This window comes from Mauremys mutica, chromosome 15 (genome assembly GCF_020497125.1).
Source record: "Mauremys mutica isolate MM-2020 ecotype Southern chromosome 15, ASM2049712v1, whole genome shotgun sequence".
NCBI lineage: Eukaryota > Metazoa > Chordata > Testudines > Geoemydidae > Mauremys > Mauremys mutica.
Genome location: NC_059086.1, coordinates 32,020,779 through 32,086,768, shown reverse-complemented (window position 1 = coordinate 32,086,768; position 65,990 = coordinate 32,020,779). Strand labels below are relative to the sequence as shown.

Sequence of the window (65,990 nt, the reverse complement as noted above, 5' to 3'; positions counted from 1 at the left end):
GGCAGCGCTGCGCGCGCACACACACACACACACACACACACAGAGCAGAGAGCAGTGCTGGACACACATCAGCAGGGGGCTGGACACACACACACACACACACACACCCCAGCAGGGGGCAGGACACAGACACACCCCGGCAGGGGCAGTGCTGGACACACACACACACACACACACACCCCAGCAGGGGGCAGGACACAGACACACCCCGGCAGGGGCAGTGCTGGACACACACACACACACACACACACACACACACACACACACACCAGCAGGGGGCTGGATGGACATATGCGAGTGGGCTCCCGGGGGGGGGCACCAGCTGTTCTCATCAGACCCCCCTAGTGGGGCAGCCCCCCCGTGGGATCCCCCCACCCACATCACTGCCCAGTGCGCGGGCCGGCTCCGGCTGGGGCTGCCATGGGGGAGGGGCAGGGGAAAGGGATCCCCCCGAAGCCCCCTCAGCAGTGACCCGGATTCACACCGGGCCCCATTGTGCAGGGTGGCAGTGGGACCCACGTGGGCCCTGTGGGGCGGGGCCGTGGGAACGGGACACAGACAGAGCCTGGAATGGCCCCGGCCGGAGGGTGAGGGGGTGGGGCGCGGCCTCTGGTTGCTGGGAGGACGACAGGACAAGTTCCCTCGCTGGTGCTCTCTAAGAACAAACGCCCTCTCCCCTCACCTCGTTAAACCAGTAACACCCAGGGAAACTGAGTCCCCCCCCCCGCATGCAAATCATTGAAAAACCAAAGAAAAAACAAGAAAATCTCCTACTTCATCACACTGGTGTGACGTTATTGATATAAACTGGGACCCTATAGAACATGGTTTGCAACCAAGGTCCTGTAGTGGCCCCAAATCTTATGTAAAGGGGGTCATATAAGGTGTCTACGGCCAGGTTCTGGGTTGCTGGTTATGATTATGCTGTCTGTGTGTCTGTATCATTTTGTAGTTGGAGTTAAGAGTATTGGCTCTGTACTGTCTGTATTTCAAACTTGTGCTGTGCTTCTGGGAGACACCCCAGACAAGTTGGTGTCAGCTCTGCCTAGCCTGCTGGAGGGCCCATTAAGGACCATCAGCTACACAACTGACCCATGGAGAGAAGGCAGATACGCCTTGTGACTCAGCAAAGTGCAGGGACTGGCCCATGTGACTCCAGACTCCATTTTGCTGTAACTTTCCACAGTAAGAACAAAGACGTGTTCTTACACCTGGGAAAAGCCTATAAAAGGCTGATGCCTCATCTCCATCTTGTCTTCAATCCTGCTTCTTACCTCTGGAGGGACTTTGCTACAGACGGAAGCTCTGAACAAAGGACTGAATGACCCATCCCAGCGGGGGATGTTCTCCAGAGACTTGATTTGAACCTGCAGTTTACTCCATCACTGCTACAAGCCTGGACTAAGAACTTTGCCATTACTGTATGTAATTGATTCCATTTAACCAATTCTATCTCTCATCTCTACCTTTTTCCTTTCATGAATAAACCTTTAGATTTTAGATTCTACAGAATTGGCAACAGCGTGATTTGTGGGTAAGGTCTGATGTGTATATTGACCTGGGTCTGGGGCTTGATTCTTTGGGATCGAGAGAACCGTTTTCTTTTATTGGGGTGTTGGTTTTCATAACCATTTATCCCCAGGACGAGGTACATGGGCTGGGGGGGAATCACCATCGAACCAGCCCTGGAAGGCTCATGCTGGCCAAGGAGCCACCCCCAGGGGTTGGGGCTGGTTGGGTGGGACGGGGGCAGTGACTCTTGGTGCATGAGCCCAGACACCAGGGGGAGGGGCATCCCCTGCGCCTCCCTCACCACCAGACCCCAGCTCCTCCGGCACCTCCTGCCCTGCAGGTTGCTGCCTGGAAGCTACTGGGGGGTCCCAGGAGAGGGACAGGATCCGGGTGGCCTGGCTTTGAGGCTGGGACCAGCTGGGTGCCCGGGCGGGGCCTGGGGCTCGGGTTCCCTGGTGTCCAGTTTTTGACCCGCACAGCCGGTTGCAACTGGACCCTGGCGCACTCCAACCCCCTGCCCAGCCCGGTGAAAATGAGCGAGTGAGTGAGGGTGGGGGAGAGCGAGCGATGCGGGGGGATGAGTGGAGGTGGGGGCTCGGGGCAGGGGCAGTTCATCCACCTGGGCAACCGCCTTGTTGGGGAAGCTTAGGCCCCAGGGCCGGACCTGCCAGACGGGGGAAATGCCTGACAGTAAACACTGCTGTGACCCGTGGGGATTGTTAAGCAAGAAGTGAAGCGCTGCCGAGCGCCGAGGGGCTGGAAATGCCCGGCTGGCCCGTGCCGCAGAACAGCCCCGGCTGGGGTGGCACCCACCGATTTCCAGTCGGGTCGGTGCCGGGAGCGCGCAGGGAGCTCGCCTGGGAGCCATAGGCGGCAGGTTATATTCATCTGTGGTGCCCGGGCTCCAGCAATATTTGGAGCTGGGTCTCTCCCCTGGCCCTGCCTGGAGCAGGTCCCAGCCCCCGCCTGCCACCCCTCCCCCTGCGGGTCCCCCCCCCCCCCTGCCCGCCACGTCCCTGCCTGACAGAAAGCAGCGTGTGCTTCTCCCCTGCCTGCTCCTGCTGTCAGAGTAGAGCGGCTCCTGGCAGAACTGCTGTCTGCTGCCCCAGGGTCCTAGTGCCAGCTCACCACTAATGGCAAGGCAGGCTGCCCTTACCCTGCCCTTCCGCCCTCGCCCTGAGCCTCTCCAATGCCCCAAATCCTCATGCCCAGCCAGAGCCCTCATCCCCCCGCACCCTAATCCTCAGCCCCAGCCCTGAGCCCCGCCCCCCGCAGCATGAATCCCTCATCCTCAGCCCCACAGCCCTTACCCTGCACTCCCTCCTATCCCCAAACTCCCTCCCAGAGCCTGCACCCCTCACCCCTTCCTATGCCCCCACCCCCAGCCCAGAGCCTGCACCCAAACTCCGTCCCAAAGCCTGCACCCTTCACCCCATCCTGCACACCCACCCCCCCGCCCCAGTCCAAAGCCTGCACCCAGCACCCCTCCTGCACCCTAATCCCCAGCCCAGGATCTGCACCCCAGACCTCCCCCCCGCAAACCCCCTCCAAGAGCCTTAGGCAGGTGGGGGCGGATTTTGTGGGGGTGGAGTTGGGGGGCGGGTTCTGGGCACCACCAAAATTTCTACAAACTTGCCACCCATGCTTGGGACAGGATCAGCTGCAAAGTACCAGGGCCCAGCATCCTTCCCATCGCCTGAGCTTTGGGGAGCGTCTCATGCTGCCCTGTGCTGGGGGAAGCCAGCAGGGGACAGTGCTGCACACGCGCACACACATACACACACACACACACACACACCAGCAGAGCGCAGTGCTGGACACACACCAGCAGGGGGCACAACATACACACACCAGCAGGGGGAAGTGCTGGACACACACCAGCAGGGTGGAGGACACACACACACACACACACACACTTCAGCAGGGGACAGGACACAAACATACACACACACCAGCAGGGGGCTGGATGGAGATATGCAAGTGGGCTCCCGGGGGGGGCACCAGCTGTTCTCACCGGACCCCCTAGTGGGGAGCCCCCTCTGCAGGATCCCCCCACCCACATCACTGCCCAGCGCAGGGGCCGGCTCCGGCTGGGGCTGCCCTGGGGGAGGGGCAGGGGAAAGGGATCCCCCCGAAGCCCCACCAGCAGTGACCCGGATTCACACCGGGCCCCATTGTGCAGAGTGGCAGTGGGACCCACATGGGCCCTGTGGGGCGGGGCCGTGGGAACAGGACACAGACGGAGCCTGGAATGATCCCGGCCGGAGGGTGAGGGGGTGGGGCGCGGCCTCTGTTTGCTGGGAGGACGACAGGACACTGGGCTGGATGGACCTTTGGTCTGACCCCGGCTGGCCGCTCTGTGTTAGGTGTGGTCAGAACCACAATATGGAAGAGGGACGACCCCAGGGAAACCTCAGCAGGACCCATCCCGCTGGTGACGCGTCTCCTGAGAGGTCCATGGAGCCGAGGACACGGTGGGGAGATGACGACGGCCACGGCTGTAATTCCTGCCCAGGGGTTTGCAGAATTTCTCTCTGCCGGAGTAATTGGAACTTTGCTTAGCGCTGGGGCCAGCACTGACGGCCGGGGAGAGCGCCCCCTAGTGACCTCTGCCCCCCCGCCCTGCAGCACAGCGCCCCCTAGCAGTGCACTGGGGTATCAGGGCAGCGCTGACTGCCAGGGGAGAGCCCCCCTCTCCTGAGCCCCTCCTCCTGCTCCCTGCACATAGCGCCCCCTAGTGCAGCAGTGGGGTATTGGGGCTTGATGAGTTAGAGCAGAGAGGGGCTGGGAGCCAGGACTACAGGGTTCTAGCCCTGGCTCTGGGAAGGGAGTGAGGGTTAGTGGTTAGAGCAGGGGGGCTGGGAGCCAGGACTCCTGGGTTCTATTTTGGGCTCTGGGAGGGGAGTGGGGTCTAGTGGTTACAGCGAGTGGAAGGCTTGGAACCAGGACTCCTGGGTTCTCTCCCTGGGTCTGGGAAGGGAGTGGTGTCTAGTGGTTAGAGTGGGGGGGGGCTGGGAGCCAGGACCCCTGGGTTCTATCCCTGGCTCTGGGAGGGGAGTGAGGGCTAGTGGTTAGAGCAGGGGGGCTGGGAGCCAGGACTCCTGGGTTCTATTTTGAAGGCTGGGCACTGCTCCCCCCTTTTCTTCTCAGCAGCTAGTTCCCAGCCTCCCAGGGCACCTTTGGACCCGGGCACTTGCCAATCCTGGCTGGGATCAGGGAGGGGCAGCGTGGGTGGGTGTGACCCAGCAGTCTGGGCACAAGGAGTGCAGGGGGTGGGGGTGACGGGGCTGGACGGAGAGCTCCTGGGGGGAGGGAGGGAGCATGGGTGGGGGCACCTGCCTGAACTGGACAGGAAAGGAGAGGCTGGATGAGGAGCAGGGGGGCCCTGGCTCCCCCAGGGGGGGGGTGCCATGCCCGGCTACCTGGGTTCGTTTCCTACCCCCTACCTTTGTCCCTGTAAAGACTGGTACGGATGGACCAATCTAGGTGCCGAAGGGGTATGTGGGGGGGGGGATCTTGGGTTACCCGAGGGTGGGGAATAAACTGGAGGGGATGGTCCTGTCCCCCCCCCCCATGAGGGGGACTAGACAGTCGAGGCACCGTGCAATAGGGACCAGGGTGGGTGGCTCACTGGGGGGCCCTACATCTAGGTGAGCTAAGCAGAGAGGTAACGTGACTTGCCCAAAACACTGGCAGGGAATAGAACCCAGGAGTCCTGGCTCCCAGCGCCCCCCGCTTCCAAAACCACTGGCCCCCACTCCCCTTCCAGAGCTGGGGATATAATCCAGGCATCCCGACTCCCAACCCCTGCCCACCCCCGCTCTAACCACCAGCCCCCACTCCCCTTCCAGAGCCGGGGACAGAACCCAGGAGTCCTGGCTCCCAGCCCCTACTTTGCAGTTTTGTGACAGCGCCCAAAGGGTTAACAGCAGCCCAGCCTGAGCCGGGAGGGGGCGGGGCGATGCACCTAGGCTATAAAGAGCCCCAGGGGGCTGCTCACCTGCTTCTCGTAAACTGCGCTCCCGGAGGCTATGGCAGGTGAGCCCGGGCGGGAGCCAGGACGCCTGGGTTCTCTCCCGGCTCGGGGAGGGGAGTGGGGGGCTAATGGTCAGAGCAGGGGGGGGCTGGGAGCCTGTAGGACTCCTGGGTTCTCTCCCGGCTGGGGGAGGGGAAGGGGGTCCAATGGTTAGAGTGGGGGGGGATGGGAGCCAGGATTCCTGGGTTCTCTCCCGGCTCTGGGAGGGGAGTGGCGGGGGCTGGGAGCAGGACTCCTCTGGTCTCTCCTCAGCTCTGGGAGGGGAGTGCTGTCTAGTGGCTAGAGCAGGGGTGGGTGCGTGGGCGCCAGGACACCTGGGTTTCATGCCCAGCTCTGGGAGGGGAGTGGGGCCTAGTGGCTCTGGAGAGGGGGGCTGCCCCCCCCCCAGTTGTCCATTGCTGATGAGAACCTTAGTCCTGACCTGCAGTCCTACCATGTGCAGGGAATTTCTCTCCCACTTCGGAGCAGGGGCCCATCTACCCTGGTCTCCTGGCTGTGCCAGGCCCACTGCTCTGCTGTTCTGTGGGAGAGTCCCCCCTGGTGGCCAGTGAAGGGTAAAATCCCCCCTCCTGGTGCCCTTTGAGCCCCCCAGCAGCTGTTTCTGCTTCCAGCTGTTGCTGGGGGGGGGCTGGATCCCGGCTCGCCGCTGACCCTCCAGGGGGCCGTGCTGGGGCTGCTGTTGAGCCACCCGGGGGGCGTCCCCCTGCGGGATTTTGGGAGGCTCTTCCACCAGCACCATGGCCGGCGCCTGGATCTGCCCCGGCACAGCTACCGCTCGCTGCGCCACCTGCTGGGTGACATGAAGGAGCTGGTGGTCCTGGAGGAGGAGGGCAAGGAACCGTGGGTCCGGTGCCGGCGCCCAGTCTGCAACCTGCTGCCGGAGGCCATGCCCCCCAAGAGACGCCGCCATCATCCCCAGGTCCACAAGGAGGCGCCACCCGAACGGCAGCTGGCAGAGGCTCCTAAATCAGGTACGGTGTTGGCGCGTGGGGGGCTGCCCCCTACGGGGGGAATGGGAATTGCATGTGGTGGCTGTGTCCCCCTATCCCTCCCTTTGTCGGGGTAGCGAGCACTACAGGTGCTGTCTACACTACCAGGTGCAACTGTGATTTTCAGGACAGATCTGTGTCAGGACTCCTGGGTCCTCGCCCTGGCTCAGGGAGCGGAGTGGGGGTCTAATGGTTAGAGCAGGGCTCTGGTCCCAGTTCTGCCATCTACCTCTGGCAAAGTCTCTCCCTCTCCCCCTTGAAAATAGCAGAATAACTCTTGCCTACAGATTGCGAAACTTCACCACAGCTCTGGCTTTGATGCCCTCTGGCTGGGGGGCATAGTCCAGCCCTGAGAATGCAGCTGCCTCTGGGGTGGAGCGTGTCAGCTTGCTGTAACAAGGGAAACCATATGGTCCTGCCTTTGCTTTGGGGCAGGTGAAATCAATGATGGGGAGCCGGGGGGTACCCTGAATACCCAATGGGCATCGTGTAAACAGGGCTGGTACAGAGGAGGCAGCAAAGGGGATGCAGGAAAACCCCTTCACTGGGAATCTCCGCCTTAAATGCGGACGCCAGGTCCCAGGGAGTGACTGTGCCTGGGGAAGCGAACCCGGACACCCCCGTCCCAGATTCTTTGCACAAGTCTCTAGTGATGGAGCTGAAAGACCCAGGCTTGTGCTACGGGGCCCAGCCACCCCTAGAGGGAACCCCGGCTCGGTGCAAAATCTGCCCCAGCTTACAACAGCTCCCGTGCAGAGCCAGTGCATTGCAAAACCAGCGTCAACCCGTGGGAGCCCGCTGAGGTCACTCAAGTAGGGTGAACTGCAAACAAAACGGGGCAGACAAACCCCAGACGCTGGTGGATATTCCAGTACTTCGATTTACCAACCAGCACAGAACAGCTTCTACGGTACCTCACTGGTTCCTCAGAAGTTCAAATAACGCAGTTTCCTTAAAGTGCCCAGCCTCAGGCCTCTATCTAGACACACCTGTTAAACATATGATGATTCCTGAAAATCTTATCTCATCATATGAAAGGAAAGGTTCTTCCAACCCCAAAGGATCAGCCACACACCCAGGTTGAATTATAACTTAGATCCTACACAAAATACATGCTACAGCCAAATCTTATTAACTAAGCTTAAATGTATTAAAAAAGAAGAGGGGGGGTTGGTTAAAAGATCCATATACAGACAGACTTGAATTCAATTCTTGAGGTTCAGGTACACAGCAGAGACGAGTTTGTAGTTGCCAAAAGTCCTTTTAGAAATAGTCCAGGGGTTATAGTCCAATGTCCATGTTCAGGGTGACTCCAGTCAGTGACTGGGGATCTCAATCCTTATGGCTTAAGGTTTCCCCCTCTTGAAACCCAAAGCAGATCTGAGATGCAGAAGGATCGTGTCCCAGGGTTCTTGTACATTTCCAGCCGCCTTTTGGCCCGAGAAAACAAACATCCTGGCACTTAGCACAGGGTAATTTATCCATTAAACCAGGGGTAGGCAACCTATGGCACGCGTGCCGAAGGCGGCACACGAGCTGATTTTCAGTGGCACTCACATTGCCTGGGTCCTGGCCACAGGTCCGGGGGGCTCTGCATTTTAATTTAATTTTAAATAAAGCTTCTTAAACATTTAAAAAACCTTATTTACTTTACATACAACAATAGTTTAGCTCTATATTATAGACTTATAGAAAGAGACCTTCTAAAACCATTAAAATGTATTACTGGCACATGAAACCTTAAATCAGAATGAATAAATGAAGATTCGGCACACCACTTCTGAAAGGTTCCCGACCCCTGTCTTAAAGTTCAGATACAGGTTACCACAACCTTCAAAGAGACACAGAGACAATAATACTATTTCACTCAAGTCTCTTCCTAAATGTTAATATTCCTTTTTTGGTCTTTGAATCAAAGCTATAGCGATAGACAAGACATGTTTGCTGACATCACAAGACCTGAGCACACACACCTACCCTTTTACCTCTGACACTGCTGGCTGCATTTCAAAGCTCTAGTCATTTTCCTAACAAGTCTCGAAAGTTCGGCCATGGGTCAGGTCAGTTTGTGAGTTAATTAACTTTTTCGGGCCCTGTCACCTTTCAGTGAGATATTATATGACACTTATAACGTCACAACGTGGCAGCCCCCGAAGACCACCCGCTGCTCGCCCAGGGGGGTCCGGCTCCGTGCGACCAGCGCCCCCTAGAGGGACTCGTGCGTCCTACTGGGGATGGTGGCGGGCGGCGTCTCACCGGGCGTCTCTTCTCTCCTCTCCCTCCAGCTCCCAGGCCTTGGAACTCCTGCCACCACCTGGCTGCGCCCCCGGGCCACCCGCCGGCCAGATCTGCCCCTGGGCACCAAGCCAGCGCCTGGCTGCCCCGAGCTGCCTCGCTGAGCCGCTTCCCCAGCTCCCGCCTTCCCGTGGCCGCCCCCCGGCAGCTGCCCCTGCTGACCTTTGCCAACCAGCCCCTGGGCCTGGCCACGTCCTGGGGGGCTGCCCTGAATAGCCCCGCGCCGGCCCCCAGCCGGCTGCCCCGCCCCACCCGCCCGGCCAGCCCCCGGCTGGACCCCCCCGTGGCCGAGCAGGCCGAGCTGGAGCAGAATGTGGCGCGGGTCCTGCGGGGCCACCCCGGGGGCATCTCCCTCTTCCGCTTCCGCCAGGCCTACGGCGCCGCCTACGGCCACCCCTTCCCCCTGGACAGCGCGGCCTCGGTGAAGGAGCAGCTGGCGGCCATGCCGGGGGCGGTCAGGGTGCAGGGCTGGGGGGTGCAGACGATGCTCTTCCCGGTCTGCCCCCAGGAGCTCCCCAGCGAGGAGACTGGTACGTCGGGTGGGGGGGGGGGGGGATCGAACCTGGGGAGGGGAGAGCGAGGGCCTCCGCACCTGGAGCTAAGAGACTGGGGGGGAGTCAGTCTGTGGGTCAGGCTGGGCCTGAGTGGGATCCAGCTAAGCAGGGCCAGGCTGGGTCACTGCAGGGGGCACTGGCCTGGGGGCGGCAGGAGGTCAGCAGGGGGTGCTGGGCTGCGGGGGGGGGGGGGGTAGGGGCTCAGCAGGAGGTTGGGGGCTCAGCAGGGGGGCTTGGCTGCAGGGGCGGGGACTCAGCAGGGGGTGCTGGACTGTGGGGGGGCTGGTGCAGGGAGCGAGGCTGGGGATCAGGAGGGGGGGCTTGGCTGCAGAGGTGGGGGGGCTCAGGAGGGGGTTTGGGGCTCAGGAGGGGGTGCTGGGCTGCGGGGGTGGGGGGGCTCAGGAGGGTGTGGGGGCTCAGCAGGTGGTGCTGGGCTGCGGGGCGTGGGGGGTCGGGTGGGGGTGCTGGGCTGCGGGGGTGTGGGGGCTCAGGAGGGGGTGTGGGGGCTCAGCAGGGGGTGCTGGGCTGAGGGGGTGTGGGGGCTCAGCAGGGGGTGGGGGCTCAGCAGGGGGTGCTGGGCTGTGGGGGTTGGGGGCTCAGGAGGGTGTGGGGGCTCAGCAGGTGGTGCTGGGCTGCGGGGGTTGGGGGGCTCAGGAGGGGGTTTGGGGCTCAGCAGAGGGTGCTGGGCTGCGGGGAATGAGGCTGGGGGTCAGGAGGGGGCGCTGGGCTGTGGGGAATGGGGCGGGGGCTCAGCAGGGGGCGCTGGGCTGCAGGGAGGAGGCAGGGGGCTCAGCAGGGGGCGCTGGGCTGTGGGGAATGAGGCTGGGGGTCAGGAGGGGGCGCTGGGCTGCAGGGAGGAGGCAGGGGGCTCAGCAGGTGGTGCTGGGCTGCGGGGGTTGGGGGGCTCAGGAGGGGGTTTGGGGCTCAGCAGAGGGTGCTGGGCTGTGGGGAGTGAGGCTGGGGGTCAGGATGGGGCACTGGGCTGCAGGGGGGGCGGGGGCTCAGCAGGGGGCGCTGGGTTGCAGGAGGAAGGGCGGGGGCTCAGCAGGGGAGCTTGGCTGTGGGGGGGGCTCAGGAGGGGGTGCTGGGCTGCGGGGAGCGGGGTGGGGGCTCAGCAGGGGGTTTGGGGCTCAGCAGAGGGTGCTGGGCTGTGGGGAGTGGGGTTGGGAGCTCAGTGGGGGGCACTAGACTGTGGGGGTGGGGGGGCTCAGTAGGGGGCGCTGGACTGCAGGGGGGGCTTAGCAGGGGACTGGGGGCTCAGTAGGGGGCGCGCTCTCTCCCTCTCTCAGCTTCCCAGTCCCTGAGCGAATTCCCTTCTCTCGTGTCTGCCTAGGTCTCTCCCCGTCTCTGCCGGAGGCCGTCGTCGCTCTTGCCAGCCCCGATGTGGCACTGGCCGCCCCAGCTGTGGTCTGTCCGTCTCCTTCCATCTGTGCCAGCTCCCCAGAGGCCCCCCTGGCTCCTGCAGGCCCAGAGCAGCCCCCTGTCCTTTGCAGCCCTCCCCTAGGGCACAGGATGGCACCGGGGTCCCCAGCTGAGCTCCCCATGCCCCCCGCTGCCTCGGCAGCCCCCTGGCCACCAGAGACGGGATGGGAGCATGAATCCCTGGGGCCCATCACTGAGCAGACGGACGTCAGGGAGGGCATCGCAACAGCTACACCAGCTGCTGGCACTGTGCCATCTGAACTGGGGGCCGAGCTCTCCCTGCCATTGGCTCTGGCATCGTCTGTATCCCTGTCCCCTGCAGGTTCCCCCTGCGGTCCCACCCCACCGCTGAGCCTGGACCATGTGGTTGCCACGGATGCCGTCCTCTACGGCCTTAACTCTGCCCCCAGCTCTGCAAGCTGTCCCAGCCCAAAGCCATCCTTTTCCCCAGTTTTGCCAGGACCCATATCTGGTGTCCATCCTCTGATGGCCGTGCTCTCCCCTGAGCCAGCCTGGTCCCCCATCCAAGATATCCCTGGCACCGCAGATTCCCCCAGGGAGAGACCACCCTTCAGGCCCCTGCCTCTGGGTGAGCCCAGCTTGGCATCCCCCTACAAACATCGGGAGGACGGGGGGGCACCATGGGCGGCCATCAAGCCAGAGCCCCGTCTGCCCCAAATCTCCCTGCCCCGCCCCCCACCTATGGGGAGTAAGAGGAAGCCACCCAAGCGGAAATCTGACAGCTGTGTCCTTCTGTGAGGTGGGCATTGTGAGTTGATGGTGTCTGTGTGAAATTGGCATGGGGGGGGCGTGAAATTGACATGGGTGGGGACAGCACAATGGGCTGGGTCAGGCTGGATAGGAGGGGAATTGTAGGACAAGCACCCACATGTTAGAAACGCTTCTCTCCTGCTCGGGGAGAGGGAGCCGGTTTCTGCCCCGGCTCCCGCATCGCCAGCTGAGAGCGGATCTGGAGCAGGCAGGGAAGGGGAGATGGTGAGGAGAAAGGGGCGCAGGGGTCAATGTGGGGTTGGGTGGAGTTTTCATGATGGTCAGCAGGCCAGTTTGAATGTAGGTGGATGGCCCATATCCTTGCACCCCAGTGTGGAGCTGGATTGGCCTCAGTGCCCTCTCGAGGTGGAAGGCAGCTGCCTTCCAAGTGAGGCATCCAGTTCCCTCCCAGTAGCACTGGTCTGAGTGAGAGGTGGATTCACTAGCGGAGAGTACATAGAAACATTTACTCCTTCCCTTAAAGCTGGGGTCTTTTTCTGGGATTCAGCCATCTGGGGTGGATCCAGAACCCACCCCAGCATGGTGGGAAATTTGGAACCCTCTCCAACAGTTGGGGCAATCTGTTGAATCTAGAACTCACTTGGTTTGGGAAAGGGGGGTCTAGAACCTGTTCCACTTGGTGAGGAAGGGCTGGGAATCTAGAACCAGTTAGATTCTGGTGTGGGGCTTCTGGAACACACTCCGTTTGGTCAGGACATGTTGGGATCTGGAACCTGTCCCTCTTTGAATCTAGAACCCCCTCAATTATGTGGAGGCCTGAGGAATGTAGCACTGATTCTGATAGAGTCTAGAACATGTTCCATTTTGTTGTGGGCTGGGGAATCTAGAACCCGCTCCATTCTCTGGGGATCTAGCCCCCACCCCATTTCGGCAGGGGCATGCACACACCCAGTGTTATGCGGGGGCTGGCAGGAGAGGGTCAGTGGCCTTTCTGGAGCCATATCATTGCCCTGAGCAAAGGAAAAATGTTATTTAAATATTTATATTCCCACCCCTTTGGGGGAATCTTGTCTTGTTTTTTATTTAATGAATCTCCAGCTGTTACTCCCAATAAAATTTGCTTCCTGAATGATCTGCTCCTTTCTGCAACATTTTTCTCATCAGGGAGGGGAACATCCATGATCTGGTAGGGAAATCACCTCTTAAAGGTGCTAGAGCAGAGTGACCCTTGGCTTGCAGAACCTAGAACCCAGCAAGGCTATGTCATCACTGCAGGCTCCTTCACATAACCCATTGGGGCAGCGTGTGCTGCAGGGAGGTGACCAGTCTGACTCAGTGCCGAGTTCCCTCGAGCAACTTCTCCAACTAAGGGAGATGCCGGCTGCTTCAGAGACAATTGAGTGCCAAATGGTGGAAGCAGTGGGATCCTCCTCCATCAAGCTTGTTCTCAGCCTGGCTCTAAGTTGCAAGACTCACAGCCTGGGTTTGTTTTCGTTTGCTGGTGCATCCATTTTTTTCTCTCATCAGGGAGGGGGGCAGGGAATGCATGACATGATGGAAAACCCCTGCTCTTTAGATTAGGGGGATTGAGACAAGTGGTTTGCAACCTCCAATCCACAGACCCCTGGTGGTTCCCAGACTGTGCGTAAGATTTCCCAAGGGGTCCACTTCTCTATTTGACATCATCTTGGGGGTCTGCGAATAAAAAAAGGTCAAAACCCCCTGCCCTGGCACCCACCAGGACAAAGTCACTTGGCCTAAACTAAAATGTTCTGCTTATTTTTCTGCTCTACCAGGGAACTAATCTGGGTCGTTGTCCCAGATCTAATCAGAAATTAGTGTGAGGTGCAGCGGGGGAAGGTTTCGTATCAGATCTGTTTGTTGGGATGGTCCAGTCCATGGGATGTTCAGATTTGTGGACCTATCAAGGACTCTGTCCGGCCACTCTTTAACACCCAGGAGCCTGGGCAGTCTGTTGTGCATATGGCCTGAATGCTGTTCTCCATCTTTAATGCACGGGGGAAAAACCCAACCACGTTTGCACTACGGGATCATCTGAGCTGGTACAGGCAGCATCGTAGCTGGGCTGGGTGCAGCTGTGGCAGCGGGAGTTTATGGAGGGGATGGTATGATGGGATAGCCTGATTTTGGCAATTAATTTGGCAATTGATCTTTGATTATTAGCAGGTAAGTAGGCCCAGTGGTCTGTGATGGGATGTTAGATGGGTTGGGATCTGAGTTATTACAGAGAATTCTTTCCTGGGTGCTGGTGGGTGAGTCTTCCCCACATGCTCAGGGTTTAGCTGATTGCCTTGGGGTTGGGAAGGAATTTTCCTCCAGGGCAGATTGGCAGAGGCCCTGGAGGTTTTTCGCCTTCCTCTGCAGCATGGGGCATGGGTCACTTGCTAGAGGATTCTCTGCAGCTTGAGGTCTTCAAACCACCATTTGAGGACTTCAATAGCTCAGACACAGGTTAGGGGTTTGTTACAGGAGTGGGTGGGTGAGATTCTGTGGCCTGCGTCGTGCAGGTCATCAGACTAGATGATCATAATGGTCCCTTCTGACCTTAAAGTCTATGAGTTGGAGAGGGGGGAAAAATACGCCCGGTAGGAAGGTGTAACTGTCTGTCCCGGCTTTCAGTGGCTGCCGGACTCCTGGTGGTCCCTGGCTCCTTTGGAACGGGCTGGCTGAACGTGAACTGAGCAGGGTGGGAGTGGACTCGAGGAAAAATAAAAATCTGCCTGGGATAAAAGGAAAGGTCCTTTCATGGATTGAGAACTGGTTAATGGACAGGGAACAAAGGGTAGGAATTAATGGTAAATTCTCAGAATGGAGAGGGGTAACTAGTGGTGTTCCCCAAGGGTCAGTCCTAGGACCAATCCTATTCAATTTATTCATAAATGATCTGGAGAAAGGGGTAAACAGTGAGGTGGCAAAGTTTGCAGATGATACTAAACTACTCAAGATAGTTAAGACCAAAGCAGATTGTGAAGAACTTCAAAAAGATCTCACAAAACTAAGTGATTGGGCAACAAAATGGCAAATGAAATTTAATGTGGATAAATGTAAAGTAATGCACATTGGAAAAAATAACCCCAACTATACATACAATATGATGGGGGCTAATTTAGCTACAACGAGTCAGGAAAAAGATCTTGGAGTTATCGTGGATAGTTCTCTGAAGATGTCCACGCAGTGTGCAGAGGCGGTCAAAAAAGCAAACAGGATGTTAGGAATCATTAAAAAGGGGATAGAGAATAAGACTGAGAATATATTATTGCCCTTATATAAATCCATGGTACGCCCACATCTCGAATACTGTGTACAGATGTGGTCTCCTCACCTCAAAAAAGATATTCTAGCACTAGAAAAGGTTCAGAAAAGAGCAACTAAAATGATTAGGGGTTTAGAGAGGGTCCCATATGAGGAAAGATTAAAGAGGCTAGGACTCTTCAGTTTGGAAAAGAGAAGACTAAGGGGGGACATGATAGAGGTATATAAAATCATGAGTGATGTTGAGAAAGTGGATAAGGAAAAGTTATTTACTTATTCCCATAATACAAGAACTAGGGGTCACCAAATGAAATTAATAGGCAGCAGGTTTAAAACAAATAAAAGGAAGTTCTTCTTCACGCAGCGCACAGTCAACTTGTGGAACTCCTTACCTGAGGAGGTTGTGAAGGCTAGGACTATAACAATGTTTAAAAGGGGACTGGATAAATTCATGGTGGCTAAGTCCATAAATGGCTATTAGCCAGGATGGGTAAGAATGGTGTCCCTAGCCTCTGTTCGTCAGAGGATGGAGATGGATGGCAGGAGAGAGATCACTTGATCGTTGCCTTTTAGATTCACTCCCTCAGGGGCACCTGGCATTGGCCACTGTCGGTAGACAGATACTGGGCTAGATGGACCTTTGGTCTGACCCGGTACGGCCGTTCTTATGTTCTTATGTTCTTATGTTATGCCGGCTGGTGAGCGTCTCCGGCTGCTCGGCTTCACAAAGGGAAGGCGAGCGGGTGACTTGAGCCAGGGCTGTAAGTGCCTACACAGGGCCTGGCCATTTCACAAGATTTAGCAGACAAAGGTCCAACAAGGAGGAGGCTGAAGCCAGACCAATCTTCCATGAACGGCTCAAATTCTTTTTTTTGAACCCAGTTATCCTATTGGCTTCACGCCATCCTCTGGCAGTGAGTTCCACTGGTTAATGAGGAGTAAAAGGGGGTGTGCCCTAAAAGAGGGAGGGGCCTCCGGTGCCAGATCTGTAACCCCACCCCCACACCACCCCTTCTCCCCAAGGCCCCACCCCTTCTCCCTGAGGCTCTGCCCCTGTGCCACCTCTACCCCCCAACTCCACCCCCCATTCGTTCCTCTCTGCCCCCTCCCCCTGTTGCTCACCCTTAAAAAATGGGAGGCCCATGGCCCCCTGTTCTGGCACCCCGAGGTTGACTGGGAGGTGGATGAAAAGTCCCTTTCTTAGGTTCCTTGTAAACCTGCTGCCTGTTCATTTCATCGGCCGGCCCCCGGGTGCTGTGTGATGTGAGGGGTAAATAACACTTCCCTGGTCCCTTTCTCCACCCCCGTCACGATCATTTTTAACAGGGAGGGGCATGAACTGGTGGATCAGTTTAGGGTGGATTCTCTGTGGCCGGCCATTGTCGCATCAAGACGGGCTGGCCTGGCGAAAAGATCGGCTCTGCTTCAACCAGGAATGAATTCGGGGCGGCTGCGAGGCTGGGCCGGGAACCTCGCCGCCGCCACCTGCTGCAAATCCGGGCTGGGTCAGGGGCGGGTCTGGAACTCCCAGAAGGCACAAGGGATTGGCTCTGAGCACCAGCCAATGGCAAGGCCTGCTCCTCAGGTCCCGCCTTCAGTGACCAGAGGGTGTCTCCTGATTGGCTCCCTTGGGTCCCGCCCCATAAGGGATTAAGGTATAAAGGGGACCCCTAGGCAGAGGGCTTCTGGTTTTAGTATCTGTTGTGGTAGCTCATTTGTTTGGGTCTGTCCAAAGGAAGCTAGGACTCCTGGGTTCTTTCCTGGCTCGGGGAGGGGAGGGGGGTCTAGTGGGTTAGAGCAGAGTAGGGGAGGGGCTAGGAGCCAGGACTCCTGGGTTCTGGCTCTGGCTCTGGGAAGGGAGTGGGGTCTAGTGGGTTAGAGCAGGGAGGGGGCTGGGAGCCAGGACTCCTGGGTTCTTTCTTGGCTCTGGGAGGGGAGGGGAGGGGAGGGGAGGGGGGGGTCTAGTGGGTTAGAGCAGGGGAGGGGCTGGGAGCCAGGACTCCTGGGTTCTTTCCTGGCTCTGGGAAGGGAGGGGGGTCCAGTGGGTTAGAGCAGGGGAGGGGCTGGGAGCCAGGACTCCTGGGTTCTGTCTCTGGCTCACTAGCTCTTCCCTCACAGGTGGGCTGCACCCAGGGCTGCCTGAGATCCCAGCTGGGCACCATGGAGCCCTGGCTTGAGGTGGTGGTGGTGGCTGCCGGTTCCCCGGGGCTGGGCTCGGACAGGGAGGGGTGCTCCCCGGCTAGGAAGAGACCTCGCCGCTCCCCACCTCGGACAGAGACCCCCATGGAGTGGGAGCCCCCGCAGCCAGCTGGTATGGTGGGCGGGCACCCCTTTGCCCTGGTTGGGGGGAGGGTGCTGTGGGAGAAGGGTCTGTATGGGTGGGGGGTGATGGGGCAAGGTGGAGTGGGGGAGGGGGTGTGGAGGGTTTAGGGTAGCATTGGGGGGTTGTGATGGAGAGGGCTGGGGGCAAAGAGGCAGAGTTGGAGGGTTTTTGTAGGCCTGGGGGGAGCGTTAATTGGGGGAGCTCTGGGGCCTGGTGCATCTGTGGCTTTGATGTCTGTTTCTGTCCCAGGTGTGACAGACCCTCTGCCCGTCCGTCTGTCTGTCCTGGGGTGGCTGCGCTGCCCCCCCCCCCGGGCCTGTACTCTGTCTTCCCCGGGGGGTTGGGGTCCTTGGGGGATGCATGGGCAGGATCCCAGCCCTCTATCCCCTGCCCCCGGGCTCTTCCCATCTCCCCCAGTTGGTTTTGTGCCCCAACGGGGGTTTTATTCTCTCCCCACTTCAGGTCGGGATCCCCCCTCATGGGGTACCCCCAGCTGGCCATGCTCCATTTCCCCTGGCCACTGGGCCACCGACCACTGGGACCCAGCTCACGAGTGGCCCAAGGAACCAGCTGGGCCAAGAAGTGAGTAGGTGGGGGGAGAGGCAGGACTCCTGGGTTCTCTCTCCAGCTCTGGGAGGGGAGTGGGGTCTAGTGGTGAGAGGGTGGGTGGGGGGGGGGGAGCTGGGAGCCAGGACTCCTGGGTTCTATTCCTAGTGCTGGGAGGGGAGTGACTTTGGTTTTCGTTCTGAGGAGCGCTGAGATTTGGCAGGTTTGGTGGACCAGCTCAGGTGCTGGGTGGGTTCACACCGCATATATCTCAGCCTTGATCTCTCCCTGGGGTCAAGTGTCTCTGATCCACTCCATGGCCCTGTTGCTGTTTTATCTCTGCTCCGTGTCAGTGAGTTTTATTTTGCTGTCGATTCTCCCCCCCCCCCCCATTGTAGAGTTGGCAGATGAATCCGCACCAGCCTCAGGGGTCCCCCCCAGGCCAGCCCCACACAGCAGCCAGTCACAGCCAGCCGCACGCTCGGATCCTGGGTCCTCTGCCCCCTGCCCTGGAACAGGCGACCTGGCCCGCCAGCGGCGGAAGAAGCCTGCTCTGTCGAAGAGCTGGAAATCCATGGGAAACAGAGGTGGTTCAAGCGGAGAGATGGGAGCCAGGACTCCTGGGTTCTATTCCTGGTGCTGGGAGGGGAGAGGGGTCTACTGGTTAGAGCAGGGGGCGCTGGGAGCCAGGACTCCTGGGTTCTATCCCCAGCTCTGGGAGGGGAGTGGGGTAGAGTGGGTGGCTGGCGGCCAGGACTCCTGGGTTCTATCCCTGGCTCGGGGGGGGGGGTCTAGTGGTTAGAGCAGGGGGCGGGAGGGTGGCAGCCAGGACTCCTGGGTTCTATCCCTGTCTCTGGGAGGGGAGTGATGTCTAGTGGTTAGAGCAGGACTCTAGGTTCTAGGGTTTGAGCTGGATGCACTCTCCAGGGGTGACTCCTAACCCCAAGCTCTGTGCTCTCTCTGCCTGTCCATCCCAGGCCTTGCAGCCATCGTCCCCCTGGTGCAGGGCATCCTGTCGGCCTTCGCTTCGGGCCTGAGGCTGGCAAAGCTGCTGGAGCTCATGAGGAACCAGCATGGGGTCGACGTGGAGACGCTGTGCCAGGCTGCGAGCGCCGCGGACGTCCTGGGGCTGCTGGCCCAGGTGCCTGGGCTGCGGGTGTGCACCCCTGAGAGAGGCCCCCAGTGCCTTATCCAGCTTGAGAGAGGTAGGTGTGTGAATTTCTCCCTCCGGGCAGATCTGCAGCCTGCCCTGCCTCCCCAAAACATGCCAGAGATCCCCATATTACCACCCCTCTTGCCGGGACGTGTTCCCCTGGCCAGGAACTGCCTGCCTTGTAGCCGGTGCTGCGTTCTCGTGGCCCAGCAGAGGGCGCTCTGCCTCTGTGCATGGGCAGGTGCGTCTCTTGTACAGCATGCGCAGAGCTGCCTGCCTGAGTCTGCCCACAGCCTGAGCTCGCTGTTGTGTGACGGGGGAGCTGCTCCGAGTTTAACCAATGCTGAGCTGTGTACACTCGGTGGCTCCTCCTCCCTCTTGGAGCGATGGGCTCAGGCTCCCGGCAAACTCAGGCAGGTGTCGGCTGCGCCTGTTTCCTGGTTTTGAGCAGTTCGTCACAGCCCAAACAGTGAGACGCTTCATTTCTCATTTCGAGGAGTCCTGAGATGCTGCACACTGAGGCGGCGTTTGCCAGGCAGGCAGGGGCAGTGGGTGGGTGCACACCGGCGGTATCTCAGCCTTGATCTCCTCCAGCAGGGGTCTCGGACTGACCCACCCTGCGGCCCTATGGCTGCTTTATCTCTGGTCAGTGTCAGGGATATTTTTTTTTTGGCTGTAGGTTGTTACTTTTCTCCCCTTTCTAGTGTCGGCAGATGAATCCGCACCAGCACCAGGGGGCCCCCTCAGTCCAGCCCCATGCAGCAGCCAGTCACAGCCAGCCCCGCGCTCGGATCTCGGGTCCTCTGCCTCCTTCTGCCCCGAAAGGGGGGACCTGGCGTGCCAGCGGCCGAAGAAGCCCGCTCGGTCGAAGAGACGGAAATCCATGGGAGACAGAGGTGGTTAAAGTGCAGAGTTGGGAGCCAGGACTCCTGGGTACAATCCCTGGCAACAGGAGGGGAGTGGGGTCCAGTGGTTAGAGCGGGGGGGGCTGGGAGCCAGGACTCTTGGGTTCTCTCCCTGACTCTGGGAGGGGAGTGGGGTCTAGTGGTTAGAGCGGGGGGGCTGGGAGCCAGGACTCTTGGGTTCTCTCCCTGACTCTGGGAGGGGAGTGGGGTCCAGTGGTTAGAGCAGAGGGGGCTGGGAGCCAGGACTCTTGGGTTCTCTCCCTGACTCTGGGAGGGGAGTGGGGTCTAGTGGTTAGAACAGGACTCCTAGGTTCTAGGGGTTGAGCTGGCTCTAATCTCCAGGGTCCCATGTGCCTCTCTGCTTCTGATCCCTCATTGTCTCTCCACAGGTGTGGCTGTCACCCTCGCCCCCTTTCTGCGGCATGTCCTGCACCCTTTCCCCCTGGGCCTGGGGCTGCCCAAGCTGCTGGAGGCCGTGCGGCGGGACCACGACCTGGACCTGGTGGCGCTGAGCCGGGAAGCAGGGTACGAAGACGTGCTGCGGCTGCTGGGGCAGGTGCCCGGGATCTGGCTACACAAGTCGTCGAGAGGCAGCGCATACACCGTGCGCCTCCACGCAGGTGGGTGGGTGGGGGAGATGTTTACCCCTCTCCCTTCTACACTGAGTCTGTGGCCCTCTGGATCCACCCACCCGCTGTCGCCCCCCCCCCGGCTCAGGCTCTCAGCAAACTCAGGCAGGCGTCAGCTGCGCCTGTTTCATGTTTTTGAGCAGTTTGTTGCGGCCTGAATGGTGAGACGCTTCATTTTTTTTGTTTCGAGGAGTGCTGAGATGCTGCACGCCGAGGAGGACGTCTGGCGGGCTGGTGGGGGCAGTGGGTGGGGGTGCGTTGGCTGTATCTCGCCTTGATCTTTCCTCGGGGGTGTCTGACCCACCCCGCGGCCCCGTTGCTGCTTTATCTCTGGTCAGTGTTAGTGATTTCTTTTTTGGCTGTAAAGTCTGTTACTTTTCTCCCCTTTCTAGCGTTGGCAGATGAATCCGCACTAGCCCCCGGGGGCACCCCCAGTCCAGCCCCATGCAACAGCCAGTCACAGCCAGCCCCGCACTCGGATCCTGGGTCCTCTGCCTCCTGCCACCCCGGAAGGGGGGATCTGGTGCGCCAGCGGCCGAAGAAGCCTGCTCGGTCGAAGAGACGGAAATCCATGGGAGACAGAGGTGGTTAAAGCGCAGAGTTGGGAGCCAGGACTCCAGGGTTCTAGCCCTGGCTCTGGGAGGGGAGTGACGTCTAGTGGTGAGAGCAGAGGGGGCTGGGAACCAGGACTCCTGGGTTCTCTCCCCAGCTCTGGGAGGGAAGTGAGGTCTAGTGGTTAGAGCAGGGGGCTGGGGGCCAGGACTCCTGGGTTCTAGCCCTGGCACCGGGAGGGGAGTGGGGTCTAGTGGTGAGAGCGGGGGGCTGGGGGCCAGGACTCCTGGGTTCTAGCCCTGGCACTGGGAGGGGAGTGGGGTCTAGCGCTGAGAGCAGGACTCCTAGGTTGTAGGGTTTGAGCTAGCTCCCATCTCCAGGGTCCCATGTGCCTCTCCGCTTCTGATCTCATGGTGTTTGTCCCCAGGTGTGGCTGCCACCCTCGCCCCCTTTCTGTGGAATATCCTGCGCCCCTTCCCCCTGGGCCTGGGGCTGCCCAAGCTGCTGGAGGCCGTGCGGCGGGACCAGGACCTGGACCTGGTGGCGCTGAGCCAGGAAGCAGGGTACGAAGACGTGCTGAGGCTGCTGGGGCAGGTGCCCGGGATCTGGCTACACAAGTCGTCGAGAGGCAGCGCGTACACCGTGCGCCTCCACGCAGGTGGGCTGGTGGGGGAGATGTTTGCTCCTCTCCCTTCTACACCGAGTCTGTGACCCTCTGGATCCACCCACCTGCTGTCGGCCCCCCCCGGCTCAGGCTCCCAGCAAACTCAGGCAGGCGTCGGCTGCAGCTGTCTCGTGTTTCCCAGGAGTTGGTGGCGGCGTGTGTTACGCAGGAGGTCAGACCGGATGATCACCATGATCCCATCGGCCCTGGGACCCTCGTTCCTCCTTCCCTGGAGGTGGGGCGTGAAGCTGGCTGGGTTTTCATCAAAGGGGATTTTGATCCCCCTGCTCCCCGAAAACAAAAACATTTAGGAAAACGCACGTGTCTGACTGGGCTGAAATTCCTTCCAGGAGGAAGGAAAAACTTGGTGCTTTGAGAACAGAACCTTGATTTTTCTTTCCCCCACCCCCCCATAAAAAAAATTCATTGTTTTCTATCCGCTTTTTCTGACGAGAGGTCAACCAAGGAACTCAGCGGCTGCCGTTTTTGCTCCAAACATTTTTGACCTGAAAGGAAACTCTCAAAAGACGAGGGCCTGGTCCCTCAAAACACGTGGTTATGATAAAAATCCAGACGCAGGAGGGTCAAGTTTTTACCCCCTCTTTTTTCGAAAAAGAAAAAACCCTTTTGTGTAATTAAAATAATGTGAAAAATGTTTCAGACCAGGTGCAACTTCAAACTCCTGCCATTTCCTGTAATATGGAAAACCCCCTCCTCTGGCTCGAGTTGTGTGTTCAAGGGGGTGGGGGGTGGTGTCCAGGGCTTATGAAAGTGGGGACAGTTGTACCAGGGCTGTGGGCTTTCCACAACTTGCCTGTACTTGACACAAAATGGGGGGGGGGCTCAGCAAACATTGCCCCACACTTCTCTCAAGGAGCCCTAAGCCTGCCCCCACCTGCCGTGAAATGGGGGCGCGTGTGCTGCCAGCAGCAGCAGTAGTAGGTTATTACCCTGTGGAAAGTAGACATTAGCACTGGTGCTTCTAAGGTGGCAAGAGCCCAGAAGCACTTAGTGGGTGGGGGGAGGCTGTTGGAGGGGCCTGTGGTCCTATTTTTGGGGTCCCCTGAGCCCACCTCCCCATTTTTCTTCTCTGCAGCCCTGTAGACCCCTAAGTCCTGCAGACCTTCCTGCGGGGGGAGTGCTGCCCCCAAGCTGGGAGTGCGGGAGGGAGCCGAGAGGCCGGGCGGAGCGAGTCTGACCCAGAGGCGAGGGTCCCTGAGCTCCCACCCTGTCTCTGTCCTAGGTGGGCCTGGCCACTTGGTGTGGGGGAGGGGCCTAGGGGATACCACTGCAGGGGCATCTCCTCCCACCTACCATTGGCAGCTCTGCAGGTTGTCTGATAGGGAATGTGAGGGGCTCTTTCCCTTCTGCCCCACAGAGGCCCAGAGCAGTGGGGCTGGGAGTGAAGGCCCTGCCCCTACAGCAAGTTCCCCAGCGGGGAGCAGTTGGCTCAAGCTCCCTCAGACCCCAGCAAGGGCCAGTCACGTTCCTCTTCTCCCCACCCCCCTTTTCTCCCAAGACCCAGAGGTGCCTGGTTAATTGATGGTGGAGACGCAACAAGGGTCTCATGACTCCAGGAGCTGGGGCTTTAGCCCCTGATGGGGCCCCTGCTCCAGGGTCCCAAGCCAGCAGGTGGAGGGTAAACGCCGCAAGGAAACAAAACTCCCCCTTTCAACTGGAAGAGACAATTTGTTCTGGTGTTTTGTACATAATTATCATCCCTCATCAGCGTGCAACCTGGCAACAGAACCCAGGTTCCCAGACTCCCCGTTCCCTGAGCAGGGGGATAGAACCCAGGAGTCCTGGCTCCCAGCCCATCCTGCTCTAACCCCTAGACCCCATTAAAACCCCGTTCTCGTCCCAGTTGCTTGGGCTCCGGCTCCTTCAGAGCACTGCTCCCCAGCCCTCTGGTGTGGCACTGGAATCCCAGTATAGCCACCGGTGCTGCTTGGAAATGTCCCGGGGCGTCCCCAGCTCCCTCTCCCAAAGCCAGTCCCATTGTCCCACCTCCTCCCAGTAACGCTCCAGCACCCCCATAGCTGCCAGGTCCCAGCCCGGTTCACCCCTGAGGCGTGGGAGGAAATCTGTGCTCCCAGGTCATGCCAGTTTAATCTGCCCCCCCAGCTTCCCCCCCCTCCCACACACACACACACACAAGCTCCAGCAGTGCCGTGGAGGGGGGACATGCCTGGTGCCTGCCAGCCCTGTGCCCTGAGCTGCCCCAAATCATCCTCCACCTCCCGGTTTCGTGTCCCAGCGTAATCCGTACTCGCCCGCCCACAAAGCACCGAGCCCTGGCCCTCTCTAGGCCCACCAGTTCCTCCCAGTAACACCAGTACCGTGGCTCCCAGGGCCGGGTTGATTCCAGTGACTTCCCAGCCTCAGCTTTTCAACCCCAGTTAAACCCTGGGCCAAAAACATTCCAGTTTAGCCCAGATGCCGGCTCCGGTTCCTCCCGCACCACTGGGACATCTCCCTCCTGCTCGCACGCTGGCTCCGGTGTAACCTACAGGCCTGCCCCAGTTGGGGGCAGCCTGGGGAGATGGGGGGGTGTCTCAAACCCCACCACTCAGCCAGCCGCTACTGGTAGGTGCCCATTCAATAGCGACGGTCCCGGCTGTAGCCGTGGGGGGCCCCCCAGACACGGGGCAGGGCCGTGGGCCCGTGGTAGAGCTGCCCCTGCAGCCGGCCCAAGGCCCGGTAGCCCTGCGGCGGGGGCATGTAGGCGGGCGACAGGAAGATGGGGGGCTGGCGGGGCTCCTCGCTGGCCGGGGGCGCACCCCTCCGCCTCATCAGCGCCCGGGCTGGCGTGTCCTGCAGGCCCCACTTGTGCTTGCCCTGGTGGGGGGAGGAGGAGAGTTAGTGCCATCTGGGAGCACCCCTGCCTGTCTCCCCCCCGCAGTGCCCTCTGCCCCACAGCCCAGCATCCTCTGCCCCCCATCATCCCACCCCAGAGTCTCTCTCACCCCCAAACCTCTCCCCTCAGGGCTCTCCTGCCCGTGTCCCAGAAGCTCCACCTACCCCCAAATCCCTCCAACCCACCTCCCCAGCCCAGCCTCCACCCTCTCACCCCCCCATCTTCCACCAAATGGGTCCCTGCTCCCCCCTGTATGTCCCCCATCCCTGAATTCCCCCCCACCACAGATCTTCCTGGGGGTCCCTGCCCCGACCCACCCCCCCAACCCGCTCCAGCATTTCTTCACCCCGCCCCAGGGTCCCCCAGCACAGAGGGTTCGGGGGGGGGGGCGGATCCTGCAGTGCCATCCCCCATCTGCCCCCCCTCTCCAGCCCCCATGGCAGCAAAGGAGAAACGGGGGGACGGCAAAGAACCAGGGAACGAGGGAGGGAAGGAGGAAAGGGAGAGACGGGAGGGGACGGGAGGAGACACTGGCGCAAGGGAGACGCAGCTGGGAATTCAGGGGGTGTCAGGGCCTGGGGGAGCGGCGCTGCCCCACGGCTGGCCCAAGGAAGGCAAAGGCCCCGTGGGGCAGAGCCGGGAGCAGCGCCTGGGTCAATATTGACCCAGGGCGGAGGAGATGTTGCACTAAGGCAGGGCCCAGGGTGCAGCCGGGAGCGGAGATACGGGGCGGTGGGGGGGGACATCACCCCACCCCCAGCCCTGCCTGGGATGCATGTGGGGGGCCCCCTAATCCCCAGCCCTGTCCCCCAAGGATATAGTGAACCCCCCAAATCCCCAGTCCTGTGCCCCAGGATACAGAGGCTCCAGTCCCCAGCCCTGTCCCCTGGGATCACAGGGGACCCCACATCCTAAGCCTTCCCCCTCAGGATACACAGGAGACTCCCATATCCTAAAGCCCTGCCCCCCGCCGGGATACACTGTATATCTGGGGGACAGGGCCCCCTAATCCCCAGCCTTGACCCCCAGGATATACAGTGAACCCCCCTAATCCCCAGCCCTGTCCCCCAGGATATACAGTGAACCCCCCAAATCCCCAGCCCTGACCCCCAGGATATACAGTGAACCCCCCTAATCCCCAGCCCTGTCCCCCAGGATATACAGTGAACCCCCCAAATCCCCAACCCTGCCCCCCAGGACACACAGTGAACCCCCACAAATCCCCAGCCCGTCCCCCAGGACACACAGTGAACCCCCACAAATCCCCAGCCCTGCCCCCCAGGACACACAGTGAACCCCCCAAATGCCCCCCAGGATTCGCAGCCCCCTCCCTGGCCCGGCCCCGCCCGCTCACCTTCGCCTCGTCCCCCGACTCGGGGCCGTCGCTGGAGCCGGAGAGCTGCGAGAGGCGGCTCAGGTCCCAGAGGGACTTGCTGGGTCTCTGCCCCGTGGCGCCCGCCAGCCGGCCCGGCCGGCCGCCCCGGTCCACGTCGCTCAGGGCGCTGTGGCCCTCGGGGCCCAGGCGCCGGGGCAGGGCGGGCAGCTCGTCGCCCACCGTGGCCCGCACGACCCGCACCAGCTCCCACTCCCCGGCCCGGCTCTTGGCCACGGGCTGGGGGGCCACGGAGCGGCGCTCGGCCACCCGGTGGGCGCCCTTGGACAGCTGCAGCCCGGCCAGCTCGCTGCGGTAGGGGGCGGGCTGGCCGTTGGGGCGGCCGTCGCGGGGCGGGGCCGGGGGGCTGGGCAGGGGGGCCCGGGCGGGCGCCAGCGGGCGGGAGGCGGCGTAGAGGGTCCGGAACTCGCGGTCGAAGGCCCCGGCGATCTCGCCCGTCAGCAACGTCACCAGCTGGCGGCTCAGGCGGGCGTCGCTCCACGTGAAGCTGCGGGAGGGGGTGGGGGGATCGTGGGGGGCAGGAGTGAGGGGGGGAGGGGAAGGCGGGGTGTGCCAGGGCAGGGAGGGGCGTGGGGTGCAGCAGGGAGGGTGGGGGTGGGGTGAATGGGAGATAGCGGAGTGGGGGAGGTGCAAGTGAGGACAGTGGGTGCATGGGGGGTGGGGTGCAGGAGGGGTGGGACAGGGGCCAGAGGATAGCAGGGTGGGGGCGGGGCGAGTGGGGGTGCAGGGGGTGGGGGAGGGGCAAGTGGAGGATAGCAGGGTGCAGGGGGTATGGAATGGGCAAGCGGGGCACAGGGGGGTGGGAGAGGGGCCATAGGACAGCGGGGTGGGGGCGGGTGAGTGGGGTGCAGGGGGGGGGGAAAGGGGCCATAGGAGAGAGGGGTGGGAGTGCGGTGAGTGGGGTGCAGGGGGGTGGCACAGTGACCATAGGACAGCGGGGTGGGGGCGGGTGAGTGGGGTGCAGGGGGGTGGGACAGGGGCCATAGGACAGCGGGGTGGGCGCGGGCGAGTGGGTTCCCGGGGGGGGGGACATGGGCCATAGCACAGCGGGGTGGGCGCGGTGGGTGGGGTGCAGGGGGGCGGGAAAGGGGCGCGTGGACAGCGGGGTGGGCGCGGTGAGTGGGGTGCAGGGGGGCGGGAAAGGGGCCATAGGACAGCGGGGTGGGCGCGGTGAGTGGGGTGCAGGGGGGTGGGGGAGGGGCCATAGGACAGCGGGGTGGGCGCGGTGAGTGGGGTGCAGGGGGGCGGGAAAGGGGCCATAGGACAGCGGGGTGGGGGCGCGGTGAGTGGGGTGCAGGGGGGTGGGACAGGGGCCATAGGACAGCGGGGTGGGCGCGGTGAGTGGGGTGCAGGGGGGCGGGGAAGGGGCCATAGGACAGCGGGGTGGGCGCGGTGAGTGGGGTGCAGGGGGGTGGGGGAGGGGCCATAGGACAGCGGGGTGGGGGCGGGCGAGTGGGGTGCAGGGGGGCGGGAGAGGGGCCATAGGACAGCGGGGTGGGGGCGGGCGAGTGGGGCACAGGGGGGTGGGAGAGGGGCCATAGGACAGCGGGGTGGGGGCGCGGTGAGTGGGGTGCAGGGGGGTGGGACAGGGGCCATAGGACAGCGGGGTGGGGGCGCGGTGAGTGGGGTGCAGGGGGGCGGGAAAGGGGCCATAGGACAGCGGGGTGGGGGCGGGTGAGTGGGGTGCAGGGGGGTGGGACAGGGACCATAGGACAGCGGGGTGGGTGCGGTGAGTGGGATGAAGGGGGGTGGGACAGGGGCCATAGGACAGCGGGGTGGGGGCGCGGTGAGTGGGGTGCAGGGGGGCGGGAAAGGGGCCATAGGACAGCGGGGTGGGGGGCGCGGTGAGTGGGGTGCAGGGGGGCGGGAAAGGGGCCATAGGACAGCGGGGTGGGGGCGCGGTCTGTGGGGAGCAGGGGTGCGGTCAAGGGGCCATAGGACAGCGGGGTGGGGGCGGGGGAGTGGGGTGCCGGGGGGTGGGAGGGGGGCCATAGGACAGCGGGGTGGGGGCGGGTGAGTGGGGTGCAGGGGGGTGGGAGAGGGGCCATAGGACAGCGGGGTGGGTGCGGTGAGTGGGATGCAGGGGGGTGGGACAGGGGCCATAGGACAGCGGGGTGGGGGCGGGTGAGTGGGGTGCAGAGGTGGGGGAGGGGCCATAGGACAGCGGGGTGGGGGCGCGGTGAGTGGGGTGCAGGGGTGGGGGAGGGGCAAGTGGGGTGCAGGGAGACAGGGAGAAAACAAGAAAAATTAAACGTTCTGAACCAACAACATTGGAAACGTCCGTAAGGAAAATGAAACGCTGGGAAATGGGGGGGATCCCGAACCCCCCACCCTACAGCAAACGGCCCCTTCCCCCCAGGAGAGCATCCGCTCGGGGGGGGGGTGAACAGCGACGTCGCACCCGGTGCTCAGGGGCGACCACCTCTGGGACGGGCCTGGGGCTGGGTCTCCCGGGCCCCCCTGCCCAGCGCTGCCACGCGGCCCCTCGGGGGTGGGGCGCAGCAACCGCTCACCTCGTCCCCACGCACTGAGGCCGGAGGCAGGGGGCACTCAGGGAAGCGGACGGCCACAGACCCACCCGGGACTGGGCCCGGATCCCGGGGTTCGTGGGCACCAATCCTGGGGCCAATTCCCGTTGTGCCGATGCAAAGACGGGTCCTGCTCCCAAAGAGCCAACGCGGCATGGATGAGACCTGGGGTGGGGGTGGAAGTCTATCTCCGGACGCCTGGGTTCCCATCCCAGTTTGCCATCCCCCCGCTCCCCTTCCCAGCCCCCATGACTCTGCATGCACCCCCGGACGCCTGGGTCCTATTCCCAGTTTCCAATCCCTCCTGCATGACTCTACATTCACGCCCGGACGCCTGGGTCCTATTCCCAGTTCTCACTTCCTGCTGTCCTGTCGTCCCCCCCCGCCCCCCCACGCCCCGTTTAATCCACCCCAACCCTGCTGACTCCTCACCCGGATCCCCATGGCACCCAGCTCCCCCAAAACCGGCACGACCAGGGACCCCAGGATCCCCAGCTCGGCGCAGAGACAACCACACCAGCCGTCACCCTGTGCCAGGGCTTTATTCTGCCAACGCCTCTTCACGCAACCCTCCCCCCCGAGTCTCTCACAGCGCCCGCAGCAGGACGGCCGTGCCCAGCGCCAGCTGCAGACCCAGGCTGGGCCCTCGCGGGCGGGCGCCGGCCCCGTTACACAGGCTGCCCTTGCAGCACACGGTGACCAGGCTGTAGGTCACCCCCATGTGGGTGACGGGGTGCTCCTTGCCGCAGCGGATGGCCCGGGTGCAGCCCTTGGTCTGGATGAGGGAGACGCCCAGGGCGGCCCCGTGCCCCACGAAGCAATCCTCATCCTGGGCGCAGCTCATGCGGGTGCTGGGGCAGTGGCGGGAGGATGTCACCTCGCAGAAGAAGCACTCCTTGGGGCTGGCGCCGGGCAGCGCCAGCAGGAGAGAGAGCGCCAGCAGGGGCAGCATGGTGATCGCACAGACGGGGAGGGCAGAACCAGGGTCCGGATCTGGGCCGCTCTGGGGACGTCAGAACCAGGTCCCAGCCCTCCTGATCCAGCGACTTCAGAACCGGAGTCTGGATCCGGGCTGCTCCAGGGAGGTTACAACCAGGTCCTGGCCCTCCTGCTCCAGTGACTTCAGAACTGGAGTCTGGATCCACCCCACACCGGGGACATCAGAACCAGGCTCTGGATTTGGATCTCCTGGATCCAGCAACCTCAGAACTAGGGTCTGGATCTGGGCTGCTCCAGTGACTTCAGAACCAGGGTCTGGATCCAGGTTGCTCCAGCAACATCAGAACCGGGGTCTGGATCTGCGCCACTCCAGGGATGTCAGAACCAGGGTCTGGATCCAGATCTCCTGGCTCCAGCGATGTCAGTACCAGGGAAAGAGCTGGATCCCAATTGCTCAGATCCAGTCACTCCAGAACCAGGTGGGAATCGCCAGGACTCGAGTTCAGAACCAGGGTCTGGCTGGCGGATCCGGACTCCCAGCCCCTCCGAACGTGTCTGTCGCTAACCGGGTCGCTCTGGGCTACCGGCCGTGGGCGCTGCAGAGAGCTCAGTGCTGCCTCGAGCCCCCTTGCCCAGAATGAGGAGCCCAGCAGCGATGACCTCACAATAAGGCTGCAAGATTCTCATTGGCCCATTCCAGCCAGAGCCTGGTGATCTCACAGTGATGTCATCACCATGCAGTGAGGTCACAGTGAGCGATGTCACCATGAGGTCTGGAGCCCAGAGAGAGGAGTGATGGAGTCAGCAACTAGAGAGTCTAGTGGTTAGAGTGGAGGGGGCTGGGAGCCAGGACTCCTGGGTTCTCTCCCCAGCTCTGGAAGGGGAGTGGGGTCTAGTGGTTAGAGCAGAGGGAGCTGGGAGCCAGGACTCCTGGGTTCTCTCCCCATCTCAGCCCCTAACACTGACACAAACACATTGCGGGATCTAGGGGTCTGGTCCTTTCCCCACGCTTTTCTGCAGGATTCCCCTACTGCAGCGTGGGGGTGCTGATCCCTCACCATGGGGAGCTCTCCCTTCTGCAAAGCACAAAGAGGTGGCATATTGCCCCCAACACACCCACGCTGCCCCACCACTTGGCACCCGCCGTATGATCCGCGCATCCCAACGCTGCTCAAACCGAGGGCTTCTCTCGCCACTTGTGAACTGAGTTCAGTACGTTCTCAGCCTCGCTGCCCAGCCGGCCGGGTCCGTCCCCCTCATACAAACCCCCCACCCCATTGACACCCAATTGCAGAGACCAAGGCCCGGCGCTGAGATGCGGCCCCTCTGGGTTATACGGGGACCCCTCGGCTGGCGTGGAGAAGGCCCCTCTGGGCTGGGAGAAGATGGGAGACGCTAAAGGAACCCCCCCCCCCCGGTGCTGCAGGGAGCGGGGGACCCAGCCGGGGGTGCTCTCCCCTCCCATTCATCCCCGATGCCCCCCCTCACCTGTAGCTCCCCGTTATCACCGTGTCCCCGTCGATCAGCAGGAATTTCTCCTTCAGGGTCCCAGTGACCTGTTTGCGCTGTCGGCTCCAGAAGGTGCAGCCCGCAATGACCCGGACCCGCAGGTTCTGGTGGGGGCAGGGGAGGAGGCACAAAATCAGGAGGCAGGAGGATCCCCACCCCCAGGGCAGATAACCAAAGCCAGAGGGGATTGGGGTCCCTGAGCGTAGCCAAACACCCCCCCCCCCCCCGATCTCTGTATCCCAGCCCCGGAGCACGTCCCCCCCCACCCCCGCGCTTTTCTCCCTTTGCAGTCCCTTCCCAGCAGGGGGCGCCCTCCCCTGGCGGTCGGGGCTTGTCCCGTTGCCCCAGGGCAACACTAGGGGGCGCTGGCTGCAGGGGGCCAGGCCTCACCTCCATGTAGCGCACGTTGAGGCAGGCGCCCTCTGCCATGCTGAGGAAGGCGGCCAGGTGCTGCTCCCCCAGGATCAGGTAGACGGGGACCCCGCGCTGCATGCCGGCCTCGTGCAGGTCCAGCAGGATGTCGGGGTCCGTGAAGACGTCCATCACGATGGCAACCACCTGGGAAACACCCCACAAAGAGCTGCACACATCCCCTCTAGGGGGCGCCGGCTCCCATCCGGCCCCAGGGCAGAGACCGGCCCGGCTGGGATGGGGGGTGAGGGGAGACTGAGCAGGGTAGCTTGGGCTCCCAGCACCCGGTATCATTCCTCTGGAACTCCCGACAACAGGTCTAACCCCACTCCCCTCCCAGAGCTGGGGAGAGAACCCAGGAGTCCTGGCTCCCAGTCTCCCTGCTCTAACCACTAGACCCCACTCCCCTCCCAGAGCTGGGGAGAGAACCCAGGAGTCCTGGCTCCCAGTCTCCCTGCTCTAACCCCTAGACCCCACTCCCTTCCCAGAGCTGGGGAGAGAACCCAGGAGTCCTGGCTCCCAGCCCCCCTGCTCTAATCACTAGACCCCACTCCCCTCCCAGAACTGGGGAGAGAACCCAGGAGTCCTGGCCACCAGCTCCCGCTGCTCTAACCACTAGACCCCACTCCCCTCCCAGAGCGGAGGATGGAACCCAGGCGTCCTGGCTCCCCGTTACCTTGGCAGCCTCCTGAATTTTCCTGCGCACCAGCTCCTTGACCTTGGGGGCCCCGTCCCCCGGCGGGTGCGTGTAGACCTCCGCACGGGTGATGCCCTTCCAGTTCCCATCCAGGGGCCAGCCCAGCTCCAGTTCGGGGATGGGCTCATCCGAGCACCCGGGCCAGTAGCTGAGGCTGAGCTCGTCGGCGTCCCCGTCGCACTCCCCCGCTGGCTCTGGGACGTCCCGGGCTGCCTCGGCCAGGTGCCGGAGCTCGTCGTCGGACAGGAAGGGGCGCAGCCTGTCCTGCGCCAGGCGCTGCACATAGGCCGACTGCCCTCCGGCCAGCAGAGCCTCCACAGCCAGCCGCTGCCCCTCCGAGTAGAAGAATTCGGGGCTGGATTCAGTCACTGGGGTCCCCACGGGGGCGTCCTCCAGGCAGTCCAGCTGGGAGGCCGCCATGGGCCCCGTGGCGAGTGGGGATGGGGTTGGGGGGCACCCCCCCACACACACACAATCAGAGCTACAGACACAATAGATACACACACACACAGACACCTCCCCAAAACACCCTGCTCTCTGCCAACCTCCCTGCCCACCTGGTCAGATGGTCAGTCCTCTGTCTCTGCGCCAGGTGCTGCCCAGACACAGAATCACCAAGATCGAGGCCCCGTCGGGCCGGGCGCTGCCCAGACCCAGAGTCCCTTAGATCGGGGCTCTGTCGGGCCGGGCGCTGCCCAGACACAGAGTCACCGAGATCAGGGCCCCATCGGGCCGGGCGCTGCCCAGACACAGAGCTCACAGTCGTCAGTCCTTCCCATCCCCTGTCCAAAGCATGGCACCTAATCCCCGTTCGGTTTGCCGCAAGCCCCCACGCGCAGCACCCTGCACCTCTGACAGTGCGGTCCTAGGAGGTAGCGACATCTGTAGGGAAACACCCCCACACCAGGGGGTGTCTCTGTCCTGGGGCACCTCACAGCTGGACCCTGCCCCCGTCTGGCCTGGGGGGCAGACGTCAGGATGGGCTAGGAGTCCTGGGTTCAAGGTCCTGCTGCACTATGGCCCCGGTCTCTGTGCCTCAGTTTCCCCAGATACCACAGTGAGGAGGATCTAAAACAGATGGGTGCCTCTGTCGTGCTGGCAGCTGGCACGGATCTCTCCTGGGCCAATTGGCGCTTGTGAGAGCCCCCGGGACCCAGCCCTCGGCAATCGGGTTCCTGCCCTGGGGGGCTCCGCCGGTCGAAGGCCCTAGAGGGAGGGAGACAAGGCCTCAGGGCAAGATCCCAGCTTTGGGGAAGAGAGACACACCCCACCGCCCTGCTCACGGCCAGGCGCGGCAGCGGAAGGCACGATAAGATTAGGCTCAAGGGGTGTGTTTTGGGTTCCCCACCTCCATTTCTGTGAGTTATGGGGCTCAGGGCTGGACAGGGCATGAGATGCAATGGTTAGAGTGGGGGGCTGGGAGCCAGGACGCCTGGGTTCCATCCCTGGCTCTGGGAGGGCAGCGGGGTCCAGTGGTTCGAGCCGGGGGGCTGGGGTTCTATCATAGACCATAGACTCTCCCCTTCCCGCCCCCCACGCTCCCAACAAGGAACAAGCTAATCGCCAGGGCATCATTTCCTGCAAACAAACAGAACCGGCCCCGCCAGGGATTAATCTCATAAAATCGAGGAACGGGGAAGAGCAGCAAGAAAGAGCCATAATGGGGCCCAGGCCCCCATTCCCTGCCAAGAACCGAGGAGAGAACCCAGGAGTCCTGGCTCCCAGCCCCCCTGCTCTAACCACTAACCCCACTCCCCTCCTAGACCTGGGGAGAGAACCCAGGAGTCCTGGCTCCCAGCCCCCCTGCTCTAACCACTAACCCCACTCCCCTCCTAGACCTGGGGAGAGAACCCAGGAGTCCTGATTCCCAGCCCACCCAGCTCTAACCACGGCAGCCCACACCTACCTGCCCCAGGGATCCGGGTTCATATCCTCCCTCCCGCGCTGTCCTGTCCCTGTTAATGATTCCCCAGGCTGCGCTCCTCCCCCTGGGCTCCGCAGGCCCCGCCCCCCGCCCCCCCAGGCAGGGCTTGGAGCTGGGCCCAGGACTTCCTTGGAAGTGGCCGGGCGGGGCAGAGCTGCCAGGTAAAGGGGAAGGCAGCTGGGCCCTCACCCTGCCCGCTGGCAGCCAGGTGACGAATGGGGCCGGGGGCCCTTCACCTTGGGGTGGCACCTGAGTTGGCAGCAGGGGTCCTCCAGGGCTGTGCAAAGGAGGCCAGGAAAGAGTCAGAAGGGAACCCAGGAGTCCTGGCTCCAAGCCCCCTGCTCTAACCACTAGCCCCCACTTCCCTCCCAGAGCCAGGGAGAGAACCCAGGAGTCCTGGCTCCCTGCTCTAACCACTAGACCCCACTTCCCTCCCAGAGCCAGGGAGAGAACCCAGGAGTCCTGGCTCCCTGCTCTAACCACTAGACACCACTCCCCTCCCAGAGCCAGGAGGAGAACCCAGGAGTCCTGGCTCCCAGCCCCCCTGCTCTAACCACTAGCCCTCACTCCCCTCCCAGAGCCAGGGAGAGAACCCAGGAGTCCTGGCTCCCTGCTCTAACCACTAGACCCCACTCCCCTCCCAGAGCCAGGAGGAGAACCCAGGAGTCCTGGCTCCCAGCCCCCCTGCTCTAACCACTAGCCCCCACTGCCCTCTCAGAGCCGGGGATGCAGGGCCTAGCCCCGACTACACCCCCCCCCCATGTGTATCTATGGGGCAGGGGGTGTTCAGGGCCAGAGTGTGGGATCTGGAGGTTTGCTCTGGGGCTAACCGATCCGTCACCCCCCCATCCCGCTGGGGCAGGGGGCAGCGCCTGCCTGGCAGCCCTGGCACCGAGCCGCCGCTGGCAGCATCCCGGATCTGGGCAGGGGCTGGGCCCAGGGCCTGGCAGCCGGATGGTTGTTACCAAGAATCCCTGGGCCCCGGCGCCAAGATAACACAAACCTGCCGGACCGGTTGGGCTGCCCTGGGATCCTGCAACCCCCGAGCCTGCCCCCCCAAACTCACCCTCGAGCCCCCTCCCCATAGCCTGCCCCCTGTGCAGCCCGGCCCCCTGCCCCCGAGCCTGCCCTGCCCCCGAGCCTGCCCCCCCAACTCACCCTCGAGCCCTATACCCCAGCGCCCTCCAGTGGCTGCTCCCCTTGGAGCCCAACGTGCCCAGCTCAGGGGCAGTTGCTCTCATGGGGGGGGGGGGTTCAATCCTGGGGTGCAGCCATTAGCAGGAGTGTTGGGGCCAGGGGGGTTGTGTTCCCAAGGGGCAGTGGTTTGTTCCCCCCACCCAAGAGATTCTCTGCTCCACCTGCCTGGGTCCAGCCTCCTGGCCCCGCAGAGAGAGGGAGGGGTTACAGGGGCCCGAGGGTATAGCCCCCCCCCCCCCACCCCCAGGGGGGAGGGAAATGGGATAATCGCTGATTCGGTCTAGACTGACACCACCCCATGGCTGGACGTTGAAGCCAAACCCATCCCGACTGGGAAGACGACATGAATTGTTCCTAGGGAGGGGAATGAACCACTGGAATGACCCATGGGTGGCCATTTTTAAACCAAGACGGGCCCTTTCCCTAGATCTGCTCTAGTTCACACAGGAGTTATTTCAGGGCAACCCTACGGCCTGCGTCGGGCTAGGTGATCCCAATGGTTCCATCTAGGCTTAGACTCTATGAAGCCGGGCTTTGACCTATAGAGAAGGAGCAATTAAATGCCATGTTTACACAGCGATACTGTAAACAAAAGAAGCCACCGCCCAAGGCAGCAATAAGTAACCGGGGGCTATGGGCTGGTTTAGCAAGCGGCGCGAGAGAGAGCAGAAAATGAGCTTCTGGTGGGCCCAGAACCCACGGGGAAGGTGGATTTGACATTGTGAGGAAGGAGACAACTGCCCACGGTTGGTTGGTTGGTCCCACTGTGCCCAGGGAAACGGGATTCGTCCCGTCTTCCTCGCAAGCAAACGGGACGGCGCCAGGGGGAAAACACATGATTCTGTTCCCCAGTGAAACAACCCACCGGGCCCCGCCTGGCACCTAACCGCCCGGGCCAAGAAGGGGCGACGGAAGGGGGTCTCTCTAGAACCCGCTCCCTAAAAGGGGGACGGTGGAAATCTGAGGCCATGCTGCCCACAGCAAAGATGGCCGACTGTTGAGGAGGGGCAATGGCTACAGAGGAAAGAGCCCTGCCCCAGCTTCCTCCCCATCTGCCCTGCCCGAACCCTCATCCACACCCACAGTCCTGCTGCCCCCCTCGGACTCCCAGCTCCTGAACCTGCCCCATGACCATGGGGGAGGGGCACTGCCTCCCCTTCCCCCCCCAGATCTTCAGACCCCCCCCCAGCTCTGACTCTTCCGGGGGGGCAGCTGGATGAGATAGACTCCCCCCCCCGGCCTGTCCACCTCATGGGGGAGGCTAGGGGGCACCTGAAGCCCCCCTCCCACTTTGGCTCCCCCCCCCACCACACACACACACACACACACAAGCAATGGGCAGGGCCTGGAGCCTGTGGCTAAATCAATCTGAGCCCATGGGGGGGGATTTGGGGGCAGGCGGCTGAGATGCTCTGGGAGGAGGCGCATGGGTCAGATGCCCCAGGGATGGGGGGGCAGTAAGCACCAATATTCCTGTGTTGGGGGGGGTGATCTGTCTTGGAGGGGGCAGATGCTGTCTTTGGCTCAGTGGGCAGAGGGGCTTGTGCAGGGTGGGTGGGGGGTGGACGCTCTGCCTCGAGCATGGCTCCTGGGGGGGCGAGGGGGCTGGACAATTGATTCCCCTTCACACTGCCCCTCCAGTGCATTGTGGGAGATTTTGCAAAACCCCCCCCCCCCCCCCCCCCGCCGCCCCGATGGAGATTCTGGAAACGCTCCCCCCTTCCCCACAGCTTGGGAAGGGCTTTTCACCGGTACACGTCAAACCAATCAGTGCATCTTACCCGGCAGCTCGCGCTCATTAATCCCATCCTGCAGCGTGGGGAAACCGAGGCACGGAGCGGCACAGCGACGCCCCCGCGCTCCCCCGCTGGCGCTGCAGAAGGAATTCGGTTGCCGGAACAAAGGCGGAGGCCGGGCTAAGCTGCGGCAAGGGAAGAGTTCCAGGCGCCAGCGACTTCGTGAGACGCCGGCGAAACCAAACCACACGGGAGCTTTTTGGCTGACGTTTGTTAGAAAATTTAATGGCTAAAATGTCAATGCTGCACGCGGGGCACAGGCCGCTTTCCCTGAGACGCTGGTGGCTGGCCACCGATTTCGGCAAGTGGCCACCAGTTTGGGGCAACGTTCGGTTGAAAAGCCACGACTGGTTTCCAGAACCACCGAGCACTCACGATTCGGCGGCGGCGGCGGGGGGGTGTCTCAGGGCAGCTCTGGCGTTGGGAGTCCTCAAATTAAGCCACCTCCCCCCGCAAAATAGTCAGTGGCCACTTCTTTAAAGTTGTAAGCCAACGTTTTCAAGGCCACTAGATAAAGAGATCAAGTCCTGGGGGGGAGAAAAGCCCCAATGCCCAGGGGGCCTGGGGGTGAAATGCCCCAGTGCCCCCTGCTGGAGATATCCCAACCTCGCCTGCAGAGCTCCGCAAAGCCCCGGGCGTTGTACCGAGTTGGCCACAGGCCGACCTGCTCCACCCCAGAGCCACCAGCCCGGAGTTGCCAGCGGTGGCTATAGGAGAACGCAGGTGTCGGTGTGACGTGGCGGCGAGTGGGCCGGTGCAGCAGAGGGGATCTCGGCCCATGGGCCCGGCTGGGTCCTCCCTGCAGAGGGGACTGGCTGAGCCGGATGGCAGCGCAGCAAGGGGTCAACAGGAGAGCCGATATCTCCACCCGAGCCAGGGCGCCCGGCGTCTGGCCAGCCCCGCTCGGGGCTCACTAAGCCACTGGCATCTGGAGGAGGGAGCTGCTTAGCAGGCGAGACGGCCTGGCCTGTGGATGGCGCTGCAGGGATCGGGCCCACAGGGGATCCCACGGCCGCTGACGTGCCCTGATTCGGACCCAGGGCTCTAGGGACCGGCTGTGCCCGAGGGGCATCCCCAGCCCCGGGGTGGTCTTGGAAGGGAGGCACCATCTGGACCCGCTTGAGCCGGGCCTGGGGTGGCCCCGGTGCCGCTGGGCACAGGGAGGGCGGCTCTGGGGCTGCAGAGGGGGCCGGGGGGACCTCCTGGGGGGGAGGGTACACGACTGGGCGAGCAGCAGCACCAGGATCACCCAGGGCGGGGGGGGGCTCCGCCCCAAGCCGGAACCACGAGCTGCTGCCCAGCCCCGATGCCGGGAGAACCACGGGGGCGCTGGGCACCAAGACAGGTAACTCCCAGCTGGGTTCAGGTCCGGCGGCCTCTGGGCGCTGCAGGGCCTGGGGGCTCGGCCCCCATCTCGGAGCCACGAAGGTGGGAGGGGGCTTGACTGGGACTCTGGGGTCCCCAGCTGGGGCGGGAGCTGTGAGGACTAGAGGGATCTCGGCTAGGGTGGGAGGGGGCTCAGCTGGGGCGTCGGGGTCCCCAGCCGGGGCGGGAGCTGCAGGGAAGGGAGGGGGCTCAGCTGGGGTGTCGGGGTCCCCAGCTGGGGCGGGAGCTGCAGGGAAGGGAGGGGGCTCAGCTGGGGTGTCGGGGTCCCCAGCTGGGGCGGGAGCTGCAGGGAAGGGAGGGGGCTCAGCTGGGGTGTCGGGGTCCCCAGCTGGGGCGGGAGCTGTGAGGACTAGAGGGATCTCGGCTAGGGTGGGAGGGGGCTCAGCTGGGATGTCGGGGTCCCCAGCCAGGGCAGGAGCTGGGGGGATCTCGGCCAGAGTGGAACAGAGCTTGGATTGAACGTGGGGGTCCCCAGCTGGGTCAGGAACAGCAGGGGCAGGTGGGGGCTCAGCTGGGTCGTCAGGGTCTCCAACCAGGCCAGCAGCTTCTTGTGGGATCCACAGGGCGAGACCTTGAAAAACAAACCCAGTTCAATCCCACTGACAGAGCCTGGTGCCACCCCCACAGCTGAGCCGCTCCCCTGCCCCTGCCCCTGCCCCTGCCCCTGCCCCTGCCCGCGGGGTTTGGGTCTGCCAAGCTCAGCGCTAGACACTGCTTGGACTGGTGGGGGAGCTCCCTCAGCCGGCAGCGGTTGGAGGATTTTATCCTCTGAGCCAGACCGACCAGCAGGGGGCGACAGAGTCCCGTCCCTGCCCTCGATGCGCCACCTGCCCCAGTGCATTCTGGGAAATGCCCAGCGTGCCTCAGCCAGTGGGATGCAGCGCAGCACCAGCGATGCATGCTGGGAAATATCCCGCCCCGCTGTGCATTATGCCCCAGTGCATTCTGGGAAGGTCTGGGCTGCTCCGGGGTGGGCCGCACAGCAAGCGGGCCCAGCAAGACATTGTGGGAGACGTCCCACCACAGGGATTGCTGGGAAGGAGGAGGACTGGCTGAGCCAGTCACAACGGGAGCCTCTGGCCTGAGGCTGGGCGGGCCCGTGGCTGTGGGCGGGCCCCATTCCTACACCCACAACAGAGTGGCCGATGGTTCGGGGCCCAGCCTGACCCCCCTGCCCCATCACACACCCCTTGGGGGAGACCCAGCCCCTCAATATCCCCCCCACACCATGCAAGGCAGCTGCCCTCCCTTCCCCCCATTACGTACCAGGCTCTGCCCCGGGGGGTTCATCGGGGTCCACTGGCAGCAGCAGCATCTGCACCCCACAGCCCTGCATCCTCACCACGTCGGGCATCTGCGCCAGCCGCTGCTTGGTGGAGGCCGTGCGGCCCAGGGGCAGCGGGTGCTGGTGGGCGGCGCTGTACGCGGCACGGAACTGGAAGAGGGACATGCCCCCGGGGTGCCCGGCCAGGATGGCCCCCACCTTCCGCTTCAGCTCCCTCAGGTCCTCAGGGGGCTGGGCCCCGGACTCCTGGGTCCCCTCCTCTGCTCGCAGAACCAAGGGGGCGCTAGCAGGCCTGGCCCCGGACTCCTGGGTCCTTTCCTCTGCTCGCAGAACCAAGGGGGCGCTGGCAGGCCTGGCCCCGGACTCCTGGGTCCCCTCCTCTGCTCGCAGAACCAAGGGGGCGCTGGCAGGCCTGGCCCCGGACTCCTGGGTCCCCTCCTCTGTTCGCAGGCCTGAGCAGGCGCCAGTGGGCCGGGGTGGGCTCAGTAACCAGGCTGGGAGGCGGGGGTTGGCCCCTGGGGACTTTCCCATCTTGCCCAGGACGGCGGGGGCACGGAAGGGCTCCCGGCCCGAGGGGAGGCTGGGAAGCAGAGGCTGGTTGGTGGTGGCACTGGGCAGCTGGCGGTTGAGGCAGTCGGTGGCGGGCGGGGGCGGGCGCTCTGCAGCATTCGTTGGGAGGAGGCACCTCTTGGAGCCGGGCAAGGGGCGGGCACTGCCAGGGGGCAAAGATCCAAAGCCTTTCTTCTGCCCTGGGGGGGGAAGGAGGGGAGTGCCGTCAGGGTGGGTAACAGGCACATGGCATCCCCCAGCATGCACTGCAGTTACCGCTCTGCCTGTATCCCGCTCCGGACCAACCTGGACTTTTCCCACAATGCACGGGAGCAAAGGCGGGTTTATGCCATGGGTGAGTTGGGGGGGCACCCCCACAGCCTGCCCCACAGCCGGAGAGTCGGACAATAAGGAAGCCAGGTCTCGGCTACCCCCAATGGCTCCATGGAGAGCTGGGGGCAGGGCTTTGGCCTGTGGAATGGAGTTCTGACCCGGTCCAGGGGGAGTTCTCGCCCCAGTTCTGGGAGGGGAGTGGGGCCTAGTGGTTTGAGCAGGGGGCTGGGAGCCAGGACTCCTGGGTTCTCGCCCCAGTTCTGGGAAGGGAGTGGGGCCTAGTGGTTTGAGCAGGGGGCTGGGAGCCAGGACTCCTGGGTTCTCGCCCCGGCTCTGAGTGGGATTTATTGTCCTGTTCGTCCTCCCCACCGTACCTGTCCCCAGCCAGACGATACACTTGTCTCCCGTCTCCGTCTGCCTGTACTTCAGCGCGGGCAGGTGCCTCTGCAGGTATCCGAGCACGTCCTCCTTGCCCCGGGAGCTCACAAACCGCTTCAGATCCAGCCCGTGTCTCTCCAGCATCAACTCCTGCACCTTCTGCAGCCGCAGGCCAGACTTGTACTGGCGGAGCAGGCACCTGAGCAGCGTCAGGACCTCAGTCGCACCTGCACAGAGGCCGAGGGAAGAAAGATCGGCAAGGTCAGGGGTGGGGAATGGGGCCTTTTCCCCTCTGGGGGGCACCAGCTCCCATCCAGCCCCAGGGCAGGGACTGGCTGGCTCAGAGGGGCAGGGAATGGGGCCTGGGGCCTCTCCCCTCTAGGGGGCGCCGGCTCCCATCCAGCCCCAGGGCAGGGACTGGCTGGCTCAGGGGAAGGGATGAATCTGAGTTTCCCACGTCCTAGGTTGGGGGGTGGAGAGGGGAGGAGACCAGCTACGCCCCACTTCTGCCAACACAAAGGCTACAATTCCACTATCCTCCACTAGGGGGCAGCCCCTACACACCTGTTCACTGGCCTCTAGCTATTCCCTAGATTCTGGCCCATTCGGATCCGCACCCCCCAACCCCAGGATCCAGGGTGATCGGTTTGGCCCGTCGTACACACCCGGGCGGGGCGCGTCGCCCGATCCTATTCACCGTTAACAATACTCGCACCGATGGCCAATTGATCCGGCGGGAATAAGGTTCTTGTCCCAGAATCAGGCTAATACCAAGGAGTTCGAAATCGTGGCGGGAACCTCGGGGCGTCTGGCAAGGACCCTCGCACCGGGGGCAAAGCAAAGCCGCGGCGATTTTGAACAAGATCAGCAATAAAGCCAGAAAAGCTCGTAACGAGATAGGAACAATACACTACCGGAGATACCTGGAGAACCTCCTCCTAAATCTGCATGCTCCCACCCTTCCTCCAGGGCCTGGTGGGCAGAGACAAAGGTCTGATGGTCCAGGTTCCTCAACGCTCCAGAGGGACAGCAGATAACAATCGAGAAGAAGGCTCAAGGGACGGCTAGCTAGGGCCAACCACCGTGTGGAGGGGGCTATTACAGGGCCCGAGCGCTACCATGAATAACCCTTCGAGGGGTTTCGAGCGCTTTGGGGGACAGGATTAAAATTCAAAATGATCTGGACAAACGGGAGAAACGGTCTCAAGTCAATAGGATGAAATTCAATAAGGACCCATGCAAAGCGCTCCACTTAGGAAGGACCGATCAGTTGCACACGTACAACACGGGGAACGACTGCGTAGGAAGGAGTATGGAGGAAAGGGATCTGGGGGTCAGAGTGGATCACAAGCTAAACGAATCAAAAGTGTAACGCTGCTGCAAAAAAGCGACCATTCTTGGCTGTATTACCAGGAGGGTCGTAAGCAAGAGACGAGAAATAATCCTTCCGCTCTACTCCGCGCTGATTAGGCCTCAACTGGAGTATTGTGTCCAGTTCCGGGCGCCACATTACAGGAAAGATGTGGACAAACTGGAGAAAGTCCAAAAAGAGGAGCGACCAAAATGATTCAGGTCTAGAAAACATGAGCTAGGAGGGAAGATTGAAAAAAAACACACCAGGTTTGTTTAGCCTGGAGAAGACGTGCTAAGTTTTCAAGTCCATAACAGCCTGTTGCAAAGAGGAGGGAGAAAATTCTCGTTAACCCCTGAGGAGAGGACAAGAAGCAATGGGCTTACATTGCAGCAAGGGCGGTTTAGGTTGGACATTAGGAAAAACTTCCTGTCAGGGTGATTAAGCACCGGAATAAATCGCCCAGGGAGGTTGTGGAATCTGCATCATCGGAAGTTTTTCAGAGCAGGTGTGATAAATGAGAGGCGGGGGCGGGTAGTTCCCCTTTGTGGACACCCAGCCAGCCGGTTGGCTGTGGAATCCCTCTCGGTGGTTGTTCTCTACCTACGTTTCCTGTAAAGCGTTAACAAGCCGGCTGGTAAAAGGAAAGCAGTGGGCACCTGACCAAAAGAGCCAACTTCCCTTTGTCTGCGTTGTGTTTCTCCGGGAAAGAGGGGAACGGGGGAGCAGACGCTTTAAACCAGGTATGAAAAACCATCAGCTCATCCCTGAAGACTGCTTGTCTGAAACCCCAGAAAGGTAAGTACATTCGGGAACGTCTAGGAAGACGCGATTAGGGTTATTTCTTTTATTTTTGATTGGCTCTGTGCTAAACCCAAATGTGTTTTGTTTTGCTTGTAACCGTTAAGCTGGACCTCAAGAAGGATGTTTAAATTTTGTAAGGGTTTTTTTTTTTTACATCTAGCACTAGCCTGAGTTCCCAGATGTATTTGTTTTTCTTTTTGTTTTTAATAAAAATTTACCTTAAGAACAGAACTGGATTTTTGTATCCTAAGAGGTCTGTGCGCCTGTTGTTTAATGAGCTGGTGGCAAGAGCTGATTTCCTTTGTTTTCTTCCTCAGCTCGTCCCCGGAGGGGTGGGGGGTGAAAGGGCTTGAGGGTGCCCCACGGGGAGGAATTCCCAAGCGCGCCTCTCTGGGTTTCAAGGGGTTTGCATTTGGGTGGTGGCAGCAGCTACCCAGCCACGGTGAGAGAGAAGCTGTAACCTTGGGAGTCGAATACAAGCCTGGAGCGGCCAGTGTGAATTTTCTGAATCCTTGCCGGCCCCCACTTTCCGCACCTGAAGTGCCAGAGTGGGGAACTGGCCTTGGCAGCAGGTTGGAAAACACCTGTCACGGATGGTCTAGATAATACTTAGTCCTGCCATGAGTGCAGGGAACTGGACTAGACGACCGCTCGAGGTCCCTACCAGTTCTAGGATGCATTCGAGTGCTCGGCCTTCCGTGCCCAAATCTAACCTCCTCACCCTTCTCGTCGGGTGCACTTATCCGATAGGTGGGGCCCTACCGTAGTCACGGGCGTGAAAAACTTCACGGGTCATGGACCGTGAAATCAGACCTGCCCCGTGAAATCTGGCGAGGGGAGGGGAGGGGAGGGGAGGGGAGGGACCGGCTGATGGCATTTCAATTCATCACCGCACCAGTCACCCCTGGCTCCAACGGGTTTTGCGGTTACCACTTCCCTGTTCCTGCCACGGCAGCATAGAGGCAAGTGTGGGGCCGTTTGTCTATGGGATATGGGCCTGTAGGTTACAGGTGAATAGAACATAGACAACACAGCCCTATGGGCTACTCCCCTCGCCCCGGCCCAGCACAGCCCCCTCACTTCTCTCTAGGGTGCCCAGACATCCCAATCTTAGGGGTTTTACCCTCCAAAAGTTTCCTGATTTTTCACATTTGCTATCTGGTCGCCCTACCTCTCTCCAGCGCAGCGGCAGGCTCTGGGCCCTGGTCCCCGGCGTCCCAGCTGTCGGCCGCCCCTGCCTTCGGGGGGATGCCGGCAGCTGCTTCCCCAGGACAGGAAGCTGCGTGGGGATGCGGGGACCCTGGAGAAGGCAGAATGGGGCCTTCACTGGCCACCCCGAACCCTGACATGCCAGCCCCCGCCCCGGCCTGCCAGGGGTCGTTTGGGGGACGGACAACGGGGCGACAGGGCAGAGCAGAGCGAGTCAGGGTCCCAGGTTGGCGTCACATTTTGCTGCCCTTTGGCCTTTAGCGGGGTGGAGGCTGGGAGCCAGGACTCCTGGGTTCTATCCCCAGCTCGGGGAGGAGAGTGAGGTCCAATGGTTAGATCAGGAGGGGCTGGGAGCCAGGACTCCTGGGTTCTACCCCCAGCTCGGAGAGAGGAGTGGGGACTAGTGGTGACAGCAGCGGGGCTGGGAGCCAGGACTCCTGGGTTCTACCCCCAGCTCGGAGAGAGGAGTGGGGGCTACAGCAGGGGGGGCTGGGAGCCAGGACTCCTGGGTTCTACCCCCAGCTCGGAGAGAGGAGTGGGGACTAGTGGTGACAGCAGCGGGGCTGGGAGCCAGGACTCCTGGGTTCTACCCCCAGCTCGGAGAGAGGAGTGGGGGCTACAGCAGGGGGGGCTGGGAGCCAGGACTCCTGGGTTCTGAGCCTCGCTCTGGGCTGCACTCCCTACCTCTCTGGAGCTGGACGATGCAGTTGTTGCCCTTCTCTGCACCCCGGAGCGTGAGTCCCGGGACATCCCACAAGAAGGGGACCACGCCCCCGTAGCCACTGGCCTGGCTGAAAGCCTCCAGGTCGGCTCCATGCTTCCCCGCCAGCAGCTTCTGCAGGTTCTTCACCCGGATGCCAGAGGGGTAGGGGGCCAGGACGCCCCGGATCAACGTCTCCATGGCACCGGGCTTTGCGCCCCGACGCTGGGCCTGCGTCCGCCTCGCTGGGCCCACGGCGCGCGGCCCCCCCGCCTCAGCAGGCTGGGAGGGGGAGGGGGCATTGACAGCAGCATCTGAGGAAGAGGGGAAAAGAAACAAAAAAGACCCTCAACGGAGTGAGAACACGAGGCCCCCACGGGTCCACCTCCGGCCTGCGGGCACAGCCCCCCCCGCCCCGGAGCAGGCCCCCCCACGCATCCCTCAGCCTGGCATGGCCTCCTCACGGCCCCTAACCCCAGCCGTGCCCTGCAACCCCACCCCCAGGAACCCCCACCCCCAGGCACATGCCCAGCTGTACCCTGCCCCCCATTGGCACATGCCCAGCCGTGCCCCCCCCTCCCCCCAAGCACAGCCCCTCGCAGCTGTGTCCTCCCCCACCTGCCACACCGGGCAGGGCCCCAGCTGCATCCCCCGCCATAGGCCCAGCTGCCCGGCACCCCCCCCCCCGGCCGCTTGCCCACCTACCCGCGTCCAGCCGGGCCAGGCAGGCGTCGCCCTTGTCCGGGTCCCGCAGCCAGAGGTGGGGCAGAGCCCGGAGCAGGCGCAGGGCGTCCCCGCAGCCCCGCTGACGGCTCAGCTCCTCCAGGTCCAGCCCGCGCTCGCCCCGCAGCGCCTCCTTCAGCTTCCCCACCTTCAGCCCCAGGGGGAACCGGCCCAGCACGTCCCGCACCCAGGCTGAGACCTCGGCCAAGCCTGCCACGAGACGGGGGGCGGGCTGTGAGAGCCCGCGCCAGCTGAGAGCCACCCCCCTCCCCTGCCATGGGGCACCCTCTGCGTATGCACCCGGCCCTGGGGGCGAGGGGCCGTTCGGCAGCCCCCGGGCCTGAGTCCCCGGGCATCCCCAGAGCGGGGGCAGGGCCCAGGAGAGCACCCCACATGCTGCCCCCCACAGCTCACAGTCCGCTGCCAGTGTGTCCCCCCAGCCACCCCCTGTACCCCAGCCACAGGCTCCCTCCATCCCCAGCGCCCCCACAGCCCCCCCCAACATAAATCTGACAGCCCCCCAAAGATGTCCCCCACAAATGGCAATGGTGCCACAAACCTAGCCCCAGCCAACACAGCCCTACAAACACCCCCCCCAACAATCTCCCGCCAACACGCCCTGCTCCATAGCCCACCCCCCCCAGAGATGGGCGAGGGAAAGAGACCAGCCGCCGAGCCCCACAGAGCCCTTTGCCAGGGGGCAGACGGGAGCTCAGGCTATGGGGTGATGGGGGGGTGGCGTTGTGGGGGCCTGGCTTGGGCTGAGGCCTCCCCGCCCAGGCTCACGCCCCACACGCGGCGGCCTCACTGCGAAGCCGGCTGAGCTGCTCACCAGGCGTCTCCCCCGGGGCTCCCGTCGGCCCCCCGTCGGCAGGGGCATCGGGTGGGGGGCTGCTGCTGTGCCGGGCCGATGGGGGAGCAGGGTCTGGGGGGGGCTGCGGGGCAGGAGGTGTCACAGCCTCACCTAAAGGAGGGGAGAAGAAACAAGAGCAGCTCAGTGGGAGTGAAAAGACAAGTTCACCCGGCCCCCACACGTCCCCCACCCCCACCTCTCGCAACCGGCCACGTCCCCCTTCCCCCCCAGCTCCCTCTCCCAGGCACAGACCCCTGCCCTGCAGCAGGCAGACCCATGCCTCCTACCACCAGGAACAGCCTCCCCACACCCCATAATCTCCTTTGTACCCTGCTAACCCCCCCCAAGGAACCCCCACTCCCTGGGCACATGCCCAGCCATGCCTCACCCCTCCCCACCCTCCAGGAACATGCCCAGCCTTATCCTACCCCCTCCCACATGGACCAGAGCCCCCCTCCCAGCCACGTCCTCCCCCCACTTCCACGGCCCCAGCTGCATCTCACCCCAGCTCCCACCCAGCTGCCTTGCACACACATCCCCCCCGGTCGCTTGCCCACCTACCCGCGTCCAGCCGGGCCAGGCAGGCGTCGCCCTTGTCCGGGTCCCGCAGCCAGAGGTGGGGCAGAGCCCGGAGCAGGCGCAGGGCGTCCCCGCAGCCCCGCTGACGGCTCAGCTCCTCCAGGTCCAGCCCGCGCTCGCCCCGCAGCGCCTCCTTCAGCTTCCCCACCTTCAGCCCCAGCGGGAACCGGCCCAGCACGTCCCGCACCCAGGCCGAGACCTCGGCCAAGCCTGCCATGAGACGGGGGGTGGGGGGCTGTGAGAGCCCACGCCAGCTGAGAGCCCCCCCGCCCCGCCATGGGGCACCTCTGCGTGTGCACCCGGCCCTGGGGGCGAGGGGCCGTTCGGCAGCCCCCGGGCCTGAGTCCCCGGGCATCCCCAGAGCGGGGGCAGGGCCCAGGAGAGCACCCCACATGCTGCCCCCCACAGTTCACAGTCTGCTGCCAGTGTGTTCCCCACCCACCCCCTGTACCCCGGCCACAGGCTCCCTCCATCCACAGCCCCCCCACAACCCCCAACCTGCTCCCTCCATCCCCAGCCCCCCATCCCAATCTGCTCCCCCATCTCCCCCCGAGATCTCCACCCCACCAACCTGCTCCCTCCATCCTCAACCCCCCATAGCCCCTCCACCCCACCAACATGAACCCAACAGCCCCCCAAAGATGCCCCCCAGAAATGGCAATGGTGCCACACACCCAGCCCCTGCCAACACAGACCCCACCCCCAGCCATCTCATTCCAACATGCCCTGCCCCATAGCCCCTCCTCCCCCCCCAGAGATGGGCGAGGGAAAGAGACCAGCCGCTGAGCCCCACAGAGCCTTTCCTGAGGGGGCAGACAGGAGCTCAGACTCCAGGGTGATTGGGGGGGCGTTGGGGGGCCTGGCTTGGGCTGAGGCCTCCCCGCCCAGGCTCACGCCCCACACACGGCGGCCTCACTGAGAAGCCGGCTGAGCTGCTCACCAGGCGTCTCCCCCGGGGCTCCCGTCGGCCCCCCGTCGGCAGGGGCATCGGGTGGGGGGCTGCTGCTGTGCCGGGCCGATGGGGGAGCAGGGTCTGGGGGGGGCTGCGGGGCAGGAGGCGTCACAGTCTCACCTAAAGGAGGGGAGAAGAAACAAGAGCAGCTCAGTGGGAGTGAAAAGACAAGTTCACCCACCCCCAAGCTCCCACCACTGGGCAAATCCCCCTCCCTGGCCAGCTCTCCCCACCGGGCACGTTCTCCCCCCCCGCCCAGCTCCCCTCACCAGACACATCCCCCTCCCCCCCAGCTTCCCACACCGGGCACCTCCCCTCCCCCCCCGCAGCTCCCCACACCGGGCACCTCCTCCTCCCCCCCGCAGCTCCCCACATCGGGCACCTCCCCCTCCCCCCCAGCTCCCCACACCGAGCACCTCCCCCCGCCCCCACCAATGAGCACCTCTCCTCTCCCCACTGGGCACGTCTCCCTTCCCTCCCCCAGCTCCCCCACTGGGCACAGCCCCCTACCCTGCAGCAGGCCCACCCATGCCTCCCCCCACCAGGAACAGCCTCTCTCCACCCCATAATCTCTGTTGTGCCCTGCAACACCCCCCCCCCCCCCCACCAGGAACCCCCACTCCCTGGGCACATGCCCAGCTGTACCCTGCCCCGTAGATAAATCTCTGTATTAAGCATCCTTGCATAACTGTGTATCGTTTTCATCATCTTCATATGGCTCTGTATTGTGCCTCTTCATATAACCTTGTACTACGTCTTTCCAGATATAACCTGTTTTCATACAACTTTGCTATGGGAACTTTGTACTAAATCCTTATACAGAAACTTTGTACTGAGCCTTGGTATAATGTTATAGCCCCTGGGGGTAGTTCAGGTAGGACACAAGTGTCTTTTCCTTAGGAGCAGAACAAGATACTCCCTTGAGCAGGGGGTTGGACTAGATACCTCCTGAGGTCCCTTCCAACCCTGATATTCTATGATTCTATGAAGATCTGCCACCTTTTAATCAATTGCCCTGTTGAACGAAGGAGGTCTGACTGAGGAAGGCAGCACCTCCAGACAGCTGCAACCCTTGGAGAGGGGATGGAAGCCAGACCCAAGAACAATAAAACTTGTCAAGGGGGCTCGTTAAAGAAGATCAGACATACTGAGGGCCTTGGGAGTTAGGAGCCAGCACCTTCCTTTGAAAACACCCCCCTCTTTGAAATAAACGTGGAAGCATTAAGCCAACACCCAGAAGGAGGCACCACAGATGACATAGATCTTCTTACTGTATTTTCCACTACATACATCCAATGAAGTGGGGTTTAGCCCATGAAAGCTTATCATAGAATATCTGGGTTGGAAGGGGCCTCAGGAGGATTGTGATGAAGTGGGGGGTTTTCTTGGTTTTTCTGTGTTTCCCAGGGGGTTGCATGCACAGGGGGTGGGACTCAGTGTCCCTGGGTGTTACTGGTTTAACAAGGTGAAGGAGTTGGTTGGTACAGAGGACTGGAGAGGGACTCGGGACACTGGCCGAGAGGATGGAGACCCCAGAGACTGGTGACCCGGAGACCCAGCTGGGCATCAACCCCTTCCGGGGCTGAGGCCCGGGGGGGTCCAAAGCAAGTGAACTCCCTGACGCGAGAAACAGACATGCTAAGGCTCAGAGAGGTGCAGCTCCAGGAGGTGGAGGGGCCTGACCCTGGGAGAGAGTGGACCCCTGAGAAGGGCTGTCGCACTGGAAGGGGCACCACCCACGGGTGAGTCTGTGACAAGGACATCTAGTCCAACCCCCTGCTCGAGGCAGGACCAATCCCCAATTTTTTATTTATTTATTTATTTAGCCCCCCCGATTCCCGAACAGCCCCCTCAAGGATTGAACTCACAACCCTGGGTTTAGCAGGCCAATGCTCAAACCACTGAGCTATCCCTCCTCCCCAAATATGTGCGACAAGTACTCAAGTGTCAGAGGGGGAGCCATGTTAGTCTGGATCTGTGAAAGCAGCAAAGAGTCCTGTGGCACCTTATAGACGAACAGACGTATTGGAGCATGAGCTTTCGTGGGTGAATACCCACTTCGTCGGACAAGTGCGCCTCGTTCTTTTTTTAAGATGACCAACTGACACAGACACAGACATTGATCTGGTGCAGATTTGCATGAGAGGGGAGCTGCTATAAATGGGAGGGGTCTTGCAGAGGACCCCCCCCCCCGGGTCTCGTCTTGCCAACATGGGAGCATCGATCCGGATCGGCAGAAGTTCGGCTCCACCCCCTCCCCCATCTAACTCACCTGGCCAGTGCAGTTAAGGGGAGCAACGCGTTGGTAACAACAACAAGACGGAGTGTGCTTGTGTGTGTGTGTGTGTGTGTGTGTGTGAGAGAGAGAGAGAGTGCATGAGTGTAATATATCTCATATGCATGTGACACCGTGCTGATTGATAGATGTGTTACCAATAAACGTGGCTTTGCCTTATCTGCCCTGAAAAGCTCCTGTGCAGGACTTCGAGTACAACACCCCCTCCCACGCGGACCAGGGGCCCCCCAGCCACGTCCTCCCCCACCTTCCACGGCCCCAGCTGCATCTTACCCCGCTCCCGCCCAGCTGCCCCCCCGCCCCCCGGCCGCTTGCCCACCTACCCGCGTCCAGCCGGGCCAGGCAGGCGTCGCCCTTGTCCGGGTCCCGCAGCCAGAGGTGGGGCAGAGCCCGGAGCAGGCGCAGGGCGTCCCCGCAGCCCCGCTGACGGCTCAGCTCCTCCAGGTCCAGCCCGCGCTCGCCCCGCAGCGCCTCCTTCAGCTTCCCCACCTTCAGCCCCAGGGGGAACCGGCCCAGCACGTCCCGCACCCAGGCCGAGACCTCAGCCAAGCCTGCCACGAGACGGGGGGGGGCGGCTGTGAGAGCCCGCGCCAGCTGAGAGCCCCCTCCCCGCCATGGGGCACCCTCTGCGTTTGCACCCGGCCCTGGGGCGAGGGGCCGTTCGGCAGCCCCCGGGCCTGAGTCCTCGGGCGTCCCCAGAGCGGGGGCAGGGCCCAGGAGAGCACCCCACATGCTGCCCCCCACAGCTCACAGTCCGCTGCCAGTGTCCCCCCAGCCACCCCCTGTACCCCGGCCACAGGCTCCCTCCATCCACAGCGCCCCCACAGCCCCCCCAACATAAACCTGACAGCCCCCCATAGCCCCCAACCTGCTCCCTCCATCCCCATCCCCTCACAGAACCCCACCCCACCAACCTGCTTCCTCCATCCCCAGCCCCCAAACCGCACCAACCTCCTCCCTCTACCCCCATACCCCCACAGCCCCTCACACCCCCAACCTGCTCCCTCCATCCCCAGTTCCCCAACCTCCCCAACCTACTCTCTGCATACCCAGCCCCCCCGACATCCCCCTACCCCACTCCCTCTATCCCCAGCCCCCCCCACACCAACATGAACCCGACAGTCCCCGAAGATGTCCCCCGCAAATGGCAATGGTGCCACACACCTAGTCCCCGCCAACACGGACCCACAGTCTCCCCCCCAACAACACCAGCCATCTCCCTCCAACATGTCCTGCTCCATAGCCCCCCGAGATGGGCGAGGGAAAGAGACCAGCCGCTGAGCCCCACAGAGCCCTTCCCCAGGGGGCAGACGGGAGCTCAGGCTATGGGGTGATGGGGGGGTGGCGTTGGGGGGCCTGGCTTGGGCTGAGGCTTCCCCGCCCAGGCTCACGCCCCACACGCGGAGGCCTCGCTGAGAAGCCGGCTGAGCTGCTCACCAGGCGTCTCCCCCGGGGCTCCCGTCGGCCCCCCATCGGCAGGGGCATCGGGCGGGTGGCTGCTGCTGTGCTGGGCCGATGGGGGAGCAGGGTCTGGGGGGGGCTGCGGGGCAGGGGGCTTCACAGCCTCACCTAAAAGAGGGGAGAAGAAACAAGACCACCTCAGTGGGAGTGAAAAGACAAGTTCACCCCCCCCCACGTACCCCCTAAGCTGTCCCCACTGGACACGTCCCCCTCCCCACCCCCAGCTCCCGCTACCAGGCACCTTCCTCTCCCTCAGCTCCCCCCACTGGGCTCATCCCCCACCCCCAGCTCCCCCCACTAGGCATGGCTATCCCTCGTACTGGGCACAGGCCCAGCTGCTCCTTCCTCCTTTCCTTGCATATTTTTTGGTCAAAAGGCTGAGGAGAAAAGCATCAAGTCTGCAAAACAAACAGAAGGGAAAAAAAAAAAAAGAGACATTTTTGTCCCCACAAAAGGCGCTAAGAGTCCCCTTGATGAAGAAAACTGTGGGGAACGGAGGCTTTCATCAAACATCGGAGATAAAAAAAACACCTTGAGTTTGTCCGAAAAACCCTGAGGCCACGTCTACACTACGGGCGCCAGAGCAGCGCAGCCGGGGGGGCCGCGTCTGCGGCGCTGTAACCCCGCCGCACCGATTACAGCGCCGGAACGGAGCTTTGCTGGAGGAGCTCCGCTCCCCGAATAACGGGAACCACGTCGACGGACACATTCACCCTCTGCCTAGTCGAGTCTACACTGGGGCCAGGGTGGCGAGGCTGCGGGGCTCAGGAGCGTGGTTTGTTCACACCCCTGAACGCCGCAGCTCCGTCGACCGACGTTTTACGGGTAGAGCAGGCCCAAGGGAACTAAACGTCCCCGTTTTTGAAGAAAACTGAGGAAGAAATGAGCAACTCTTGTCAAAAAATGCGGCGGGAAAACATTGCTTTTGTTAATAATCCGAGAGAAAACCATTGCACGTGTCAAAAAACGTGAAGGGGGGGGTAATTTTGGTCAAGACAATGTGAGAAAAAAGGAGCGGCTTTTCTCAAAATAAAAACCAGAGAAGGGGAAAAAGTCGCTTTTGCCAAACAATGTGAAGTAAAAAAGTCACTTTTGTCAAGAAAACAGATGGGAAAATGTCATTTTTGTCAAAAAAATATGGAGGGGAAAACCTCACTTATGTCAAAAATGAGAGAAAAAATGGCTGATGTCAAAAAAGAGCGAGAAAAAAATAGTCTCTTTTGTCAAAACAGGGGGAAAAGTCACTCGTCAAGACAACATGAGGCAAAAAGGACTCACTGTGGTCCAGATTTTCCATAGAAAATTTCAAGTTTTCAGTGAGCCGTTTCAATTTAGAAAAGTCACTGCGGTGCCTCATGGGAGTTGTAGTTCAGATGCCTTGCGACTGCCATTCACCTCTACAGCCCAGGCTCCCTGGTCGGACTACATCACCCACAATGCACCATAGCTTCTATTCTTGGTGGCGGGGGGGGTGCATGATGGCAGTAGGACAGTGCATTGTGGGAGATGAACGCTCATGGGGGAGGAAGCCCAAAGGGCCATATAGTCCGTTTGGCCTCAGAGGAAGATGCAGGATGCCCATTGCTGTCAGCAGTGGGATAACCTGCCCTCATCCTACCCAAGACCAGTTTGGCCCTGACGCCTGGACCCCATCCCTCTCTCCTCACCCTTCTGAAGCTGGACAAGACACTTTTCCCCTCTCTCCAGCCCCTGCAGCCTGATCCCACGCAGCCTGGTCAGATAGTCCAGGGTGCTCAGATATCCCTGTTGCTGGCTGAATTCCTCCAAGTTCACCCCGTGCTTCTGCCACATGGCTTTCCTCAGGCTGAAGACCCGCAGGCCATTGGGGAAGGAGCCCAGGGTGCTGCAGAGTAGCAGCAGGGGGTCTGTGATGTCTGGAAAGACAGAGACGCCATGAGAGATACTGGGCAGCAGGATACAGACAGGCCATTGGCCATGTTTTCCCAGCATGCACTGGGGCAGACACGGCTGGGTGTGGAGAGGCCAGTGTGCCACTGGCCAGGGGCTCTCTCCACATTCAGGAAGGGGGCCAGGCTGGGGCAGCCCTACAAGAAACCATCTCCCCACTCACTCTTCTTAAAGGTACAGCTCAGGACACGACACTTCTTTCTCTTCTCGTGGTTCCAGAGTTCAATACCCGGCATCTCCTGCAGGAAGGACACGACTCCCCGGTACCCTCTGTCCTGGCTGAATGCCAACAGGTCCACCCCATGCTCCTTCCGCAGCCTCTTCACCAGCGGCTTCACCCTCATACCCTTGGGGCGGCATCTCAGGGTGTTAGAGACATGGGCCAAGACTTCACCCAAGTCTGCATGGAGGGAGGCAGACGGCGGTGCTGAGCAACAGGAAGGAGAGGCCCTCCAGCCCACAAACTTATGTCCTTGGAGAGCACCACCCAGAGAGACAATGTGTGGACATTGGCCAGGTTTTCCCAGCAAGCACCAGGACAGAGATGGCTGAGTGGCAGGGTACAGACAGGCCATTGGCCAGGTTTTCCCAGCATGCACCATGGCAGTCATGGCTGGGTGGTAGGGTATGGACAGGCCATTGGCCCCTTTTTCCCAGCATGCCCTAGGACAGCACCTGCCTCCTTAGGGAGGGGCATGGAGGGAGCAGCCTCTGGATCCGATCCAGCCCTCAGCCTCTCTGCTCAGCCTGTTCTAACCGGACCGAGAACCAGCAACTCATAACATGCAGGATCCTGACTACCCAGAATCCTCCAGGGTGGACAGCTCCTACCTTCCCCGGGGGCCTCACCTGGATTTGTCTTGGATGTCGGGGGTACGTCTGTGAGATCCAGGCAGGCAGCAGCCACGGGGGGCAGCGCGGGATCGGGGGCTGCGTCAGGAGGGGCGTCCACGTGGGGCCCGGTCCAGAGCTCGGGCGAAGGAAAACCAGCAGGATCCAGAGGTGGTAGAGGAGGGGTAGATCCAGCTGAGAAGAGAAGAGGGGGGAAGGTGGTAAAAAAAAGAAAAAGAAAGAAACAGAAGGAAGGAACGAGATCAAAGAGAAGAGAAACAACAACAAGGAAAGAGAAAACTCGAGGGTAAAAAGAGTCATTTTGGCACCAAAACAACAGGGGAAAAAAAAAATCATTTTTGTAAAAAATGAGACCGAGTCACATTTATCCAAGAGAAAACGCCCAAAGCCAGTTGCTCCTGTCCAAATCTTCCACAGAAAATTTCAAGTTTTCATTAAAAAAAACAAAAAGTTTCCATTCAGAAAAGTTGCCGGGGTGCATTATGCCCCCCCTCCCCCATTCTACCCTACAGCAGAGACTCCCTGATCCATGAGACTGCATCTCCCACAGTACACTGGGGTCCCCGCTCTTGGGGATAGGAGGCTGCGCCGTGGGAGATGCGCCGTTGCTGGGGAGCGTGACGCAGACGTGCCCAGACAGGTATATTTACACCTGCGTCTGGCCACCCTCCTGAGATGTCACGAAGGGGGCATGCGGCTGAAAGCTAAGGGCCGGCCGATCCTTGCGGCCAGCGAGAGGCGTTTGTATGGGAAGGAGTTTAAGAGATACCTAAAACGTAGGATATTACGTTCCGAAACTGCTGGAGGTGAAGCACGTTTCCCCCCCCCCCCCCAGGCAGGGCGGGACTCGGCTAGCTCAGTTGAGAATGAGAACAATCAGGTATCTTTCCACCCAGCCCTGCTGCGGTCACAAGCTGGAGCAGGTCCACGCCCGAGCGTTTACAAAGAAAAGAACCTCCAAGAAAAGACTCTGAATAGGGGACCCTCTGGGCTGAGCTGAAGGTAATGAAACACCTTGATTACGAAAGCCTGGGACTGTAGGGCCAGAAAACTGTCCACTTAACTGCATCTCTCAGGGGTGTGAGGGCACCTCCCTAGTGTCTACACTGAAGCACTGTAGAGTTTCAAATGTAGACACACCCCATCCTACAAGAGAAGAAGAAATGGGCACAAGATGGTATGTTACGTAGGAGATACTTTGCCAGCGTGAGTGCCTCCTGAAATCCCAGCTCTCCAGGCCGGACAAGCGTTGTACGGACCGACCTTTGGGTGAGAAATACCTCAGTAGACAGGAAAAAAAAAAGACATTTTTGTAAAAAAATGAGATTGAGTCACTTTTATCCAAGAGAAAAAGACCCAAAACAGTCGTTTCTGTCCAAATCTTCCATGGCGGTGATGGATGGGTGGTAGAGTATGGACAGGCCATTGGCGAGGTTTTCCCAACATGCACAGGGGCAGAGACAACCGGGTGGCAGAACACGGACAGGTCATTGGGTAGCTTTTCCCAGCATGCACTGGGACACCATCTGCCTCCCTACAGAGCAGCAGTGGGAGCTCAGCCTCCATGTCTGATCCATCCCAGGCCGAGACCCAGAGACACACAACACCAGGATCCCAGCTACCCACAATTCCCCAGGCAGGTAACAGCAGCGACACCCCACCCCAGACGTCACCTGGATTTATCCTTGACATCAACCAAGGCGCACCAGGATCCAGGTGAGCAGCCGCCACCAGGGGGTGAATGAAATCAGGGGCTGCGTCAGCGGGGGCATCCGCCGAGAGGATGTCCCAGGGCTCGGCCGAAGGAAACCCGGAGAGATCCAGAGGTGGCTGTGGGGAGATGGAGCCAGCTGGGAAGTGAAAAGAGGGAAGGTTAGAAAAAGAAGGGGGAAAAAAGGAGGAGAAAAACCAGAGACCAAAAAAAAAAAAAAAAAAAAAAAGGGAAAAGGAGAAAGAGAGAGGGGAAAAAAGAGACGTCAATATCTGTGTAATGAACTCTATTAAATCATGTGGAACACATAACTCTTCTCTATTGAATAGTGTTCTAAGAAAACACCAAAGGGAATTTTTCAGCTTTCGGTGCACGTCTTGTCGACGCCGGTTTCAAAACTTGTAACAAAAATAAAAATCGGAAAGTTGGTTTGTGTCGTCTTGGCCTGCAGAGATAACAGGGCGAAAGCCAAAAGGGTGATTCACTAGCCCAGGGGCCGGCAACCTTTCAGAAGCAGTGTGCCGAGTCTTCATTTATCACTGATTTAAGGTTTCGCATGGTGCCAGTAATAGATTTTAATGTTTTTAGAAGGTCTCTTTCTATAAGTCTATAATATATAACTAAACTATTGTATGTAAAGTAAATAAGGTTTTTAAAATATTTAAGAAGCTTCATTTAAAATTAAATTAAAATGCAGAGCCCCCCGGACCGGTGGCCAGGAGCCGGGCAGCGAGAGTGCCACTGAAAATCAGTTCGCGTGCTGCCTTTGGCACGCGTGTCATAGGTTGCCTACCCCTGCAGTAGCCAGACCTACGCCTCCCTGGTAAAACAGACGAGGGAGCGCGAATCATGCTGGCCACCCAGTAACGCCGAGAGGAAAAGCCAGCACAACCCGTTGTAAGACGCAGGAAAACACACGAACGCAATGAAAACCCAGCGTTCATTAAGACGCATCGTAACAGTGAAAATAAATAAAAAAGGTACCAAGCAACGTGTTAGCCAACTAAGGGGAAAAAACGCATCCATTCAAAGAATTTTATGCCGGCATGTCTGGAATTATATTTAAAATACGTTGGTGGAGGCGGCCGTTTCAGTGATCTGCGCCTGCCTCGTGTCACAAGACACGGGGGGATAAAAACGCTGGGTTTGACCAAAGGAGAATAAAACAATGCAAGACTTACACCGGATCGGACCGGCTTCAATCTAACACCAGCAGCACCAGCTACCTGTGCCCTAAGGCTGAATGATTCATCGTCGCGCTACCCTGCTCTATCGGCCTTATTTCCTTTTTACGCTTAATTAAAGTAGTAACATATCCTCCTAACGTGTGCATATTAAAGCGCAAAACTGGTGCAGCTTAGTAATTGGTGTGGACGGTGCTTTCTGCGGCCAAAGGCATCACGAGCCCCTTTGCTGCCAGGATAACAGCCTCCTACTGCTACCGGTCACCAGACCTCCTCCTTTAGCTCCAGTGGCAAAGCCCTGTGCTCTTGGTGCCAAACATCCCGAGTTCAATCCCTCCTTACCTTCCCCTGGCATCCCCGGCTGCCCCCGGGAAGAATTGGCGATGACCAGAGCCCCTCCATCCCGCAGCAAGCCGCTCTCCCAGGAGTCCAGGCTCTCGGCTGCCGGGATAGAGGCACAGAGGTCCCAGTACACTGGGCAGTCGTGCCGGAGGAAGAAGGGAAGCGGCACGAAACCTGCATGTGAAAAGCAAGAACCTCTGTGAGCCCAGAGAGGCCACCACCCCGCACCACCCTAATAAGGCAAAAGCTTGTCCTAGCTGAGTGCAGGACTCCTGGGTTTCTCCGATCTCCCCTCGCAGCCGGTGCTGACCCCCAGTGTCCCAGCATGGCACTAAGGGGCCCGGAGCAAGAGGAAGCAGGGTGGGGGCTCAGCAGGGAGCGCTCTCCCCTGGCAGGCAGCGCTGGCCCCAAGGCGGCTCTGGGAGAGGAGTGGGGGCAGCTGGGAGCCAGGACTCCTGGGTTCTATCCTGGCTCTGGGAGGGGAGTGGGGTCTAGTGGTTAGAGCAAGGCTGGGTGCCAGGACTCCTGGGTTCTATCCCCGGCTTGGGGAAGGTGTGGAAACAAACCCTGAAGGTTTCAGCAGGATTCTGCCCATCTTCGGGGGGAGGGAATACACAAGGGGCCCCAATCCCCAGCCCCACGGCAGCCCCCCACCCTCCCAGAATACACAGGAAGCCTGATCCCCAGCCCTGCCCCCACCCCAGGATACACAGTCAGACTCCAAAGTCTAAAAAAATATTTTCGGTGAGTAGCAATTAAAAACAGACCAGAGAGAGCAACTAACCCTAAACTATATCCGTGTAACCCCCTGTATCCAAGAGTGGGAGTTCACATTGACACCGGGGGTGGGGGCTGAGATCAGAACCAGGCTCTGCCCCCAGCACAGTCGGGGGTGACTCCGGATTGACCCCGAGAGGCTGAGATCAGAACCTGTCCCTGCCCCCAGTGCAGCAGGGGGTGACTCCGGATTGAGCCCGGTGGGCATAGAGATCAGAACCCAGCCCTGGCACCAGTGCAGTCAGGGGTGACTCCGGATGGAGCCCGGGGGCTGAGATCAGAATCTCTGCTTGCCTCCAATGCAGTCGGGGGTGACTCCGGATTGAGCCCGGGGGGCTGAGTTCAGAACCTCTCCCTACCCCAGTGCAGCCAGTGGGTTACTCCGGAGTAAGCCCGGGGTGCACAGAGATCACAACCCAGCCCTGCCCCCAGTGCAGCCGGGAGTGACTCCGGATTGAGCCCGGGGGGCTGAGATCAGGGTCCGGCCTGTACCTGGCTCGCTCGATGGCTGCAGGGGCGCAGAGCCCGGCCTCTCGGGGTCCATCCCGGGAGCCTCTGGCCCGGGCCCAGCTCCGAATCCTCCAGCCAGCCGCTCGCTTCCGATTTCGCCTCCTTCCAGCCCAAGTCGGGGAGGGGGGGAGCCCCGGGCGCTCCCATTGGCCGAGGGGACTTTTGAATGAGGAAGCGGTTTCCGCTTGCCCGGCCCCTCGCTCCTCCTCCCGGAGCTCCCGCCCCAGCGCTCGGACTCCTGGGTTCTCCCCCTGGCTCCGGGAGGGGAGTGGGGGCTAGTGGTTACAGTAGGGTGGGGGCTGGGAACCAGGACTCCTGGGTTCTCTCCCTGGCTCTGGGAGGGGAGTGGGGGCTAGTGGTTACAGCGAGGTGGGGGCTGGGAGCCAGGACTCCTGGGTTCTCTCGCTGGGGGCCACACTGACCCTTTTCCCTAAAATACTGAACTTTAGGAAAAACAAATACATATGCACATGTACCCGTCCACATCATTGTCCTTTATTTATGTAGGGTTGGGGGGGTGTTTTGTTGGGTTGGGGGGGGGTTGAGTTGTTTTGCTTTTTGCAGACTCAGTAATAAAAAACTTTGTATCTTTGTTAATATCACTTTTCTCAGCAAGCCCCAGGACAAATGAAGCCGTGTATGGGGGTGGTCGGAGGGGGAGGCAGCAGGGGCCATGGGGGGGAGCCCCACCGCTACACAGCCAGGGGCCAGAGACCGTGGCCGGAGCCGGGCCTCAGTGCTTGAGCCCGGAGCTGTGGGTCGGTGCCCGAAGCCCCCCAGCTGGAGCCTGCCACTCAACCACCCCAGAAGTGAAGCCCGAGCCCCCCAGCACCCCGCCACCCCCGAGGTGGGGTGAAAAGTCCCTTTGCTCCTGCAGCGTTTGGCCCCATGTGTCTCCAGAGGTGGTGCAGGATGATGCACCCGGGAGCAGGCTGGCACGGTGCCCACTTCCCCCCTCCACTCCCGCCGGAAGAACCAGGCTGGCGCTGATTAATTCTTAATTTCTTTAATCACACGGAGTGTTACGACCTCTGAGCTCCCCAGATGGGAGCTGCCGTATCAGAACCAAGCAACAATTTCACATCCCTGCCACACGCATCAGGAGATCAGGGGGGGGGAGGATTGGGGCTTGAGGGCACCAGAGCTGGGCTAGCAGGGGCTGCAGGTCGGGAGTGAGGGGCACCGGCAGAGCTGGGGGGGAGCCCAGGGCCGGGCTAGCAGGGGCTGCGGGTCGGGAGTGAGGGGCACCGGCAGGGCTGGGCTGGCAGGGGCTGCAGGTCGGGAGTGAGGGGCACCGGCAGAGCTGGGGGGGAGCCCAGGGCCGGGCTAGCAGGGGCTGCAGGTCGGGAGTGAGGGGCACCGGCAGAGCTGGGGGGGGGGAGCCCAGGGCTGGGCTAGCAGGGGCTGCGGGTCGGGAGTGAGGGGCACCGGCAGAGCTGGGGGGGAGCCCAGGGCTGGGCTAACAGGGGCTGCGGGTCGGGAGTGAGGGGCACCGGCAGAGCTGGGGGGGGGGGAGCCCAGGGTTGGGCTAACAGGGGCTGCGGGTCGGGAGTGAGGGGCACCGGCAGAGTTGGGGGGGAGCCCAGGGCTGGGCTAGCAGGGGGCTGCGGGTCGGGAGTGAGGGGCACCGGCACAGCTACGCCTGCTCCCACATGGCCACCCGATGTCACGGTGACCCCACAGGAATTCCCACAGGGGGTGACACCAGCAGGACCCAGGGTGACATTTCTCCCCCTTGCTGCTCTGGTAACTCTCACCCCCAGTGATGGCCCCTGGGCGGCCCGGAGGTGCCTCGCTCCCCAACTCCAGATTCTGGCCGTTACATCCCCCTCCCTGTGCAAGCCCCTCGCCTGCGCTGCCCAGAGTCCCCACTAGGGGTCTCTGAGCCTGGGGCTGCCCCGGCCTGCGCCGCCCGGTGTCCCCACTAGGGGTCTCTGAGCCTGGGGCTGCCCCAGCCTGCACCACCCAGCGTCCCCACTAGGGGTCTCTGAGCCTGGGGCTGCCCCAGCCTGCACCGCCCAGCGTCCCCACTAGGGGTCTCTGAGCCTGGGGCTGCCCCGGCCTGCACCGCCCGGTGTCCCCACTAGGGGTCTCTGAGCCTGGGGCTGCCCCGGCCTCCTGCCCAGTTTCCCCATTGGGGAGGGGGTTGTGGGAGGAGGGGACAGGGACATGGATTGGGGAGGGGGAGGAGGAAGGGGGCATGAATGGAGGAGGGGGATTGTGTGGGTCGATCCCCCCACTCCCTAGCAGGGCTCGCCATCGTCTGGGTCGCCGGCATCCCCGCAGCGCCCCCCGGCCAGGCCGGCGTAGCCCCCCCCGCGGCCCTTGCGCCCCCCGGCGGTGGGGCGGGAGCGGCCGGGGGAGAAGTCCAGCGAGTCGCTGACGCTGAAGACGTACTTGTCCCACAGGAAGCGCTCGAGGTCGGGCGCCAGGCCGGGGGAGCGCGGCCCCCGCTGGCTCTGCTGCTCGCAGATCCGCCGGCGGTACTGGAACTCCAGCAGCGTCTTGGTGTAGGTGTTGAGGGTCAGCACCGAGGCCGACATGCAGAGCGTGAACGAGAGCCAGGCCATGCTGCGGGCGGGGGGGGGTGGGGGTCAGCCCACGGGCCAGGGAGTGGTACACCCCAGCCACAGCCCCCCAACTGCCCAGCCCTGCGCTCCCCACCTCGTCCCACCCACCCCCAGCCTCTTCCCTACAGCCCGGTACCCGCTGCCCCCTCCACATGGCTTCCATCTGTCCGTCCACCCACTGACTTACCTACCCACCCACCCACCGACCCAGCTACCTACCCACCCGTCCACCCACCAAACTACCCACCCACCCACCCAGCTACGTACCCACTTATCCATCCACCTACCCACCCACCCACCTAGCTACCCATCCACCCACCGACCCAGCTACGTACCCACCCATCCATCCATCCACCTACCTACCCACCCACCCACCTAGCTACCCATCCACCCACCGACCCAGCTACCCACCCACCCACGCATCCATCCACCTACCTACCCACCCACCCACCTAGCTACCCATCCACCCACCGACCCAGCTACGTACCCACCCATCCATCCATCCACCTACCTACCCACCCACCCACCTAGCTACCTACCCACCTATCCATCCACCCACCCACTGACCTACCCCCCCACCCATCCGTCCATCCACCCACCGACCTACCCACCCACCTATCCATCCACCCACCCACCGACCTACCCACCCACCTATCCATCCACCCACCCACCGACCTACCCACCCACCTATCCATCCACTCACCCCCCCCCCCCGGCTATCTACTCGGCCATCCGCACCCACCCACCATCCACCACTCAGCGATCTTCCCATCCAGCAGCTCTTCCGCCGTTCCCGTCCCAGCCAGCCGGCTGGTCGCCCTCTCACCCGCCCAGGTATTTCCCACCCAGCCGCCCCACGTCCCTGTGTCCCTCAGTCCGTCCGTCCCCCAGGCCTGCCCCTCCCCAGCCGTGCTCCCGCCTGTCCAGCATCTCCGGGGCTCTTCCAAAGGGCCAGGATGGACTCCGCCGTGTGTCCCCGGATCAGGGGGGGCAGCAGGGCACTTGGGGCCGGATGGGAGCCGGCGCCCCCTAGAGGGATCCCTGGGGTCACTCACCCGAAGGACCAGCCGTAGAACCAGGTCTGGGGTCTCCAGTCCTTGGGCCCCAGGTTGACGGCCACCTGGAAGACGGTCATGTACATCATGTGGGCCACCATACCCAGGAGGCCTGGGGAGAGAGAGCCCCGTGAGCATGGGTGGGCGGGGGGGGGCAGTGGCACTGAAGGGGTTAACGGGGGTGATGTCGGGGGGCCATGGGAGTTTGGGTGGGTTGGCACCCGGCAGCACACTGATGAATGGGGGCAGGTGGGGGGCAGGCAGGGGGCCGGGGGGCAGACGGGGGCCGGTACCCGGCAGCACAGTGATCACCACAGCGAAGGCGTTGGGGGGCAGGCAGGAGGCAGGCGGGAGGCTGGGGAGCAGGTGGGGGCCAGTACATGACAGCACGGTGATCACCGTGGCGAAGGCGTTGGGGGGCAGGCAGGGGGCTGGGGGAGTAGGCGGGGGGCTGGGGGCTGAGGGGTCAGGCAGGGGGCTGGGGGGGCAGGTGGGGGGCAGGCAGGGGCAGGCAGGGAGCTGGGGGGGCTGGCGGGGGGCTGGGGGCCGGGGGGCAGGCGGGGGGCTGGGGGGGCAGGAGGGAGGCTGGGGGGGCTGGGGGCTGGGGGCAGGCGGGGGCCGGTACCCGACAGGACGGTGAACACGGCGGCGAAGGCATTTGGGGGCAGGCATGGGGCAGGCTGGGGGCCGGGGGGCAGGCGGGGGGCTGGGGGCCGGGGGGCAGGCGGGGGCCGGTACCCGACAGGACGGTGATCACCGCGGCGAAGGCGTTGGGGGGCAGGCAGGGGGCAGGCAGGGGGCTGGGGGGCAGGCTGGGGGCCGGGGGGCAGGCGGGGGGCAGGCGGGGAGCTGGGGGGCAGGCGGGGCCCCGAACCCGACACGACGGTGATCACCGCGGCGAAGGCGTTGGGGGGCAGGCGGGGGGCTGGGGGGCAGGCGGGGGGCTGGGGGCAGGCGGGGGCCGGTACCCGACAGGACGGTGATCACCGCGGCGAAGGCGTTGGGGGGCAGGCGGGGGGGGCTGGGGGCCGGGGGGCTGGGGGCCGGGGGGCAGGCGGGGGCCGGTACCCGACAGGACGGTGATCACCGCGGCGAAGGCGTTGGGGGGCAGGCGGGGGGCTGGGGGGCAGGCAGGGGGCTGGGGGCAGGCGGGGGCCGGTACCCGACAGGACGGTGATCACCGCGGCGAACGCGTTGATCTTGAGCCCTGCGATGAAGTCCGCGTAGCAGGTGGCGTCCAGGCCCATGAGCACGAAGCCGACGCTGAGCAGGACGATGTACAGGAACTCCGAGGCCACCGACAGCCACAGCACCCCTGGGGGGGCACCCCACGGTCAGCACAGCCCCCCCGGCCCGTCCCCCGGCCCTGCCCCCCGCTGCCCCCCTCCCAGCCCCGCTCTGCCCCAGACGGGAGGGGGCTGCTGGTGTGTGTGTCGGTCGGGGGGGCTGCTGGTGTGTGTGTCGGTGAGGGGGTTGTTGGTTGTGTGTGTCAGTGGGGGGGGGCTGCCAGCTGGAGCCCCCATCCTGGGGGTGCCCGTGGGGGAGCTCCCACGCCGGGCTCACCACATGGCTCTGGCGAGGGCCGTGGCTGGCAGGAGGGGAAAGTCCCATCCCGGCTTTGCCCGTCTGCCGGCCGCTCACCTTTCTCCGACTCGGGGGGCAGCTCTATGAAACTGCGACAGATCTCGGCTGGGGGGGGGGGCGGGGAGAGAGAAAAGGACAGAGTGTGAGATCAGCGGGACGCAGGGGGCACAATCCAACCCCCCCAAATCTTTATGGGGTTTACCTTGGCGGTGGGCTGAGACAGGGCCACCTCTGGGGTGGGGCGCGGGGGCTGGGTATACGGGATCCCTCACCCAGCACTGAGATGCAGCCACCTCTGGGGTGGGGCGCAGGGGCTGGGTATACAGGTACCCCTGGCCCGGCGCTGAGATGCAGCCACCTCTGGGGTGGGGTGCGGGGGCTGGGTATACAGGGACCCCTCGCCCGGCGCTGAGATGCAGCCACCTCTGGGGTGGGGCGCGGGGGCTGGGTATACAGGGACCCCTGGCCCGGCGCTGAGATGCAGCCACCTCTGGGGTGGGGCGCGGGGGCTGGGTATACAGGGACCCCTCGCCCGGCGCTGAGATGCGGCCCCTCTGGGGTGGGGCGCGGGGGCTGTCCCTACCTCCGTGGTGCTCCTCGCAGGACAGCCAGAAGCCGGTGTGGAAGTAGCGGAAGGCGTACTTGTCCTCGCCCGTCTCCCAGATGTACTGCACCACGTTGGGGTCCAGGGTGGCGTTCCCGGCCTCCGTCTCGTTGGCCCCGACGGGCACGCAGTTGCCCTGCCTGATGGCCGACAGGCAGGGCGGCTTGACCACCTTGTGCGTCCCCTCGCACCAGTAGCTGGTGGCGAAGGCCGACACGGCGAAGCAGAGGGCCAGCGAGTTCAAGGCCAGAGCCAGCAGCGAGCGCGTTTTCCGGCTCAGCTTGAGCATCGTCCCCCGGCGCCACAGACCTTCCCAATGTGCCCCCCACCCCGCCCGCCACCCCCGGGGCCTTCTCTCTCCCGCCCGCTCACAGCCAAGGATTCAAATCTCTCCGGGAAACAAAGTTCCTTGGATTCCAGACGGCGATTTCGGCTCCCTCCCCCCCCAAACTGGACGGGCGAGGCCGATGCTCCCCGCGCTGCAGCTTCATCCACTCTGAGCGGCTCGCCCGTCTTGAGGCGGGAATCAAATCTTTGCTCCTCGCTGCTGCCTAATCCGGCGCTGGGTCGCTGTCTTCCCTGCAAAGCTGCGGCGAATTATGTAGCGTCCCGCTCCCCGTTGGCCCCCCCACCCCGCTCCCAACCCGCTGCTTTACCGGGCGACAGATCAGCTGCTCAGTTCGGGGTTGGCGGCGCCGTGGGGCCCTGGGAACCCACACGCCTCCCGGGCGTGGCGCGCCGGCCCATCCAGTGGCACGGAGACCACTTAGTGATGAACCAGTCTGCGCGCCAGCCAGGTGGCTTCCAGCTCGTGCATTTCGCCCCCGAGGTCCCCGGTTCGATCCCGGCGGTGGGCGGAGACGCGGCCACCCGTGGGGTACACGGCGACCCGGCACCAAGATGCAGCCACCTCGGACCGCTGCTGGGCGGCAAACGAAGCAGCGTCTGGGCTGCCTGCGAACAATCTGCGTGTGACGGGCCCGATTTGCCGACGCAGGGCCAGGATCAGCCGTCGAGAACCCCCGATGGGCGCTGAGTTACCTGGGTGGAGCCCGCAGAAGGAAACCGCGAGGGAGTCTGAAATCCGGGGACTGTCGTTGCTGGGATCGGGGAGCCGGACGCGGGACTTCGGCTCTTACGCGGTCTTAAACTGGGGGGGGGGTTGGGGCGCACGACG

At 62.3% G+C, this 65,990-nt stretch overlaps 6 protein-coding genes across 6 annotated transcripts; 2 read left to right on the top strand and 4 right to left on the bottom strand.

Moving 5' to 3' along the window:
• The first annotated feature begins 5,531 nt into the window (after positions 1 to 5,531).
• LOC123350375 (proline-rich protein 36-like) lies at positions 5,532 to 11,817 on the top strand. Its single transcript, XM_044988927.1, has 4 exons — positions 5,532 to 5,550; positions 6,160 to 6,519; positions 8,823 to 9,362; positions 10,720 to 11,817. Exons 1-4 carry the CDS (start codon positions 5,544 to 5,546, stop codon positions 11,565 to 11,567), a joined length of 1,755 nt encoding a protein of 584 aa, XP_044844862.1. The 5' UTR covers positions 5,532 to 5,543; the 3' UTR covers positions 11,568 to 11,817.
• Positions 11,818 to 16,515: 4,698 nt separating this feature from the next.
• Positions 16,516 to 23,124, top strand: LOC123350410. Its single transcript, XM_044988990.1, has 9 exons — positions 16,516 to 16,536; positions 16,932 to 17,124; positions 17,599 to 17,718; positions 18,081 to 18,269; positions 18,660 to 18,887; positions 19,540 to 19,731; positions 20,130 to 20,360; positions 20,762 to 20,953; positions 21,349 to 23,124. Exons 2-9 carry the CDS (start codon positions 16,974 to 16,976, stop codon positions 21,630 to 21,632), a joined length of 1,587 nt encoding a protein of 528 aa, XP_044844925.1. The 5' UTR covers positions 16,516 to 16,536; positions 16,932 to 16,973; the 3' UTR covers positions 21,633 to 23,124.
• A 1,059-nt stretch (positions 23,125 to 24,183) lies between these two features.
• LOC123350417 (protein FAM83E-like) lies at positions 24,184 to 32,339 on the bottom strand. Its single transcript, XM_044989004.1, has 5 exons — positions 31,899 to 32,339; positions 31,202 to 31,369; positions 30,791 to 30,915; positions 25,797 to 26,322; positions 24,184 to 24,423 (listed from the first exon to the last, which is right to left on the bottom strand). Exons 1-5 carry the CDS (start codon positions 32,337 to 32,339, stop codon positions 24,184 to 24,186), a joined length of 1,500 nt encoding a protein of 499 aa, XP_044844939.1.
• LOC123350418 (sperm acrosome membrane-associated protein 4-like) lies at positions 28,944 to 29,960 on the bottom strand. Its single transcript, XM_044989005.1, has one exon. It carries the CDS (start codon positions 29,313 to 29,315, stop codon positions 28,950 to 28,952), a length of 366 nt encoding a protein of 121 aa, XP_044844940.1. The 5' UTR covers positions 29,316 to 29,960; the 3' UTR covers positions 28,944 to 28,949.
• Positions 32,340 to 37,543: 5,204 nt separating the features above from the next.
• On the bottom strand, positions 37,544 to 59,103 carry LOC123349989. Its single transcript, XM_044988324.1, has 17 exons — positions 58,983 to 59,103; positions 57,714 to 57,887; positions 56,150 to 56,326; positions 54,474 to 54,650; positions 53,788 to 54,024; positions 53,363 to 53,590; positions 51,672 to 51,803; positions 50,558 to 50,785; positions 47,927 to 48,058; positions 46,969 to 47,196; positions 46,387 to 46,518; positions 45,537 to 45,764; positions 44,816 to 45,145; positions 44,094 to 44,222; positions 40,764 to 40,994; positions 39,489 to 40,256; positions 37,544 to 38,793 (listed from the first exon to the last, which is right to left on the bottom strand). Exons 1-17 carry the CDS (start codon positions 59,032 to 59,034, stop codon positions 37,544 to 37,546), a joined length of 4,833 nt encoding a protein of 1,610 aa, XP_044844259.1. The 5' UTR covers positions 59,035 to 59,103.
• A 2,140-nt stretch (positions 59,104 to 61,243) lies between these two features.
• On the bottom strand, positions 61,244 to 65,191 carry LOC123350612 (germ cell-specific gene 1-like protein). Its single transcript, XM_044989264.1, has 5 exons — positions 64,793 to 65,191; positions 64,267 to 64,314; positions 63,790 to 63,940; positions 62,626 to 62,754; positions 61,244 to 61,571 (listed from the first exon to the last, which is right to left on the bottom strand). The coding sequence occupies exons 1-5, from the start codon at positions 65,100 to 65,102 to the stop codon at positions 61,244 to 61,246; spliced, it is 966 nt and encodes a 321-aa protein (XP_044845199.1). The 5' UTR covers positions 65,103 to 65,191.
• Between the last annotated feature and the right edge of the window lie 799 nt (positions 65,192 to 65,990).

What these genes read in the sequence shown, in the direction of transcription:
- LOC123350375 (XM_044988927.1), top strand. An exon ending in GGCAGAGGCTCCTAAATCAG is followed by an intron (nt 6,520 to 8,822) that starts GTACGGTGTTGG and finishes CTCTCCCTCCAG; the next exon opens with CTCCCAGGCCTTGGAACTCC. An exon ending in GCTCCCCAGCGAGGAGACTG is followed by an intron (nt 9,363 to 10,719) that starts GTACGTCGGGTG and finishes GTGTCTGCCTAG; the next exon opens with GTCTCTCCCCGTCTCTGCCG.
- LOC123350612 (XM_044989264.1), bottom strand. Translation starts at nt 65,102, where the DNA reads ATGCTCAAGCTGAGCCGGAAAACGCGCTCGCTGCTGGCTCTGGCCTTG. An exon ending in GCCCCCCGAGTCGGAGAAAG is followed by an intron (nt 63,941 to 64,266) that starts GTGAGCGGCCGG and finishes GTGCCCCCCCAG; the next exon opens with GGGTGCTGTGGCTGTCGGTG. An exon ending in GCGGTGATCACCGTCCTGTC is followed by an intron (nt 62,755 to 63,789) that starts GGGTACCGGCCC and finishes CCCATGCTCACG; the next exon opens with GGGCTCTCTCTCCCCAGGCC.
- LOC123350417 (XM_044989004.1), bottom strand. Translation starts at nt 32,339, where the DNA reads ATGGCGGCCTCCCAGCTGGACTGCCTGGAGGACGCCCCCGTGGGGACC. An exon ending in TCAACGTGCGCTACATGGAG is followed by an intron (nt 30,916 to 31,201) that starts GTGAGGCCTGGC and finishes TGCCCCCACCAG; the next exon opens with AACCTGCGGGTCCGGGTCAT. An exon ending in GTGATAACGGGGAGCTACAG is followed by an intron (nt 26,323 to 30,790) that starts GTGAGGGGGGGC and finishes CCCCTCCCGCAG; the next exon opens with CTTCACGTGGAGCGACGCCC.
- LOC123350418 (XM_044989005.1), bottom strand. Translation starts at nt 29,315, where the DNA reads ATGCTGCCCCTGCTGGCGCTCTCTCTCCTGCTGGCGCTGCCCGGCGCC.
- LOC123350410 (XM_044988990.1), top strand. Translation starts at nt 16,974, where the DNA reads ATGGAGCCCTGGCTTGAGGTGGTGGTGGTGGCTGCCGGTTCCCCGGGG. An exon ending in GAAATCCATGGGAAACAGAG is followed by an intron (nt 18,270 to 18,659) that starts GTGGTTCAAGCG and finishes TGTCCATCCCAG; the next exon opens with GCCTTGCAGCCATCGTCCCC. An exon ending in CACCGTGCGCCTCCACGCAG is followed by an intron (nt 20,361 to 20,761) that starts GTGGGTGGGTGG and finishes TCCCCTTTCTAG; the next exon opens with CGTTGGCAGATGAATCCGCA.
- LOC123349989 (XM_044988324.1), bottom strand. Translation starts at nt 59,034, where the DNA reads ATGGACCCCGAGAGGCCGGGCTCTGCGCCCCTGCAGCCATCGAGCGAG. An exon ending in GCCGGGGATGCCAGGGGAAG is followed by an intron (nt 56,327 to 57,713) that starts GTAAGGAGGGAT and finishes TTCACTTCCCAG; the next exon opens with CTGGCTCCATCTCCCCACAG. An exon ending in AGCCCCGGGGGAGACGCCTG is followed by an intron (nt 45,765 to 46,386) that starts GTGAGCAGCTCA and finishes GTCTCGTGGCAG; the next exon opens with GCTTGGCCGAGGTCTCAGCC.